The sequence below is a fragment of the Cryptomeria japonica genome, chromosome 11, assembly GCF_030272615.1.
Source record: "Cryptomeria japonica chromosome 11, Sugi_1.0, whole genome shotgun sequence".
Taxonomy (NCBI): Eukaryota; Viridiplantae; Streptophyta; class Pinopsida; order Cupressales; family Cupressaceae; genus Cryptomeria; species Cryptomeria japonica.
The window spans coordinates 263,075,092-263,147,180 of record NC_081415.1 but is presented as its reverse complement, the minus strand read 5'-3'; the positions used below and the strand labels follow the sequence as shown (position 1 = coordinate 263,147,180).

The following is a 72,089-nucleotide window of genomic DNA, read 5'->3' as shown; positions in this document are numbered from 1 at the left end:
AGTTAAGGGGAGAGCATATACCTTCCACTTTCGAGACAAGGCACAAAATGGTTCTTTTTAACCTCACAATTCAGTTGTTTGCTAACTTCTATTGGGAGATGTTGCTCCAAAAAGGTATGGTGTTCTTTTTCACTCTCAAATCAATGATTTTCTTATCTAAGTAAACCAATCCCAGTCAACAAAGCAAATTCTTCAATATGGTCAACAAAATGAATTTGGTAGGGAAAGGATTTCCCTCTTTTGCTTTATCTAGAATTTGGAAAAATGAGGTTCTTTAACTTATGCAAAAAAAAAAAAAAAATGGATCCTTTTAGATACCAAAGGATGGTGATGTTCATTTTAAATCTTCACAAAAATAGAGTTTGTCTTGTTCTTTTTAAAACCCCAAAAATGAAGTGTTTTCTCTTCCTATGAAAGTAAGGTAAGGTTTTTGTTTGTTGTTCTTTTTAAGTTACCCAAAAGTAAAATGAGCTCAATTTTACTAATAAGGAAATGAAGAAAACTTTAAATAACTAACTTCACAAAGTTAGAAATAAAAAAATTCAATCAAAAGCTTAAACTTAGTAAAATGGAATCTCCCAACCCTGCAAACAAATGTTAGTGAGCTACAATAAAAACTAATGAGCAATAATAATTTTCAAGGTGGACTTCTACAAGTCTAATCTTATATCTTTGTTACAATTTTGTTTTTCTCTGTGTCTGATATGCGCTAATTTGCAGACTAGATGCACTACAGAATGCTCTAGCCAAAAACCCAGATGTGCAACGTCATTGCATGGATGCGTTGCACTAATGTTTTAAAGCGCTGAGGCTTACAGGAATTAGCAGAAGTGATATGCGCTAAGGTTAAGGTCAGATGCACTAATTTTTAGGTCCAACATGCTAAACAGTGAGCGGGATGTGCTAAAGGATAGACCAGATGCGCTAAAGGATGGTATCCATGCACTAATTCAAGTTTTCCGCATACCTGCAAAGTTAGTCCTGGATCAAAAATGATTTGATAAATGGGGTTATGCCCCATGGTGGGCGCCATAAATGTATGCTGGAAATGTGGTATCAACCTGCAAGAGGAGAAAACAATTCAAACATACACATGAAACATTGCATTAGAGGCTAGAAATCCAAACAAAGTAAGTTAAATGAATCTAAACTCTTTAAAATCATTCCATGTTCCTCTATCTCCAAGGATCTTCAAGATTCAAGGTGGCTCTCATCTTGGAAGAGCACTTGATTCTTTAAGATGACAACCTAAAGAATGAGATTTAAATGTTTCTAAGATCTAAATGGAATGCAACCAAGATCCTAGTGATGATTTAGATATGAAACTAGATGATGATAGGATGCAAGATATTGATATGAAGCATGGACTAGTATGAAAATGATACTAAGATGAAGCTAACATGATACATTTAAGATTATAATGCTATCAAAATGATCTAAAATTATATTATATCAAAGAGAGATAATATGCTTAATGTTATGAGACTATAAGTTTGATGCACAAAGACTTGATTGTTTTGAAGAAGGAATGGGCTCTATTTATAAGGAAAATAGGGCAATGGATGGTCAAGATTGGATAATCTTATCAAGGGCCAGGATTGAAAGTTAATCAATCCATGTTTACAATTCTCACCAATGAAATAGTGACAATTATCAACAAGAGACTGCTTGAGAGGAGATGTAAGAAGCATTAAATGCTTGAGAAGACATGAAGGTTACCTTAGGAGGTAAGGGTTAAGGTTAGGTTAGGGTTATCTAATGGATAATGCTTTTATCCAAGGGGTAAACTCTTGTGCAAGGGTTAAAGGGATAACCATGGTCAAAGCAATGAATGCTTGATGAGACCCTTGGGTTAGATGAAGGTTGAGTAAGGCAAAAAGTCTCTAACCATGTAAGAAGGTTGAGTTAACCATTAACGGTTTGGAAGATTTTCAAGGTTAACTTGTTGAAGACATAAAGCCTTTAATGGTTTTCAAAGACTTTGAGGGTTTGAGAAGTGACTTCCCTTTGCTTAGGGATGTGACAATATTTAGGAGATGGGTTAGGCTAATTTAGAAGTGATTAGAAGAATCTAGAAGGGGGTTTAGAGAGGCAAGTGGGAGATGTAGGATTTTGCAAGTGGGTGGAGGGGAATTTAATTAAAATAAAATTAATTTATTTCAATTGTGGTTGCAACTTGCATTTGTAGGATTTTGCAAGTGGGGGGATTTTTATATAAAATTACATTTATTTAAATGCAAATGAGATTTTAATTAAATATAGATTTAATTAAAATGGGAAAGGGAATAAATTGATATTTTTAATTAAATGTGAATTTAATTAAAATGGCATAGATAGAAGAAGGGTATATTAATTAAATCTTAATTTAATTACTTGGAAGAATTAAGAATAAGTAAATGAATAAAATTCACTTAATTCATTGTACAACTTTTAGGTGTCTACACTAATTATGATACTTTAATTATTGACAATTTTTTAGAAAAATGTATATGAGAGATAATAATAAGAATTGAATCAACATAAAATAACGTCTCTCTAGATGTAGATGATATCCAACTTTTAGATTGTCTTCTTCCTAAATGATTGAAATAAAAATTAGAAGATATAAAAAACACATCTCTCGCTTGAAAAAACTAATGCAAGATTTATAATATGTTAAAATAGACGTCTCACATGTTAAATTACCATTGCATGATAAGTGACATGATCTTATATTTATTGATAATATACACATGATATTCTAGACAATATATTAAAAGATATCTTATGTTAGCTTATGTGACATTGTTTTAGCAATTTAAATTATGATTTGTTAATATGCTAGAAATGACATTTTAGATAATTTGTCAATATTTTTTATGTGACAATTAAAATAGTTATTAATTATTTTTAATTTATATTCTTTGTAAAATTTAGATGGAAAATGTTTCCTTGATAATCCTAAAATGTTAACTTGCATCGCTATTAATTATTTTTCATTATATTACTCATATTTGATAACTTTCTAATTATCTTATTATCCCTGACTATATTCTTGATTATTTTTTTGGTAATTCGACCAAAGAGATATAAAATATACATCTAGTAGACACTTCCAATTGGAAAAGTTGTGGTCCATATATAACTTATATATAATGAATCTATATAGAGCATATGTTTGACTAAAATTAATTTTTAGTTAGAAAAATAAATTGAATTTTGCTCATAAGTTGACTTGAAACGTGACACAATATTGTACTTTTACCCTGTGTGTTTTTTGTAATTTTGAAATGATACTTTAGATAATCCCATTAAAAGGTGGTTTATGTTATAATTGGGTAGTTATTTGTTTGTTTTATTTATTGTACTTATGATGGATATCTTCTAATTACATTTGTTTTGGTGTTTTTTATTCTTTAGAAAGCATAAATGATATTTTTAGTAAGATGTCAAAAGTTAACCTATATGACAACGTGCATAGCTATATATTATTATCATTTTTATGTGACCGTTGGTAATTAGACACTTAGACATTGTAACTACATTTGTTGTTGTTTAGATGTGCTCAATAGCAATGACATGCAAAGAGTAATATTAGTAAGAGAAAGTATTGTAGTTAGCGACCTAGAATATAAGATGACCTCCAAGATTGAAAGATTCTTTTTTTTTTTAAATGGGCCAATTTTTGGTTGTGTGTGAAAATAGAAAGAAAAATACAAAAAATAAAAAATATACTAAAAAGTGATGCACCAAAATATATCATTAACACAAAACAATCTATTGAAACAAATTATAGGCATGACTATACAATATAATAGATAATTATTCATTGACAAATTTAGAAAAAGATATAATCATAATTAATGAATTAAAAACTTCAAATACATGCACAATTATCTGTCAATACGTCGAAGGCATATTATACTCACATATGGATGCAAAAATGTGCATCAATAAAAACTAGAAGCATTTAATTTGACGTGTTTGTGACACTTAAATGCATGAATGTTTTTATATATTTTTTTAAATTATTATTATTTTATTTTTATTTTATCTTCTCTTCCACCTCTCAACTCCCACCCACTCAAAGTTAAACTAATAAATCATTTTTTTCTATCTCCATCATGCAACTAGTTGAAGTCGTAATTATCTCAATCAATTCAATTCATCGAAGCTTCTCATTAGATTTCCACCATTGATAAGATAATCTATTGGAATGAATATAGGATAAAAATACAATGATATAATAATATAATAATAATAATATAGTCTCAATAGATTTTTTGCTTTGGTTAATAGTTTAATAGAAACATAAAAACACAGGGGAGGATGACGGAGTTGTAGAAGGAGAGGGAAAATAACGATAATGACGAAATAGTGGCTGGAGCAGGAGAAGTTGGGCTTGAAGAGGGATGGCGAAAGGAAAGAGAACATGACAATGCACAATTGATAAATCTATCTGAAGAGGTAGAGGAGGATAGGGAGTTAATGAAAGAATTTGATATTATATGTAGGTCTATAGGGCCAAAAAATGGAAGGGAGAATATTAGAAGATGGGCCAAAGAAGCATGGAGAATGTATTTTATTATTAAATTTATGCCAAAAATCTTTTTCATTGTCATTTTTGTCAATCAAGAGGATAGGAAAAAATCCTTCAAGGAGGACTATGGATGATGAAGGAGAATCTGTTATATATGCAAAAATGGATTCCAAATTTTAACCTTGTTGTGTTAAATCCTTATGAAGGTCCTGTTTCGATTAGATTATATAATATACCAAAAGATTATTGGTATGAGGAATGCCCAGAGAAAATCAGAAGATCTTTGGGGACTATAACAAAAATTGATGTATATTTGCTTAATGGAGATTCATATTTATTCACTAGAATCAAAATCATTGCTATAAAGAAAATTCCAAAGGTAGTAAGGTTATGTGTTCATAAAATAATTTGGTTGCAACAAATAGAGATATCTAAGAACCAAGGTTTTTCTATTTGTGGTGTCACCATAGAGATCATAGAGAGAGGGATTGTAGGCTAGCACAGAGAAGGGAGCCAAGATGGGTTTCAAAGGAGAAAGCGATGAATCAATTGGGAGGAAAGGAAGAGGTGGTTCCATATGGGATGATTATAGGCTAAGGTAAAGGTGAGGAAACCAAAATGATTGATAACGGAGAGGCCTCAAGATCGCAAAAAGGAGGTTCACAAAATAGTGTTCGGGAATTCAAAGACATTGTAGTTAGGATTGTAGAATAAGTAAGTCAAGACCATGGGAGGAAGGAGGTCCATGTAGAGGGTATTCTTGGAAAAAACTCTAAAGAGGAGAAGGGGGGAATTATCTAAGAAAAAATATTTCATTAAAGGAAGGAGAAAGTTTGGAGGAAAGATGGGACTCTGAAGAAGAGGGAGAGTTTGGGGATGAATTGGATATAGTTGATCCAAAAAGTATTAGCTAGTCAGCGACAAGCCTGTTAGGGAAATATAAAAGGAAAAGAGCCAAGTAATCCAATAGATGGAAGAGGGAGGATGAAGCAACTAAAAAAGGTTTTGTTGGCATTAAATAATTCTAGAATAAATCCAAGGGATATAGGGCCTCCCTTGGACAACAATGAGGTTACTATCATGGAATCTCAGGGAGCTTTTGGCTCATGACAAAAGGGGCTCTCTCAAGCACCATCTAGGAAAGATAATAATGGATATATAATAATCTTACAAGAAATGAATATAAGATATGGTGAAGGATTGAAATTTGTATCATACTATAGGAATCTTTGTGGGAGCCAGAGGTAGCACAAGAGGATTGGGAGTGTTATATAACCTGGATTGAGTGATGTTCAGGAGGTAGTCAGCAATGATAATTGGATTCTAACTTGTGTTAAGTGTTTCTTCTAAATAGATACTTTGCCCCTCCTTAATATTTATGGACTGACTAGAACGGAGGAAAAGAGGAAGGTTTGGAATGATATTTTTAGTTAAATACCTAATATTGACAAGGGGAATATTATAATGGGGGTGATTTTAATGTTATTTTGCATTTGGAGGATAAAAGTGGAGGGGTTAACAAAGTTACTAGTAATTTATGACTTCAGGGAATTTATTGAGAAAGTGAATGTGGTGGATTGTGAACCCAAGAATGGTAAATACACTTGGACCAATAAGACAGCATGGTTTACCAACATTTTGAAAAGATTGGACCAGTTCTTCATAAGGAAATATTGGATGAATGAATTTGCTTGATCATCTAGTATTTTACTGTATTCAATATTTGATCAGTATCTCATAGATCTAGAAATAAAGCAAAGTACAAAACCAAAAAAAAGGCTACTTTAAATTTGAGAATATGTGGTGGAAAGAGAGATCTTTAAAAAGGGAATTAGAACAATTATGGAATGAGAGTGACATTTTCCAAGGAACAATAAGTTTTATTTTTTCAAGAGGATTTGTTTTGTTAAAGAAAAAATTAAAGCATGGAATAGGGAATGCTTTAAAATCATCTTTCAGGAGAAGGAAATGGTTGAGATAGAATTAGAAAATCTCAACAAAATAATTATAAGGGACGGTATGAGGCTGGAAGAATAGAATGTAGAAAAAGAACTAAAGAAAAGATTAACTAATATTTTAGAGAAGGAAGAGATATTCTGAAAAGACAACTCCCATGAAAACTGGCTGATAGCTGGAGATAGGAACACAAAAATATCATGCCTCTGTGAAAACCAAGAGAGATAGGAATATAATTAATAATTTTATGCTACAAAATGGGAGAGTTTGCAAGGATACGACTGAGATAGAGCATGAGACTGTTCAAATTTTCCAAGATCTCTTGGCATGTGGTTAGGAAGAGGAAGTGGACAACACTAATCCTATTTTAAATGTAATCCAAAAAGTTATTATGAAATCAGACAATGATATGTTGATCACACTTTTCTCATAGGAGGAGTTGAGAGTGGTGGCTTTTACCCTTCATCCAGAGAAGATGGGTTTTCAACGTAGCTTTACCAAGAATGCTGGGTTTTTGGGGAAGGAGGTGTGGAAGGTGGCAGGGGATTTTTGTGGAAAGCACAAATTCATAAAGTATATCAATAATACAATGATAGCCTTAATTCTTAAAAAAACCAAATGTTTGACTTTAGCAAATTATAGAACAATCTCCCTCTGTAATTCTATATACAAGATAATCTCTAAGGGACTGGCAAACAAACTTAAGTTGGTGATGAGGAAAATGATTGCATTGGATAAAAATGGCTTCACTTCGAGTAGAGAGATTTCATAAAACATAATTTTAGTAGCAAAGACCATAAACAATATGAATGCAAAAAAAGATTCAAGGGATGTGTATCAAACTAAATAAACTAAATATGAGTAAAGCATATGATAGAGTGAGTAGGGCTTTCCTGTTGGAGGTGTTGAGCAAATTTGAATTTAATCAAGCTTGGATAAAGATGATACATTTTTGTGTTTCATCTCCCCACGTTTCTATTTTGGTGAATGGGTTTATGTGTGGGTTTTTTAAGGTTACAAATGGCCTAAGGCAAGGAGATCCAATATCTTCCTTTATTTTCATAACAATGATAGATGTGATGGGGAGGTTTGTTGGGATATTGAGAGAAGAAAAAAATTGGAGAGGAATCAAATTGGTAGAAGAACTAGAACTTGTTAATCATGTTGATGATACGATGTTGTTTGGAGAAGAAAGTGTGTGAGAAGCAGAAGTCATAAATCAACCCTTGAAGCATATTTGAACATCTCAAGTCAGGTAATGAATAAAGAAAAATCAATTATATTTATTTTTAACTGTAAAAATAATGTGCAAAAAAAGGTTAGTCAAATTTTAGGTTTCAATATTTCCAAACTCCCTATGAAATATCTTGGTGTTCCCTTATTTTCTGGATTGGGGAAAGCACACTTTTGGGAAGAGCTAATTGATAATTGCAAAAAAAAGGAGTGGGTGGAAAAATAAGTGGCTATCTTTGGCAAGAAGAATTCTTATGATTAAGGTGGTATTGGTAGCTATTCCCATTTTTGTAATGTCTTTCTTTAAATTACACCCACTATAATAATCATGGGATTCAAGGGAATGAAAAAAATCATTTGGGAAGGAGTTGAGGATGAAAAGTGCATTCCCTTGATTAATTGGGAGATAGTGTGATTGTCCAAGGATGTAGGTGGAATAGGACTCTGAAGGATAAGGTCAAAAAATTATGCTCTTGGAGCAAATTTGGTATGAAAACTTTACAAGAATCTAGAGAAAATTTGGTGTAGAATGATGCAACAAAAATATTTAGACTATGAGGAGCCTAATTGGATTCTAACAATAGCCAATATTGGGGAGGCTCAACAGTATGAAGGTTTATTTTGGAAAATAGGAGTATTATTATTGATAATATCACTTGGAAAAATGGCAATGGGAAAACAACACAATTTTGGTGGGATTCTTGGAATAGTGAGGCTCAAATGATTCAATTTATTGACAATAAGGAATGGATTCTTGAGGTCATTCAATGATTTGGAGAAAAGGTTGAAGACTATGAAATAACAAAGGAGGATGGGGAAGCAAATATGTGGAATTGACAGTTATTTGAAAGCTTAGATATCCAAAGGGAGATCAACGAGATTATTTGCGCCGAGTTAAAAAAGAGGAAGATTCTTCTCACCAAAGAAGAGGACAACATTGTGTGGTGTGCAGCCAAGTCGGGAAATTACCAGTTAAGCTTGGCTATGCACTAAAAAAAAGAAGGTAAGTGCTAATTGGCCTTCTAAACTATGTTGGAGTAGCAATGTTTTGCTCAAGGCATGGGCATTCCTATGCACATCCTTACATGAGAAGATTATGATCAAAGATAGATTGAAGGTGGCATGGATAGAGGGCCCCGACTTTTGTGTTCTATGCTTTAATGATGAGGAGAATGTAGATAACTTTCTTTTAAACTATCCTTTTGTAACAAAATGTTGGGAATGGCTGACATTATCTATTGAATGGTCTTAGTGAGGCATTGTTCTCTTCTTAATTTTTTGTTAAGTTGGCATGTACATGGGAGGAGTTCAATGTAGGGAGATATTTGGATAGTTGCACCCTCAATGGTTGTGTGACATGTATGGAAGGAAAGGGAGGGAATAGAAGGATATTCCATGATCATAAGTTGGGTCTAGAAGATGTTATCCCAAAAATAAAATAAAAATAGAATTATTGAAGTTGTTAATGCAAGGGTTAAAATGAAAAGGATCGATATTTTTTCTTTTTGGGACAATCAAATGCAAAGAAGATGGGATGGTTTGGCTGGTTCTATTAACAATGTGACCACTAAAACAAAGGAGAGGTCCTTAGAACACTGGAAGGCTCATGAGACAGGGAGGCTAAAAATGAATTTTCACAGAGTGGCTGAAGGATATCTAGGAAGGGCTAGCATGGGGTGCTTAATTAGAGATGAGCAAGGACAATGTGTGGGGGCACTGGCTATGAATCTAGTTAAGGAAACACATAATGAAGCAAAGTTGGCAAATCTTATGTTAGGTTTGAAGTTGTGTAAGGAACTAGATGTAAAGGTGGTGGACATTGATAGGGATTCACAAATTTGCATTAATGTTGTTAGTAGAAATCAGATTAATAGTTGAAAGTTGGGGACTTGGGTCAATCAAATTAAGGAAAGCATGGCCACATTTGAGGATGTTAGAGTAACACATGTTTTTCATGAAAGCAATAAGGCAGTAGAATTTTTAGCAAATATTGGCATAGGTTTGAAGGATGATGATCATATCCAAATAGATCAGGAGAAGTCGTCGGATTTCACAAATATTCTGGGTGCGGATTATGGCAACCTTTTGCAATACCCTAAAAATGGTCATCTAAACCATGGGCCCCTAATCTTGACTACATCACCAAGGTCCTAACCAAAGGCTATTAAATCAATTTTGAGCACCTAATTAATTAATTCCTAAATCATCAATGTCACATGGCAAAATAATCTTTTCAATTAAATAAATCATCAAAATCTCTTTAATCAATTATCCTATTTATTTAATTAAATATCCTAGCATATTTAATTAATAAATCAATTTGCCTTTAAATCATCAAAAAGGAATTAATTTGAGATAATTTGAAAAAGAAATTTCAAAAAAAGAGCAAAATTGAATAAAAGTGAATAAATCAAAGAAAGCTTGTTTTAAGAAAGGAAAATGGTTTATAAATCAATTTTTTCTAATTTTATCTCAATCTTATCTCAATCTTATCTCCTTCAAATATGAAGAAAGCAACCAATCACATCAAATCACCTGGACTCTGCTACTTTTGGGAGAATCTTGACCGCTCATCAACAATCAATCTTGACCGTCGCTTTCTCTCTAGATTTTCTATAATTTCAGGCTCTCATCTCTCAATAAAAAAAAAAGGGTTAGAGATTTAATTGCTATCATGTTGGTTTTGCTCTAGAGTCATTGAGAATATTGCATCTTAGCTTATTGCATATTAGATTAATCATGTTAGCTTGATAGAATCATATAACTTGATAATTATTGTTAGCGTCTAGATTTCATATAGCTTAATCTTTCATTCAAATAGATTAAATCCTCCATCTTGGTGTAGTCTAGTCACTGGTATTGCTTAGATAAATCTGAGAGCAAATATACACTCGCATATTTTAGGAGGCAATAGGTCAACTTATTATGGTTTTACATTCATTGATTTTGATCAACTAACCATGCATGCAATGACTTATTGAGTGTTTGTGTTTCAGATACAGATTCCAAATTTCACACACACACACACACACCTTTCAATTCCTCGAGAAGGAGTTGGTTGATTGTCAAAGAAGATGTGGTAGTATGGAGGTCACGGGGGACAAAGGTAGACACTATAAAAATATGGAGGTGAGACGATAGGAGCACTAGGTAGATATGATTTCATTGATAGAAAGTAGGAGTTAGCACAACCTTTGGAGGTGAATATTGCATGTGTGGTGCTTGTTACCCTTTTAAAGCAACCAAATTGTATCCAAGGAGGATTTCACGTAGGTAAGAATGGTAGATGGGATTGTTAGAACAATGATGAGATTGTTAGATTGAAGGGATATTTAACAGGAAGAAGGGGATTTGGTAGGTAAGGAAAGATGGCATACAATTTTGGCATCAAATGTTTGTGCAAAGAAGAATCTAGAAGGCTCAATGGAGAAAGTTTTTTGTCATCAAAGAAGATGTTGTGTGGGAGGCAATGGATCCAGCGATCGCAGTCAAAAAAAATTTTGGAACCTCGTACACGTTTTGTTGTCAATAAAGTTTGAATTCAAGGTACTATTCTATTTTAACATGCTACAGAATCTATACCTCGAGCGTCGAAGCTGAAGCTACAACAATTGCGGGAGGAATATCAAATGGTGTATTAAAACCCACTACTGCATCCTGAAATACATATTGTTTGTATCAATTTAAATCGATCTATAAATGAAAATTCATTTATATTTACAATTTTTAAGTGATTATTAAATAAAATATCAATTCAAATTAACAGTCCTCTATTTGCATGTGATCACTAAACACCATATCCACCAAATCACCAGTCAACGCCACATCCTCTGCAGTGGTAGTCTAACATCTACTCCCACAAGTTGTACACATATGGGACGTGGAACCATCTTCACTGGCCTCGACATCCATCCCAGAGCATATACCTAAACAACTAGGACACACATGTTGAAAGGGCTCACCAAGGCCAGATGGCTCAACTACTGGATCACCGTCTGGGGCAAGAGGGTGTGATAACTTTTTTCCATGTTGAATGATGACATTGGTCAATGCAGTGGCCACCGAAAGAGTCTGTAGCTCCATTGACTCTTTCAGGGTTATTGGGATCATGACATGGACCACAGGTTTTGGTGCTAGGGGGATGCGAATTTGGGGGTTTTGTACCCTCGAAGATCTAGGTCTATCTTGGGTAGAGCCTCTACCTCTACCTTCAGTCTATTCACTAGTCTAGTTATTTTGACATTGTTTTGTGTTAACTGGTTTATCAAATCCTCTTGTGTAGTTTGTGAATGGTTTACTGGAGGAGCTGGAGGGTTTGTATCTTGAGGGTTCTCCTGTGGGTTCTATTATGGGGTTTTCCCTAAGTTTTCAAGAGTTGTGTCTTGCGGGGGGCATTATTTTCTGAATCTAATATGCATTCATAACAAAAAATTTTTAAAAATAACTAAAAACGATGAATTTACATTCTAATTGCAAATATAATTTATCAAATGCATACAATAGATGAAAAATACGATCTCGTACCTCTTTCCATTGTGTGTGTGTTTGATTTTAAAAAACTATGTTCATGTATTGTGTTGCTTGAAACCCTTAAAGTGTTTTTTCTTGCGATCACAGGTGAAAATGACCAAGCAACCGTAGTAAAAAAAAAATTATTGATAGAAAAATGCGTACGAGGTTTTGAAAACTGAACCGTGTATGCATTTAGTATAAGCAAAACCCCGTACCTAGTTTTTCTTCATTTAAGCTCAACAAAACGATCCAAAACATGTACGGGGTTTTTAAAATGTCAAATAACCAGTGCGCGTTTTGTGTTTTTCCAACTTGTTTTTTTTTTTTTTTGGGGGGGGGGGGGGTGTCTACCTTTTTGCACACAATCTTGGCACACACACCCATAGCTAAAACGAGTCACACTAAGGTAGGGGTACAAAAAGTGATGTAAATTGTACATGGTTATAATTTATGGTAAAGTAGAGAGAGAGAGAGAGAGAGAGAGAGAGAGAGAGACTACAAGGAGATAAGACATCACTAAATTCAAGGGAATAAGATCCCAAGCTTAGGATCTTAACTCATACAATCACATACAAGGACACAAAACTAGACAAAAAAACAAACAAAAGGCAAATAGACAAAAGACACACAAAAGGGGTTAGCAGTAAAAACAAAGTCTCGAAGTCAACTAGTTGAAGAGACCTTGATAGTGAAAATATCTCAGCCACTAATATAATTCTCAAAATGCTATCTCAAGTGGTCACATGGAAAGAGAAAGAGCTTACATCAAGTGATGAACCAAGATTTAATGGCTAGTGAGGTATATTATGCTATGGGTTCACGGGGAGGAGAAAGAAACACACAGATTCCACTAGCTAGCAAGCTATGTTATGGTAGGTGATCCATGAAAGAGAGGGTGAAAAGAAACATGGATTCCACTAGCTATTAATCTGTGTTATGCTAGGTGAAACATGGATTCTCATGGGATAACAAGTCATGTTATGTTGTGTGATCCATGTAGAAAGAGAAAGGGAGAGTCAAAGTAGTCTATCATGTGTTATGATAGTCAACTCATCCTACAAAAGGAAAAGGAAGAGTTAAGTAGTCTATCAAGTTATGTTATTATATATAGTCAACTCATCCTACAAAAGGGGTTCCAAGCAAAGGTTTCATAAATTGCAAGGTGATTGCAAATTGGAAAAGGAGAATTAAATAGTATAGCAAGTTGTGTTATGCTAGTCAACTCGTCTGACAAAAGGGAAATTTCCAAGAAAAGTTGTCTTATTACAAGGAAAATGATTTGACAATATTTTTCCAAGTGAAGCTTTCTTATCACAAGGTGAGCAATTGTAAAGGTGTTACCGAGACACCGCAACAAGGATAACCAAACAAAGCATTGTATGTAAGGAAATGTGCAACACAAATTCATCATAATCAATAAGGAGGTTGCATGTATGCCCTCATTAAGATGTCAACATAGGATAATGTTGATGTCTTAAACCAAGACAAGGATACATACCTTTACAAACTAGGATCCTACTCAAATGTGTTATAAAAAAACCTTGAATGATATGATTAAATGTAAATTGTAACTAAATCAAGAACGGATGAATCACATAACTTGAAATGATAAATCTCAAATTTGAAGCTTAAATGTAGAAATATGAAAACAACATGAAATCATACCCAACCCCTTTGGAAGAGGTACAAGTCAGTCATGAGTCAATGATTCCCTATGATCCTCCAACATCTCCTAAAGCTTCCATCATGGTGAATGAATTTGATGCAAAATCGATGCTTCTTGATTAGATCTTGACTTTTCTGGTTTGAATCTTCACATAAGATTGCATCTTCACTTCATTAGGATATCATAATATTACAGCTTCAATTTTTGCTTGAGTGCTCTAGATTCATATCACAAATGAGGAAAGGAACTCACTTATATGTGAGATCCTAAATTTTGTTAGTGTAGGTTTTTTATTTTCCTTATATTAGGGGGTATTTATTTTTCCTACACATATATTATTTAAGCTTGCTTAGGTTAATAGGAGTGGTTTATATGAGGACACGTGGTGAAATACTTCAGCTACATGTGTAACTCTCCACCTCACATGGGTAGTTGAGTTACACACCCTCTTTTGGCTTGTTGTGCCACCTCTCATAACCACTATTTTGTCATTTCCTAAGTGGGTTATGGGATAGTTGGGTTTCACACCCTCTTTTGGCCTTATGTGCCAACTTTCTCAACTCCTTTTTTGTCTTCATGTAAGGAGGTTATGCCACATGTTTTGGCATGTACCAAGAAGGTAAAACCTCCCATTTTTTATGGGGAATAGGAGTTAATGCACCACTTGGATGTATATTCTTGTATTTTTCTATATAATAAGCACTATACTCTCACCTTCACTAGTTAAGTTAGTGGAGTGATAGCTCGATGAGAGTTTTCTCCAAATTTTCTTCTTTGTCTCTATTTCTCTCTCATATTGAAATTATCTTCATTCAGATATTTTGATCTTCGATCATCCATTGTGTGAGGAGTTGCATGTGATCTACGACCGACATCAGATCTTGGCTCGATTCTCGCTTCTCGCAGAATCTCACATGGTATCAGAGCTTATTGTCTAGTATAGCTCATTGCTTTTTTTTAATTTATTTGAGGGATTTGAGACTTTTATATAGCTAATATTTTCCTTAAAAACTAAGTATGCTCTTCTCCTGCATTCTCATGTGATCTAGAGAATCAGAACAGTTTAAAGGAAAATAGCTTCTAGTTAAATCTGGTTTACATGTATGTGTTCTTGTAAGATCTGGGTGATTACAACTTTGTGGTAATATTGGAAGCTTAATAAGAATTTTCAGAGTGTCCATAAGGCTTGACAAAGTCAAAAGTGACTTTTACTTCACCAAAATCAGAGTTTGGAGGACACAGTAAAAAATTAGAGTAAATTTTTTTTACTGGAGTTGTTTTCATTTCGGCTTTAGTGTTCCAACTTTTGTTCACTTTCACAAAAAATGATTTTTGGGTTTTCTTCCCAACATCGAAAAACTTTTGGGTTTCGGATGGTATTTCCATAAAATTAATAAATGTTGCAGAAATCAAGCATGAATAGGGCCTAAGCCGTTTTTCTATCAGGGAAATTCAACAACATTTCTTAAAAGTTGCACAACTTTTGCCTCAGGTGTCAGATTTTTGCAAACAAATACTTGATGGAAAGTTGGAAATGAGCACTCTCCATTATTGCAAGTCTAATTGAAATTTTTTGCCTTTGTCTATCAGATATTAAAGGTTGGATCAGCTGCTTCTTTTTCTCTTCAACTGGTCATATCTTTCTCCTCACAACTTTGTTTTTCAAAAACTAATAGTTGTTGGATAGGTATTGAGATAAATTAAGCAGTTATAAGGCTAATTTGTTTCAGATCTTGTCTCAAATTATTTGTATTTAAAATCTCTATTGGTTTCTTAAAAGAATTGTAATCTAATAAAAAGCCTTGTAAATGCACTAATTATAAAGTGCCAACCTTGTAATATTTAGGGGGGTGATTTCTGAGACTAGTGAAAAGTGGGGGTGTCTCTTTTGCCTTCTTTCTTGCACTTTTCCTGATTCTTTGCAATCTTATTTTCTACTATCATGGATGCATCTATAGTTCCACTTTTAACACCATATAATTATTTTGAATGGAAATCTAAGATGATAATATATCTGAAAAGACATGGATATCATCATGTTACTATGGGACTTGAAATTGAACCTCAAGATGCTACAGAAAAGATTAAATGGTTTAATAAATGTGATGAAGCTTTTGGTACTCTATGTATGTCAGTCTCTTTAGACCTTCTTTTTCACATTGAATCTACCACTACACCAAATGCAGTGTGGACCACTTTGGAAAACCTCTTTGGTAAGCAGGATGAGCTAAGAGGTCATCAATTAGAGAATGAACTCATAGGGTTGAATCCAACCAATTTTGATACTATACAAGACTTCTTCACTAAACTTAAGTCTGTAAGATTGCAATTGGAATGGTGTGGAACTAAGAAAGATGATAAGCAACTAATCTTGAGTATTCTTTCTAAGCTTGGTCCTAACTATTCTGTGTTTGTTTCTACATTCTATGCTACAAAATGTGCCCTAGGTACCACATTCAAAATGCCTTCTCTCGATGAATTTGCTACAGAACTCACTAGGGAGCAAGACAAATTGGTTCAAATGGGTACAATAAAACCCTCTAAGTCACATGCCTTAGTTGCAAATCAAGGCACACAAGAACAAAAAGGGTCTAGTAAGCAAGATAAGAAACAAAAGAACTAAGGAGAGAAGAAAAAAGATCAGAAATCTGCTACTTCAAAAGCAGATAATCAGACCTCTTCATTAAGAGGTGAACAACCTAAGAAGGAGAAGGTCAAGTGTTCTTATTGTAAGAGGCCTAGTCATGATGAGAATAAGTGTTTAAAGAAACAAATTGATCACCTTTCAAATCTTCTTGAAAAGAATAATATCAAGGTGCCTGATTCAGTCAAACAAAGTTCATCAGAAGGATCTTCTAAGGATACAGATAAGAGTAAAGGGAAAGGAAAGGGTAAGGCCCTAGTTGTTGTTGCTTCACAACCCAATTCTTGGATAATTGACTGGGGTGCTTCGCACCATATGGCTTCTTCAAAAGATGATTTCACCTCTTTAGAGCCATGTTCTATGCCTTCCATACTAATGGGTGATGACACTCTTGTTGAAGTGCATGGGAGAGGGTTTGTTGATGTGGGTGAAGGAACATTTAAGGATGTCCTTTGTGTTCCATCTTTATCAACTAATCTCCTATCCATTTATCAGATCACTCACACTGGTTCTAGCAAGTGAGTTGAGATCACACCAGATACAGTGGTAATCAGTGAAATGCATAATGGGTCTACTATTGCCGTGGCAAAAGCAGATCATCAATCTAGATTATATCAGTTTTCTCACTTTGTTTCTGACTCTCCTTCGATAGTTTTACTCACTCATGCAGATGAGATTAGTTGTTTGTGGCATCAACGATTTGGCCACTTGAACTATCGTTACTTGCAACAACTCAGTAAACAAGACATGGTTTCAGGGTTGCCTTCTATTCGATTTTCTGATGGAGTTTGCTAGGGATGTATTCTTGGTAAGCATCCTGAGGAGAAGTATGATAAAGGAAAAGCATGGAGAGCTCCACAACTATTGGAGTTCATACATAGTGACTCGGCAGGACCATTTCCACAACCATCTTTCAGCAGGGCTAGATATGTCTTAACATTTATTGATGACTTATCCAGATTTACATGGGTTTACTTTCTCAAACAAAAGTCTGAGGTATTTGAGAATTTTCTATATTTCAAATTTTTTGTAGAGAAACAATCTGGGAAGTTCATCAAGATTCTGTGTACAGATAATGGGGGTGAATATGTTAATAATCAGTTTGAACAATTTTGTGCTTCAGAAGGTATCAACATGCAGCACACAGTTCCATATAGTCCTCAGCAGAATGGTGTCGTAGAACGGAAGAATAGGTCCTTGAAGGAGATGACAAATTGTATGATTCACTTCAAGTCTTTGGCACCTCAGTATTGGGCAGAGGTGATCAATTGTGCATGTTGCATCCAAAACCGAGTTCCTCATAAAGTTGTGAAGGGGGTAACTCCTTTTCAAGCTTGGACTAGTTGGAAACCTATAGTTAAGCATTTCAGAGTGTTTGGTTCTCTTGCATGGACCCACATTCCAGCAGAGAAACGCAAGGCTATGGATCCGCAGAGCAAGCCTTGCATATTTGTTGGGTATCTAGATGATGTCAAAGGGTATAGACTTCTCCATCCCTCTACACATGAGTTGTTCATTGAGAGGAGTGTTCATTTTGAGGAGAGTTCTTCTATTTCTTCTCATACCACTTCTCCATCCACTATCACATTGGAGACATTTCATGATGATGACAGTTCTTCTGAGGATCTTAATCCTCCTAATCCTATTGAGAAGTCTTCTTCATCCACTTCAGATGGTGACAATGATGGTGAGGATTCACATTCTTCTCATAGTCATCCTTAAGAGGTTGATGATTCTCCCCCAGACTCTCCAAATTCAGTGCCTCTTTGGGCTCGACAAACTTTTGAGTCAGTAGGAGATTGGCTTGGTGATCCATCAGATTCTAGAAGAACTAGGTCACAATTTCAGCAAGCTCCACATCTCTTCATTGCTTCGGCTTCTGATCCATAGTCTTTTCAAGAAGCTACAGGTGTTCCCGAATGGGATGCTACAATGCAAGAAGAGTTTAATTCCTTGGAAAGGAATCACACATGGGATTTAATTCCTCTTCCTAAGGGAAGGAAACTTGTTTGATGCAAGTGTATCTATTGAACAAAATTTGTAGTGGATGGGTCGGTTGATAAGTATAAGGCTCGCTTGGTAGCAAAAGGCTTTTCCCAAGTTCCAGGGGTTGATTACTCTAAGACTTTTGCTCCAGTTGCTAAGATGAATTCCATCTAGCTTGTCCTTGCTATTGCTGCAACCCATTGTTGGGAATTTCATCAAATGGATGTCAAGAGTGCATTTCTTCATGGTGATCTTCACGAGGAAATCTACATGGTGCAGCCACAAGGGTTTGTTCAAGATCCTTCACTTGTGTGTCGACTTTGAAAGTCTCTCTATGACCTCAAACAAGCTCCTCGAGCTTGGTATGCCAAGATGGACTCCTTCCTTCTAACAGTTGGTTTTACTCGATGCCATTTTGATCCTAACGTCTACATTCTGCACCAGGATGATACTCTCACATTTCTAGTTCTCTATGTTGATGACTTATTGATCATAGGGAGTCACTCATCCACCATCAAGGTAGTGAAAACTGCTCTACATGATAGATTTATGATGTCAGACTTGGGTCTTCTACATTACTTGTTGGGAATTGAGATTACTCAATCTTCTTCAGGCATCTTCCTTGGACAACCCAAGTATGCACTCGATATGCTCTCTAGATTTCGCATGGCAGACTGTAAGCCTGCACCTACTCCTTTTTTGTCTGGGGTCAAACTTGAGGCTAAGTACTCTTCACCCTTGGTTGATAGCACTTTATATCGACAAATTGTTGGGAGCCTCATCTACTTGACTCATACGAGACCTGACATTTCATATGTGGTGGGCATGGTCTCTAGATTCATGCAGGAGCCACATGAGTTGCATTGGAAAGTAGCTAAGAAGATTCTCCACTACATTCAAGGTACTCGCAATTATGGAATTCAGTATGTAGTAGGCATGGATATTGACTTGGTGGGATATACGGATTCAGATTAGGAGGGTGATTCTCAAGATCGCAAATCCACTTCAGGGTATTTCTTCTCACTTGGTTCTGGTCCAATTCGTTGGTCGAGTAAGAAGCAGTCTACAATTGCTCTTTCATCAATAGAGGCTGAGTATCAAGGGGTAGTTAATGCCACCACTGAGGCAAATTGGCTTCAGAATATTCTCACTGAGTTTGGTATTCCAGTTAGGAAGCCTACTATCATCTTTTGTGATAATCAAAGTGCTATACAGATCTCAAGAAATCCAGTTCATCACCAGAGGATGAAACACATTGAGATACATATGCACTATATTCGGGAGCTCATTCAGGAAGGCATCATTGATCTTAAGTATTGTTCTACAATGGAGCAAACTACGGACATCTTCACCAAACCCTTCACCGAAAGCAAGTTCCTTCATTTGTGATCTCTGCTTGGGATACGATAGGTGTCTACCTCAGGAGGGACTTCTTAGTCCTCCTTTCTTTCTCTCCTTATTTAGGGGGGGGCTATTCCTCTTATGGGGGGGCTTGTTCTTTTGGGGGGGCTATCTATGTACATGGGTACCTAACATGGTTGCATTTGTCGGGACCCATATTTTCACCCACCTAAGCTATGCTTAAGGGGGGGTGTTAGTGTAGGTTTTTTATTTTCCTTATGTTAGGGGGTATTTATTTTTCCTACACATATATTATTTAAGCTTGCTTAGGTTAATAGGAGTGGTTTATATGAGGACACGTGGTGAAATACTTCAGCTACATGTGTAACTCTCCACCTCACATGGGTAGTTGAGTTACACACCCTCTTTTGGCTTGTTGTGCCACCTCTCATAACCACTATTTTGTCATTTCCTAAGTGGGTTATGGTGTAGTTGGGTTTCACACTCTCTTTTGGCCTTATGTGCCAACTTTCTCAACTCCTTTTTTGTCTTCATGTAAGGAGGCTATGCCACATGTTTTGGCATTTACCAAGAAGGTAAAACCTCCCACTTTTTATGGGGAATAGGAGTTAATGCACCCCTTGGATGTATATGCTTATATTTTTCTATATAGAAGCACTATACTCTCACCTTCACTAGTTAAGTTAGTGGAGTGATAACTCGGTGAGAGTCTTCTCCAAATTCTCCTCTTTGTCTCTATTTCTCTCTCATATTGAAATTATCTTCATTCAACTATTTTGATCTTCGATCATCCATTGTGTGAGGAGTTGCATGTGATCTACGACTAACATCAGATCTTGGCTCGATTCTCGCTTCTCACAGAATCTCACAAATTTAATTGGATGAAATGGCCAACCTAGAAATGTTATTTTTTTACATCGAGATAGTTTTGAAAATTGTAAGATTGACCCTATAACCTCTTGAAAATTTAGCCAAAATGCACTCAACAATGGAGCTTGGGCCAAATTTGTCCCAAAAAAATAGGTCTGATTTTTTAGGGTCATTAGACTATAGGATCTAATTCTCGAAAATGCAAGTTTCGTGATGAATTATGATATTTCAATGGGAAAAGTGTTATTATTTTTGAGTTTTTGAAATAGGTAAAGACAAAAACTAATTAAAATGATGAAAGATAAATGGTATGCCTAGAATTAAGGGCCCAAATAAGAGTGTGATAAGATTTAAATTAAGATAGACTCATATTCTTCAACTAATTATTAATTAAATACATATGGTCCTATAATGCATAGTAAAATGAGACACACATAAGTGATTGCCAAAAAAGTGTGGAATTGGACACCCTAATTAGAGGTGTACAATTTACGATGATATATTAGTCCCCACTTTAGCGATCATATGAAATTACATGCATATGCAAGATAAAGTATAGAAAAGTAAACATTCATGAAAAAGAAACATATTTGTAAAGGTGTTGAATGAAACTCGAAGTATAGCAATACCTACAATACAATGTTAGGAACCGCATTTTGCAAGACCACTTTGTCAATCAAAATCATAAATCACCTAAAATGCTTACTAAGAATAATGAAATCAAGGGTAGCTATATGCTTTCTACTTGCTACTTAGGAGGTACAAATAAGGTTTCATGTATACTGCTTTCAATTGTGAAGGATAGGTGATTACAAATGCTCTCAATGAGGTTCAAAATGACTCAATGAGCATTTGGAAATATAGAGGACTAAAACTTGATTCCAACATATTAGACAACACACGAATCAGAGTCCTCTAGGTGAAGATATCAAAGGATTAGTGACACATGGCAAAATAAGGGTTTATAAAGAATCTTACCTTTCAAAAGTGCAAATCCCACTATTCATTTGCCTTATTCATCTTTTGTATTTATTGTAGAGTGGTCTACCAAGGTCAAGATGTCGAGTTAAGTGGTACCTTCTAGGTAAGTAAATAATTGGTTGGTTGAGTCTATCATAGGTGCCAAGATGGAAAAAAATTCACTTGTGCATGGTTGCAAGTTAGGTCTTATAAACTTCACCACCAAGAAGAGTTATACATATCATACCCTTGGAATCTTAAAAGCTCATACTTAGTATTGATTTGATTGATGTCCATTAGGTCAAAGATCAATTTCTATTGCAAGGTAATAGAGTGTTATTATGGGTTTAGTGACCATATAATGATAATAAGAGTTTATAGATACATTTTTATTAATGTGATATCTATGATGTAGTTGAATTAGAGAATGATAATGGATGTCAAATGTTCATAATCTTTGTGAGTGATTAGTTAGAGAGCAAGGTACATGAGTGGTACAGGAGCACCTAGGACTTAGGCTTATATATATTTCTCATTTTGGCTTGTACTGACCCTAGCCAAGTTAGGTATTGAATAAGGACTCCAGGAGGGTCCAAGAGTGAGTGTGATGAGTGAAATGTAAGCCTATTTTGAGTTAGATCTTCCTAGGTTTGCATTTTGTACCTAGGTAGTGGTTTGAGTAGGTAGTTGACCTTCTTGATGGTCAAAAGTGTCAAAAATTGGTATAGGAAATAGGGAGGGTTAAATTAGTCTTAGACATGTTTAAAAAGTCATGTGTGATGACTTAGAATAGGCCTCATAGGTTGAGAAGGCCAAACAGTGAAAAAGTGCAAAGTTGCAAAAAGTTGTCATGACAACTTTTGTCCTAATTTGATTAGCGATGGAGTTAGGGATTGTCCAATGCCCTAGAAAGACTCCACACATGGGAAGTGATATAATAACCCTCACTTTCATGGTTACCAAGTTTGGAGACTTGATTTTGTAAGTTCAACAATCTGAAACTACTCATTTTCAGACTAGTTGGCAGCATTTTGGCTTGTTTTGTTCATTTTTGTAAATGCAAAATGGATTGAATCCATTAATCCAGAAATGGATTGAGTTTCTTTGGTGTGTTACAGAGTTTTTAGTTCCATTTCAAGCTTTGTAGATAGTTTCCATTAGTGTTTTCTTGTTTTGGTTTGCACACAACCAGTTTTGGCTTGTACAACAGTTTTATGTAAAATGGTTGCCCCATGAATTCCACACGTGCTACCATCACGAAATATTGGGAAATGAAGGGAAACTACTTGTAAAGTGTACATATGTAGGGACAAGTGCTGGAGATGATTTTCAATATGGTTGTCACCTTGTTCTAGGTGAGTTTTGGAGCAACCCAGCTAGAGGAAACAAGGTGAAATTGAAGTGCAAAGTGCAAGGGTGAATGCCAAACCACCATCTAATATTTTGGAGGGGTACATGAATTTAGAAAAAAGTTTCCAATGCAAGGAGAAGCCTTGAAAAAATTATTTTATTCCCAAACACCAACTTGACCAGTCACTGTCGGTTAGAAGGCCTAGAAAACCTTCAAAACCCTCATTTTGGGGTTAGGAAATTGTACGGTAGAGTAAGGAGCCCAAACCACAAACTAACTTGAGGTTAGATGAGTCATTGAAGAAAATCCAAACTTTCTATGGGGTCTTTTGGACCATTTTCACTCAAGCCCTAGAAAACCGGATTTTGGAGGCCTAATAGGGCTAATTCCTTGTAGCCCTTTTCTAGGAAAAATATTGAAATCGGTAAGAAAGCTAATGATTGCAAACCTCAAATGGACCCAAAAGGCATTAAAAACATGTTAGTAGCCACCTCCACACCTCTGCATCAACTCACAATAGTAGGAGGTCAATTTGACAAGTTGAAGCCAATAATGAGCACATGGGAAGCATTGTGAATTGGTAGGGTTACTAGCTAAAACACTTGAAGCAAACACCTTGGAATGGTTAAGAAGAAAGCCCTAGAAGTGATTGAGAAGGAATTGGAGGTCTAGAGTGCAATTAGGCCTAGAGAGTTGGTGGAATTGAGAAACACCAACTAGGTGAAGTGTTAGCAAACTAGGTGAACCCCATCAAATTGGTATCAGAGGCTATAAGATTTGGGGTAGGTGAGTAGATGTCCTCAGTGAAATCTATAGGAGATAACAACATGGTGACCAATGCAGAGTTGGCAAAGAAAGTGGATGATCAGGGGGAAGAGAAAATACTCCTGAAGGAGAAGTTGCTAGAATTGGAGAGTAAACTTGGTGAGGTAGAAACCAAGGCAGATGAAGTGTTGGTAAAGGTAGAAGGAGCAGAATGGAAGGGTAAAGAAGTGTCAGAGATTGACAAAGTACCTAAACCTGACCCTATCCTAGAACAAGAACCTTTCCTGAAGGCATTGAAGGCCTTAAGTGGGAAATCACTAGAAGGATTGCCATTGTTCACTGGTAAGATGGAGGCAAAAGTGGTCCTAGAATGGATAAAAGGCATGGAGAACCATTTTGAATGTGAAGGCATAACTGAAGCCCAAAGAGTCAAGGTGGCCAAGTCAAGGATGAGAGGAGATGCTCTCACATGGTGGAAATTTGTGCAAAATGAGAGGAAGAAAATGGGCAAAGCACCCATCTCTTCTTGGAAAGGGATGTTAGTCAAAATCAAAGAAGTTTATCTCCTTGATGAATATGAAGTACAAATTCATAGGAAGAGGCAAAACTTAAGACAAAAAGACCTTGATATCAGTACCTATACGGAGGAGTTTCACAAACTTAGCCTGAGATCTCATGTGGTGGAAGAACAGAGTCTCAAGGTCGCTAGGTACCTAAATGGTCTACGGTGGAAAATCCAAGAAGAAATCAGTCTAATGAGCTCAAAAATAGTCCATCAAACCTATCAACTTGCCCTTAAGGTGGAAAAAAAACTGAAAAGAAGGCATGACTCAAGTAGCAATAGGGGCAAAGGTAGAGGAAATGACAATAGAGGCCATAGGGGAGGCTTTGGAGGAAGAAGTTCTGAACAAAGAATGCAAGGAGAGTCTAAAATCACTGAGCATCAAGAGAGTGGCACTAGTAAAGGATGATTCAATAAAGGAAGGGGGTCCAACAGTGGTTTCAGAGGAAGATCTAGTGGCCAAGGTAGAGGTTCCTCATACTTTGCAACAATGAAGTGTTACCATTCCAACCAACTTGGTCATCCAACATATAGGTATCCAGAGAAGGGATCATCATCACAAGGTGGTGAAAGAAGAATGAACTATCTTCAAGAAGAGACTTCAAGCAGAAAGACTTTAGAGGTTGCCCTAGAGTTAGAGGTAGGTGACAACTTGATGATAAGGAGAAATTTGATCAAAGAAGTGGTTAGAGAAGAGCCAAGCCAAAGAAGGTCCTTATTTAGGATCAAATGCAAGATTATGGACAAATTTTGTAAAGTGATCATTGATTCAGGGTCAACAGACAACATTGTGTCAAAAGAGGTAGTGAGTAAGCTCAAATTGCAAAGGATACCTCATAACAACCCTTATAGAGTCGCTTGGTTGAACAAAGGCCAACATTTCCTAGTCAATGAGCAAGAATGGGTGGATTTTACCATTGGGAGGTATAAGGACAAGGTGTTATGTGATGTCCTACCCATGGATGCATGCCATCTTCTATTGGGAAGACCATGGCAATTTGATAGACAAGCTATTCATGATGGAGCCAAGAATGCATACTCATTCAAGAAAGATGGAGTCACATTCAAGATTCAATCTATCCTTGAGGAAGGTGAAAAGAGGGCAGCAGGTCCTAATGCTCTTTTGGTGAGTGAAAAATAGTTCTTGAAGACACTTGAGGAAGGTGAAGGTATAGGGTTTGCACTAGTAATGAAGCCCAAAGAGGAAGACAAGAAAGAGCAGCCAGATTTGCCAATACAGGTGCAAGATTTGTTGAATAAATTCAAAGGCATAGTAAGTGATGGACAGCCAGCCACCTTATCTCCTAAAAGAACCATAAGCCATCAAATATACTTCATTCCTGGAACATCCTTGCCTTATAAGACAGCTTATAAAATGACTCCCCAACAAAATGTTGAGATTGCCAAGAAAATCCAAGAGCTCTTAGACCAAGGCCTAATTAGGAAAAGCATTAGCCCTTGTGTTGTCCCTACCGTATCAACCCCAAAGAAAGGTGGTACTTGGAGATTGTGTACTGATTCTAGAGCTATAAATAGGATCACCATCAGATATAGGTTCCAAATTCCTAGAATAGAAAACCTAATGGATTGTTTAGGAGAAGCCAAGTATTTTACCAAGATTGACCTTAAAAGTGGATATCACCAAATTAGGATTAAGGAGGGTGATGAATGGAAAACTGCATTCAAGACTACAAAGGGTCTCTATGAGTGGCTTGTAATGCCATTTGGCTTATCTAATGCTCCAAGCACCTTCATGAGACTCATGAATGAGGTGATGAAGGACTTCATAGGTAAATTTGTGGTGGTATATCTAGATGATATTCTCATTTTGAGTAAGGATAGGGCAGATCATATTAATCATTTGCAAGATGTATTACAAAGATTGTATGATGAAAAGCTAACCATGAACTTGGATAAGTGTGAGTTTTTTAAGTAGGAGTTGGTTTACCTTGGGTTTGTGTTGTCTCAAGGAAACCTCAAGATGGATCCCAGCAAGGTTGAAGCCATTGTAAATTGGCCTACTCCTAAGTCAGCAACAGAGGTGAGAAGCTTCCATGGACTAGCTCAGTACTACAGGAAGTTCATTAGGAAATTCAGTGCTATATGTGCACCAATGTTAGACACCATTAGAAGTGGAATGAAGGCAAAGTTTCAGTGGAGTGAACAAGCAAACAAAGGTTTTGAAACCTTGAAGGAGAAGATAGCTACTCAACCAGTGCTAGTGTTGCCTAGTTTTGAGAAACTTTTCATAGTGGAATATGATGCAAGCAATGTTGCAGTAGGTGCTTTCCTAAGCCAAGAAGAAAGACCAGTAGCCTTCCATAGTGATAAGTTAAGTGATGCCAAGAGAAAATACTCCTCTTATGATCTTGAGTTATATGCTTTAGTGCAGGCTTTGAGGAAGTGGAGACGTTATCTCCTTCCTAAGGAATTTGTAGTCTATACGGACAACCAAGCATTGAGTTTTGTAAATTCACAAGACAAAATCAGTCATAAACACATGAAATGGGTGGAGTACATGCAGGCCTACACATTCACCATTAAGCACAAGAAAGGGCAGTTAAACCAGGCAGCTGATGCATTAAGCAAGAGACTTTTGACAGTCCAAGAAATCCAATTGAGGAGCATAGGTGTTGACGGTTTTAGAGACTTATACCCGGAGGATGAAGAATTCTCAAATGCCTACAAGGTGTGTAAGGAGTATCAAAATCACTTCCATAGTGAGTATTCTGATTTTACTTTGCAAAATGGACTATTGTTTAGAGGTGGGCAGCTTTGTGTGCCTAGAGGCTCAATGAGATAAAACCTCATACAAGAGAAGCATACTGGAAACCTTAGTGGACATTTTGGAGTCAATAAGACTCAAGAGATGGTTCAAAGGTATTACTATTGGCCAAGGATGAATCAAGATGTGAAAATGTATGTGGAGACTTGCATAGTTTGCCAAAAGGCCAAAGGTACTTCTTCAAATGTCGGTTTATACCAACCTCTTCCCATACCAAATAGACCTTGGGAATGCATTAGTATGGACTTTGTAGTAGGTTTACCAAGGACAAAGTAGGGATTTGACAACATTTATGTCATTGTGGACAGATTTAGTAAAATGGCTCACTTTGTGCCTTGCAAGACTACTCATGATGCATGCTAAATAGCTCATTTGTTTTTCAAAGAGGTAGTAAGGATACATGGTTTACCCATGAGAATTGTTTTAGATAGGGAATCAAAGTTCATGAGTCATTTTTGGAAGACACTTTGGCAAAACATTGGCACCAACCTCTCTTTTGGATCAGCCTACCATCCTCAAACAGATGGGTAGACCAAAGTGGTGAATAGAAGCCTGAGAAACTTATTGAGGTGACTTACCAAAGAATATGGTCAGACATGGGATCAAGTACTCTCACAAGATGAATATGCATATAATGACACCATGAATAGGACTACTGATAAGAGCCCTTTTGAGGTGGTCTATGGTGTGCACCCAAGAGGTATTTTGGAGTTGAGAAACTTAGGTAGTGTAGCAACAAGAAGTGGATATGCAGAAGACTTTTCTCAATCAATGAAGGAGGTACATGAATCAGTCAAGCAAGCCTTGACGGAGAACACAAACAAAATCAAACAAAAAGTTGATGAAAGAAGGAAGAACCTCCAATTTGAAGTGGGATATCTTGTCATGGTGCACCTAAACAAAGCAAGGCTACAACAAGGAGTGCCTAACAAGTTGAAAATGAGAAGGATAGGTCCATGTGCCATTCTAGCCAAGTATGGAGAAAATGCATACAAGGTGGATCTACCTAGTGACATAGGATTATCACCAGTTTTCAACATAGCAGACTTAGTTGCCTATAAGGGACCAATTCAAAGTTTAGATTGTAGTCACTCAAAGGTATCAGATGATGTGAACAACCTTCAGTTACCAACCAAACCAATTGCAAAGGCCGAGAAGGTGTTAAGTTCAAGGATCGCCAAGAAGACAAGGCATCAAACCTATTGGGAGCACCTAATCAAATGGTAGGGTATGGATGATGCTGAAGCTACATGGGTGCTTGAGATGATGTTTAACAAGCTAGGCATTGATCAAAATATGATTCCCAAGGACGTGACATGATTTTCTTTTGTTTGGGAGAATGGTGCAGGAGCACCTAGGACTTAGGCTTGGAGATTTTTCTCACTTTGGCTTGTAGTGACCCTAGCCAAGTCAGGTATTGAATAAGGACTCTAGGAGGGTCCAAGAGTGAGTGTGATGAGTGAAATGTAAGCCTATTTTGAGTTAGATCTTCCTAGGTTTGCATTTTGTACCTAGGCAGTGGTTTGAGTTAGTAGTTGACCTTCTTGATTGTCAAAAGTGTCAAAAATTGGTATAGGAAATAGGGAGGGTTAAATTAGTCTTAGACATGTTTTAAAAGTCATGTGTGATGACTTAGAATAGGCCTCATAGGTTGAGAAGGCCAAAAAGTGAAAAAGTGCAAAGTTGCAAAAAGTTGTCATGACAACTTTTGTCCTAATTTGATTAGCGATGGAGTTAGGGATTGTCCAACGCCATAGAAAGACTCCACACGCGGGAAGTGATATAAGAACCACCTCTTGCATGATTACCAAGTTTGGAGACTTGGTTTTGTAACTTCAACAATCTGAAACTACTCATTTTCAGACTAGTTGGCAGCATTTTGGCTTGTTTTGTTCATTTTTGTAAATGTAAAATGGATTGAATCCATTAATCCAGAAATGGATTGAGTTTCTTTGGTGTGTTACAGAGTTTTTAGTTCCATTTCAAGCTTTGTAGATAGTTTCCATTAGTGTTTTCTTGTTTTGGTTTGCACACAACCAGTTTTGGCTTGTATAGCAGTTTTATGTAAAATGGTTACCCCATGAATTCCACACGTGCTACCATCATGGAATATTGGGAAATGAAGGGAAACCACTTGTAAAGTGTACATATGTAGGGACAAGTGCTGGAGATGATTTTCAATATGGTTGTCACCTTGTTCTAGGTGAGTTTTGGAGCAACCCAGCTAGAGGAAACAAGGTGAAATTGAAGTGCAAAGTGCAAGGGTGAATGCCAAACCACCATCTAATATTTTGGAGGGGTACATGAATTTAGAACAAATTTTCCAATGCAAGGAGAAGCCTTGACAAAATCATTTGATTCCCAAACACCAACTTGACCAGTCATTGTTGGTTAGAAGGCCTAGAAACCCTTCAAAACCCTCATTTTGGGGTTAGGACATTGTATGGTGGAGTAAGGAGCCCAAACCACAAAAATCACTTGAGGTTAGATGAGTCATTGAAGAAAATACAAACTTTCTATGGGGTCTTTTGGACCATTTTCACTCAAGCCCTAGAAAACCGGATTTTGGAGGCCTAATAGGGCTAATTCCTTGTAACCCTTTTCTAGGCAAAATATTGAAATCGGTAAGAAAGCTAATGATTGCAAACCTCAAATGGACTCAAAAGGCATTCAAAACATGTTAGTAGCCATCTCCACACGTCTGCATCTACTCACAACAATTGGAGGTCAATTTGACAAGTAGAAGCCAAGACAACCATAATGAGCACATGGGAAGCATTGTGAATTGGTAGGGTTCCTAGCTAAAACACTTGAAGCAAACACCTTGGAATGGTTAAGAAGCAAGCCCTAGAAGTGATTGAGAAAGACTTGGAGGTCTAGAGTGCAACTAGGCCTGAAGAGTTGGTGGAATTGAGCAAAACCAACTAGGTGAAGTGTTAGCAAACTAGGTGAACCCCATCAATGAGGTGCCCCTTGATAATCACACCCTTTCCAAGAGTGTGTAGATGTTCTTTGAGTGTGATACCTAGTATGTTGCCTAGACAAGACCTAGATTTTCATGTTGATCTAGTTCTAGGAGCAATGCCTATTTCACCAATGTCTTATAAGATGACCACTTATGAGCATTGTAAGCTGAAGTTGTAGCAAGAACTATTGGAAAATAGGCACATTCATCTTAGAATATTCTCTTGGGATGCACCTATCATCTTCATGAAGAAAAAATGATGGATCTTTTTGCTTTACATTAATTACTCACAATTAAATAAAGAATACTAGCATGCTTAAAACAAAAGTAAATACTCAACACCAATATTTGTTAGCACTACAAATAATGGCTTCTAGAATAGCATTATTGCATAAGCATCCTGTATGATCATATTGCATAAGCATAATGTATGATCATAAAGGAAGAATATATGATGAACACATGCTAGAGATTGACCAACAATACCTAAATAATTAAAATATATTTCTCCCATCTCATTTAATGTTATGTGGTATTGAAGATTCCTCATTGAAAGCCATTCCTTAATGTTTCATGACATAACAACAACATTATTTAGGAAATTTTGTTCCTTTAGAATATCAACAATATTCTTTTATATTATTTCAATAAAATCCATTATTTATACAATATTATTCCATGAAATGTTGACAATATTTAACTTTTTTTTAAATACAAAAACTATTAATTAAAAAAACTTTTTAAAATACCTAAGTTAAACTACTACATTTGACGAGTCTTCAGCCTATTTTGAAATCATATCAAAATTAGGTAGACTGCTATGGTCTTCCGACCATCCCTATTAGTATAGTATATTGATGTTGAGCATAAACTTTAAAAATAGCACCTACTGCAATAATAAAATTAAAATTCCCTTCAAACATTATTAAGCCTACAAAAAGTTGTCCTATTCGGATTAATTTATCGCACAGTCCGGTTGGCAATCTCCGTCGGATTAATCATCTTTCCCATGCTGCTATGTATCCGACGTTGAGAAGAGCCCACTCCGAGCTCGAAGAGTTTTCAGAAGAAGAAAACGATGGATTCTGCAGCTCACAAACACGTTCTTATGATTTGTGGAGACTACATGGAAGATTATGAGGTAGGATTCGATCAAGCCATTTTATCATATAACTGTCTTTTTGTTTCATAAAAAATAATTTAAAAAAAACTGAACTATGTTCGCAGGTAATGGTACCATTTCAGACCCTTCAAGCCTATGGAATCAAGGTGGATGCTGTTTGCCCCGGGAAAAAAGCTGGCGATAAATGCCCCACTGCTATACTTCAATTCTTTGGTCACCAGGCATGTTTTCTTAACTTATCTCTTTTTGACATTTCTTAAATATGTTCACAGGCTAGAACAATGTTACAATTTACTTTCCCCCTCATATTTGACAATTTATAATACATAAATGATTAACGATCCTCAGGTTCCTTCAAATTCGTTGGAAACTAGGACAGGTGTGATTAGAATTCCATATCTTATATTGTTCTATTTCCCTGTGTTTTAAGGATTTTTAAATTTTGTGATGTGACTTTCGTCGGATGCTAAAATCATAATAGGAAAGGAAAGGTCCTTTTAAGATCAATAATGCTTGCCGCTTTGCACACCTAATTGTGCATAGACTAGATGGTAGCTTATGGAGTCTACTTACCCACCTGACCGTGTTTAGACTATGGAGTGCACATACCCTACCTCATCAGCTTTCAAACTTTTGGCTCCCCTCATTCACTCAAGAAAGAAAGATAAGACGGAAAATGCATTTATAGTGCAATAGTATATCTTATTAGAGAAAGAGAAGAAGAGGAGGCTTTTTTTTTTGGGTAAGATTAAGTTAGCTGACTAGGGACCCCTTGGAAACCAATTTAGCAACCTGTGAAGCTAGGGTAAAGTCCATTTGGAAACAGAGTTTGTACCTCGTGAATGATAGTCTTGGTAAATAAGGGGAGAAAAGGAAGGATCCTTTTAAGTTCCACAATAACCGATGTCCTATGCCCCTAACTGTCCTAAAGTTGCAGGTAGCTTATACCTTGTGGGATGACCCTGCATTTCTGATCTTGCTTAGATTATGGGGGCACATACCATAACACTCGTAGGCTGCAAATTTGTGCCTCCCCTACTCGAGAAAAAGCTCTTCACTGCCAGGCCCACTCATGTGTACCTCGGGTTGAGTAATGCAATGAAATGATTTGAATTACATCCATGAGACTTACCTCTTGAAAAGACCATGAAGGTTATGTCCGCCTCAGACAGCATCAATAAAATAAGAAGCAAATCTTCTTCTAGTGTTTTCTATTAGAAACTCCCTTACATTCTTTATTAGATTGCCTCTTCAAATAAGTATTTATAACTTGGTAGAAGATAGAATCAAGGTTGCAGTTGCACAGACACTATCCCAAAAGAGTTAGAGGGAAAAATAGGGATTCTGATTATGGATCACAGAGTGTGATCCAAAATGTTGATGCAAAAAATTACACACAATCAAAACCAGAAACATCTACAATAGCTATTATGGATTCTGAAAAATTAATACATTAAAATAGGGATCCTGTTAAAGTATGCAAGCTATATGGGACTGCTTTGCAAGCCATAGCCAAGGACTGATCTCAAAGGAAGGAATGCCCATCAGGGTTGCTGTAAGAATGCAGATCAGATCCAAGGGCTTCTGCCAAAGATACAAGCCGGACAGGACTGCTGTCAAGGACATACATGAGGGCCAAGGGCTGTTGTCAGGAATTTCAAAGGAAGAGTAAAAATAAGATACGAAATCTGAAGGAATTGTGGTAGTTTGGGTGAATGTGGATCTTCTCAAGGTCTAGCTCCTCAGTATCATCAAGTTTGGGGTAGATGAATGATTGAATTTTGAAGGTATTTGAAGAGAGGGAAGTAGTCGCCTTTCAATTTGCTATTGGTGTGGAGATGGCATGCATATGTCTTAAGAGAGCATAATAAACTGAGTAGAACAATATAGGTGGATTGAGGATGATGCGCAAGGAAAATCACCAAAATGGAGGGAATAATCCAATAATTGGAAGATTTGTCACATGTAAGATAAACAAGTTTAATCATGGGAATAAGAGTACACATTCCTTAGCAAAGATAAGGTGTAAGATAGGGTATTCTCCATTAGTATTTATTTTGGTTACTATGGAAATCAGTTAGTCCATACATATTTTCTTGTTTAATTTTGGCAAAGAAGCATTCTTTAACTCATACAAGAATTCAAGAAAATGCAGTACATCTTACCTTTGTCCTTGAGGGTGCCATCTTTTTCTTATTGATGCCTCTTCGAATTATCAGCAGAAACAGACCTCAGCTGCCTCTTCGAATAATCAGCAGAAACAAAGTCCAGCAGAGAGGTCTGCTTTTCCATTTGACAAGCCTTCCGACCAGAAGTAGGTGGCCGTGGGATTTGAACCCCTGATGCTCCGCCTCTGATGCTGGTCATAAAGACCAAATCATTCCGCTTTATAGTAAGCGTGTGAATCTAGCCTTAAGCTCATCTTCGTCTTGATGGCTGTTATACAGCTGCCTCTTCCAATAACCAGCAGAAACAGAGCCCTTTTGCATTTGATAACTATTTCGCTTAGAAGTTTAGTATCTTTTGTATATGATATATGTCTACACAAATACAATAGAGAAAACTGCAATCTTCAACTGCATACTGGGCGTACCCAGCACACTCAATGACTCATTGAGCTGGTAGCAGCAAAAATCTTTGTTGGAAAAAATTGACAACTAAAAAATATAAGATTTTTCAAAAAATGAGGATTTTATCGAGAAAAATTTAGATTTTAAAAAAGATAAAAAAATGACAACAAAAAAAGGAGTAGAAAATGTAGCCTTTTCATCAGTTCTCTCGGTGATGGACCTCCCATCCGGCTCTAAAATCTGGAACAACATCTTAAAATGCAAAAATGCCATTATGGATAACCTCCAATGGCAAATTGGTGATGGGAATAACATAAGATTTTGGGAGGATGTTTGGATTGGAGATAGCCCCTTAAATTTGTATCCTGGCCTAAGTGAATTTACAAACCTTCTGCAAGAGTCACTTTAGCCTTATTGTAAAAGACTACATCTCCCCTCAACAAATATGGAAAAGTATTGCTCTATGCTGCCTAAATCAACCATTCTTAACCCAAAAAGCTCTTGAGCTCCAGATTGAAATTGACAAAATCAGAATTCCACTATTTCCTAGAGCAGATAGTTTCATCTACAAGGACAACAAAGGTGATTTTTTGGTCAAATCTGCTTATATGGCACTGCTGAGGAATTAACTGCCCCGTGGACCCTGGCAGAAGATTTGGAACCCCCACCTGATAACTATAATCAACTTATTTTGATGGACGACTTTACATGGTAAGATCTTTACTCAGGACAATCTGGTCAAAAGAGGATTTCAAATTCCTAATCGGTGTCCTCTTTGTAAAGAGGAGGAAGAATCCATTTTGCACCTTATGCTAAATTGTAAGTCTGCAATTGAAATGTGGACTAAAGTCCTTTAGAAGCTTGAAATTCCATGGGTTAGAAACGGTGAGCTTCAGCATTTAATTGATGAATGGAGAAGCCCTTCCTATAACCTAATAATTGATCAACTCTGGAAACAAATTCCCCCCCATGTCTACTGGAGTCTATGGAAGGAGAGGAACAACCGAATTTTTAGAGACTCTGATAACTCTCTTGAGTCCGTCTTTATACTTTGTGCAAATCAGTCCTTGAAAATCTTTCTGTCACAACAGGAAAATGTCCACGTCATCCCCCAACTAAGTATGATGAGAGAGTGGGAAAAAATGGGGTTTGCCCAAAGATTTCGCCATCTTTGACAACTCCAAAATAATGGCCAAAAATATTACTAAATGGTCCCCCCCAATCAAAATTGGTGCAATCTAAACTTTCATGGGGTGGCGAAGCAGGAGAAGGCAGCTGGGGGAGGTCTGATTAGAGGTGCTGAAGGGAAACTGATTGCAGCTTTCTCAAGGAACCTTAATGGCCTCACTAACAATCAGGCAGAATGCATGGCACTCTACTGGGAGATCAAAATTGCCGTTTCTTTGAATATAAAATCCTTGGCCATTGAAGGTGATTCAAAGTTGGTCATAGATGGTGCTGGTGGATTATCTAATGTGGGTTGGAAAATGGTTGATATCATAAATGACATCAACAAACTTCTTTTCGGTCTAGACAATTTCACTATCACCCACATATTTAGAGAGGGGAATAGATGTACTGATTCTATGGCGGCTCTTGGCCTTCATCTGGAAGGTATTAGAGTTTGGAGGAAATGGGAGTCTCTTCTTGGCCGGATTTGAAAACTCCTCATAGAGGAGAGCAATATGCTAGATTGAGGATCAGACTATAATATATAGATAGCAAAATCAGAAAACCAAAAATCAATGCACATAAAGAACACCAGAATACCCTGGGAAAACCTCCCTCTTGTAGGTGAAAAACCCAACAATAATCTCAGATATTATTAGGCAAAATCAGTATAAATCTTTACAAGTCTGCTTCAACACTTGAAGCACTTGACCAGCAGAATATGCACAGTAGAGTGATAGATTCAAAACTAGGTCACAACAGTATTATGGACTTATCTGCAAAACACTTGAATGTTGATCAAGGAAGACAAACACCATTCGCTGATAATGAAGAAGATTCTCAGCCTCTGAATGGACTCGCTGTCTTGGAAGAAGTTCGCTGTCCCTAAGAGATAGTTCGCTGTCCTTACGAGAGAATTCGCTGTCCTAAGAAGATATTTGCTGACTGTAGATGCTATTTGCTGATCACTGCTGAATGAATGTATTCTCTGATAGTTTCTGAAGGAGACTGTTGTGTGGAATGAATGTATCATAAGCATGAATGATGCTTTGTATATATATGTGACATAGCCTCCCAATTTACCTAGGTCGGCTTTATTGTTTTGGCGCCAAGAATAGGATTAGACCTATAGATTACAAGTTACATTCATATTGGTCCTGTCCAATACAATTACAAGTTACATATCGGTGTTGCTTAATGACAAGTTACATATGACGCCCAATTAGGGCCAGACTTACGTAAAGTCAAATTGAATCAATAATAAGCCTAAGGCCGACAGGCCAGTTAATTGCCAAGAGTACTAGGTCGGCCCTAGAAGGGATCCGACCTAGCTACAAACATCAACACTCCCTCTTAGCTAGGGAGGAGACCTTCTCAAGATCCGAGATACATGGCTACTCCCATGAAAGATGCAAATGAACACCATCACCATGGCTACTCCTATGAATGGAATTACAAACGAACACAACCACCATGGCTACTCCCAGAGGGTGGGTCCATCATGGCTACTCCCATGAATGGAAACCAAATCACGTTCACCATAGCTACTCCCAGAGGGTGAACAAAAACAAGTGCTATGACATCCACCATGCCTACTCGCAGAGGGTGGAAGGGGGCTTTCACCTCAAACTTCTCCCAGAGAAGAGTGCATTACCACCATGCCTACTCACAGAGGGTGGAACAAGGGCTTTCACCGTAAACTTCTCTCGCAAAGAAGAATGCATTAACAAGAGATTGCACCTCAAACTTCTCCCTCACAGAGAAGAACTCATTAACAAGGGATTGCAACTCGAACTTCTCTCTCACAGAGAAGAACTCATTAACAAGGGCTTTCACCTCAAATCTCTCCATCACAGAGAAAAATGCATTAACCAAATCTTCATGATGACGTGGCTCCCTCTGAAGCTAAAAATGTCAGGCTCCCTCTAAAGCTGAAATGTCGAGCTCCCTTTGAAGCTGAAAAAAATGACATTTCCTCCTTTTAGAATAAGAACCCTTTTGAGTTGACATTTGACCTTGGCTCCTCCTGAGGTGTCCCTATGTCAACTTCCGCAGAAGAAGCTAGAGGAGTAGACCTAGATTTGCACTCTCGAGCAATGTGGCCATACTTGTCACACCTAAAACATTGAATGTAAGATAAGTCCCTTTTCGGAGCAGAATTTGGACCTCTGTCACTATCCCTCTTTCTTCTTTTGCCTCTTTCCATAGAAGTGTGTGTAGCAAGGACTTGATTTTCCACATCATAATGACTATGCTCAATTCCTCTTGATATCAACCTCAACTCTTCTTGAATTGGAGTTTCTATTCTTGATCTTCAGGCTCAGGCTGATCTTTTCCTTCTACAAACTGAAGTAGATCATTCTCTTCAAGTGCAATAAGGACTCTAACCTTCCACGAGGTGAAGTTCAAAGCTCCGTCAAGTCTATCTTCAAACTTCAAACCAATCACCATCTTCAATGCTGGAAATGGCGTGAAGAAGGAGCGTTGCTATCACAAAGTCTGATCACAACTGAATCAACCTTAGCTTTGATACCATGTTAGATTGAGGATTAGACTGTAACATATAGATAGCAAAATCAAAAACCAAAAATCAATGCACATAAAGAACACCAAAATACCTTGGGAAAACCTTCCTCTTGGAGGTGAAAAACCCAACAATAATCTCAGATCTTATTAGGAAAAATCAGTATAAATCTTTACAGGTCTGCTTCAACACTTGAAGCACTTGACCAGCAGAATATGCACAGTAGAGTGATAGATTCAAAACTAGGGCACAACAGTATTACTGACTCATCTGCAAAACACTTGAATGCTGATCAAGGAAGACAAACACCATTCGTGGATAATGAAGAAGATTCATAGCCTCTGAATGGACTCGCTGTCTTGGAAGAAGTTCGCTGTCCCTAAGAGATAGTTCGCTGTCCTTACAAGAGAATTCGCTGTCCTAAGAAGATATTTGCTGACTGTAGATGCTATTTGCTGATCACTGCTGAATAATGTATTCTCTGATTGTTGCTGAAGGAGATCGATGTGTGGAATGAATGTATCATAAGCATGAATGATGCTTTGTATATATATGTGACATAGCCTCCTAATTTACCTAGGTCGGCTTTATTGTTTTGGCGCCAAGAATAGGATCAGACCTATAGATTACAAGTTACATTCATATAGGTCTTGTCCAATACAATTACAAGTTACATATAGGTGTTGCTTAATGACAAGTTACATATGACGCCCAATTAGGGCCAGACTTACACAAAGTCAAGTTGAATCAATAATAAGCCTAAGGCCGACAAGCCACTTAATTGCCAAGAGTACTAGGTCAGCCCTAGAAGGGATCCGACCTAGCTACAAACATCAACACAACACTGCTTCCTAATTATGATGCAATCCAAATTTTTTTGTCTTCTCTCTATCTTTCTCCTGCTTCTTGGCCTTTCCTGTGACCGAGAAAGCTCCAGTGTTTCAACTCGAAGTCTGAGTTTGATGAGGGTGGCACAATTTTTAAATCCCTTCACTAGGCAAGCGGGTAAAAGCAAAAGGATGGACGGCGTGGCAATAAATTCAAATCTCATGACTAAGCAAGATAAAGATGATAGGTGGGAGGAGGACATGGCAATGAATCCTAATAATTGTAGGTTGCGCCCAACGAATCATGATAAGCTTCGTAACCACGAGCTCGTTTCAATTATAGGATGACATCACCATATTGATACCACAAAAAGATAATTGGTCATCCGAATGGTGATAAGATTTTGCAAGATCGGGCACATTTAATCGCCTTCAGTCTTTTGAAAGGATTAACCTTTTGGCACATGTGGAGTGTTACCGCAAGGAATGGAAAAATCAATTGCTTGTGCATTGTCGTGATGGCCTCGTTAACCACACACCTTTTACAAGTTTTGTAAAAGGTAATTTCCTTTCCGAAAAGAACAGTGAGAGCAATAATTTTTCTAATTGTGAGAAGTTAACTTCTACTAAAGGTGACAATATGGGTGGTGAAAGAGTGACGATGAAACCAGACAAGCATGAAGAATTCATGTCCAAGGAAGCGGTTTGGCACATATGTAAAGAGGGTGGGGTTGCCCAGTTCATTGAATCAATGAATGGGCATGATGCAATCCTCTCCATTCAATTTGCCTCTTTCTAGACGAAACACAGAGTGACTATCAGAGGGATTTCCTTCGAGATCAATGAGGATGTTATTACTAAGGCGATAGGGCTATCCACGAAGGGAAGGAAGTGGAAAAAAACTAGTAGGTTTATAGACACTAAGAGCCTAAACTAGTTCTTCAGAGAAGAAGAGAACTCGGTCAAGCTTCATGGTGGATTTGATAGGGAGGAGCTATCGGACCCATGGGATTAGGTATGTCTCATGATTCATGAAATACTTTACACTGGAGGGAAGGTTTAAAGTTTTCTACTACTATCATTTCCCTATGCTTAACTACTTCTGTAACAACTCTAGAATTTCCTTCCCTTTCTTCCTCCTCCACTCCCTAGAAAATGCTATTCTGGAGGTAGTAGACTGTGCCAAATCCGAGGGCAAAAAGCCCATTCCTATCCACCAAAGCCTCATCTTTCGCCTTTATTGCTTCCACTTAGCTCTTTGGCCTCCACACCTTATTGTTGTTCATGAAGCGGCTATTTCACTTGCCTCCTCCTTAAATGTTATAGATATCCCAGGCCCTAGTCGAAAGAAAGGAATAAGGAGACCAAACCTTTGCTCCCAACAGAGATAGCCTCAAACCCTGACTCACAAAACCCTTGATTCTGGCACTACGACGAAGACAAAGAAAACCCCCCTGCTAACTTGGAGAATTCCAAGTCCAAAAAACCAAAGTCATTTTGCAGGAGGTGGACTTGGAGGAGGATATGGCGGAAGATACCAGTACCCCTAGGCACTTCAATAGACTTGCCTCTAGGTAGCGCTCGGGGGGTAGGAAAAGAATCATCGACAAGTCGGGCTCCAAAGCGGACGGGGATCACGATATTGAAGAAATTGTCAAGGAATGTCAAAAGGTCTTGGCGAATAAGGTGGAGGAAGGGTGACGAGGATTCTGGTACCGCCAACAATTCAACCCACATCTTGGATTCTACTAATGTTGCACCTATCGATCTCACTCAGGAGATGATGCCTAATGAGGAAGATGAAGCGGTCAAAGCTCCGGAAGGGACCTGTCGAAAAGCTCAGGAAGGGACCTGTTCTAAGTGCTCGGAGTTGAAAGCCAAACTGATCAAAACAAATGAGAGGCTGACTGACTTGGAAAGAAAAATGGGCTCCTTCTCCAGATTCGGGCTCATAGTCATGCACAGTTTTGCCACCACGCTTTGCTTGTTGCATCAGGACTTGGTGGGCCAGAAGGGCAAGGACGATGAAAGTTGTAGGGAACTTTACAAGTTCTTGATAGAAGACTGGGCGAATGTCTTTCAGCAAGCTGGATGCAAAATCCACAGGAACCGTTAGGGCTTCGTCCCGATTTTAGTTCTTTTTGCTTTATGCCATTTTGGTTGGGGTTTTCAAAACTCTTTATAACTATTACAGTAGTTTAGTTTGTGTTTTTAAGACTGTTATTTTGAACCTCTCGGATGTCTATTATTGTTAATTTTCTCTGCTATTGGTGTGTTTGTTTACTGGTAGTCTGGATTTAATACGCTGATACTAGAGTTTTGTTTTGCAGCCATTGGGCTTTTGCATCTTTGGGCCAGCACCCAGTTTTTGCTGCTTTTAATATCGAAAACATGTAGCCTTTTAAATTTAAAGGCATCTCGATAGCATAGAGATGTGGAGAGCAAATAAAATTGAGAGTTTAGCTTATTAATTATAGAATATAAATTTTTGTTATTAATGCTCATATCACCAATTACATTGCATTGCACAATGCTAGTGCATAAATGATAACTATATGCTAATAGTTTTCAAATTTTCAATTGCAATCTATTTTGTACCAAGTCAACCTACAAGCTAAGTACAAAGTTTGAAAGAAAAACATAGCTACTAACTTTTGGTCATACAAAGAGAGCCCCATTATGATGGGGTGGATGGAGCAGATGTAATGTCCCTACTTTGAAATATAATTTAATAATAATAATAATAAAATTAAATTACAAAAGAATAAAAATAAAATTAAAATATAAAAGATGAGGCCTTGACGCCAAAAGCTAACAAGGCCGACATAAATGGTTAAAGGATGCTAGAGGCACATATATATGCGAAGTCAATGTCATTGTAATTACACACAATCAGTGATTACATTCCTATTCGGCATTCTACAGCAAATTACTTCTGTGATCTGCGAATCATCTTCTAAGTCAGCAAAACATATTCCTAAGTCAGTGAAGCACATTCAGAGGTCAGCGAATCATATACAAAGGACAGCAAACGGTTCCTTCTGACAGCGAACATCATCTTGAAGACAATGAAAATCATTTGAGGGCAACGAACTATAATGTCCCTACTTTGAAATATAATTTAATAATAAATAATAATAATAAAAAAAAATACAAATGAATAAATATAAAAATTAAATTAAAATATAAGAGAATATAATTAGACATAATTAAAATTTGATTAAAGTTAATGAATGGTCAAAAGGCATGAAATGATAAGTTGTGACTCCCTTAAACGTGAGATATAAAAGGGAGAAGAGAAACTCATTTGAGGGGGGGAGAATTTGGAAAATGAGAAGTGCAGATCTGATTTAAATAAGAAATGCAGATCTGATTGTGGAAGGTTGTGTCCGTTCAAAGGGCAGAAAGAATGAAGAGTTGCACTCTTTCAAAGGGTGCTGATGGTGAAAGGGTGTGTCTCTTGCCGAAGGACATACATGATGAAGAGGTGTGACCTCTCCCTCACATTGAGAGATATAAAGGGAAGGAATCAAAAGCATCTAGTGACATCACCATTGATGAGATGAGATCAGAACTGTTATTGAGTTACAGGCAGTAACATTTGTGTTCTTGGTAGTATGCATGGGATGTGCTAAATATGTATGCTTAATATATGAAGCCTGATAATGTTGTTATACAAAATTTAGTATATTGACTGCAATATGTATGACAGTCATACTTAATTTCATATATATTATGAACACATGAGAAGTTAGTATACTTATAGTCTAAATCATGTTATTACTGTCAGTATTTAAGAAGATGGGAATGAGATGTTCCAAAGAGGGGCAGTCTAAATCCAAGCAATGGGTTAAGTCCCAAGATAGGGTGGGGATCAGCGACCCATAAGCCTTGAGGGTATAGACCCAAGATAGGTAAGGGCTTGCATCTGTAAACTTTGAGGGAACCTATTGTATTTGGTCTCTAAGCGCTTTGGTAACATACATAGACCGTTCTCCCTTAAAACTGAAGTAGTAGCAGGGTTTGATAACTATATTAAGAACTATGAATAATGAAATTAATCATCTAATGAAAAAAATAAATAAGAACTTGTTAATAACTAATTGAAGAATAACAATCAATTTTAGTATATTGAAATAGATCAAGTAGGGGACATTACAACAGAACAAACTCAAAAAATTCAATTGAATCACAAACATGAATTATTAAACACACAAAAAATATGAACACCGAAATTAATGTGCTGCAACACCAAAATATAATTTTATTGCCTGCAAAAATTGAGTAACATTTGCCTCTTTTAAAGAGGAATTTGGGAGCATATAGAAATTTCTGGAAAGAATCATAACATACAGTCTTTTGTATGACTGATGGAATTAACTTCCGTTTCAACGGTGGAATTGGTGGTAGACTGAAGTTAGCCAGTGGTTGCACGGTGGTACAAGTTTTTAGCATGCGGGAGAAATTACTACATTCTAACACTCCCCCTTAATTTCGACCACAAATGCTACTGCATGTACAATTCCTTGACTGTTGTCTTCTTTTGTCTCATTCTTTGTCTTTAGACTTTCTTGAACCTTCTTTTGCTTGACAGCTTCAAAACAACTCTTGATCTTCAGATCTTTCCTTTCTTTTTGCTTCTTTTAACTGCTACGACAGTCCTTCAAACCTTCAAAACTTCAATTTGAATCTTCTTGCAAACTCCCTATTTGTAGGCGTCTTGCTAGACAATATTTTCCTTTGACCTGAACATTCAAACCTTTGATGATCGTTCACATTCACATATGAAATTTTATACTTGAACAAATTTTTGAACATACTTGTAGTAGTTTGCCAACTAGATCCATAAGTCCATCCACAATCCATTTTCAGGCATTCATTCTTTAACTCTTTGTACTAACCATTGTTATCACAATGATTTTTCAATCCACAAATATTGCATGGATGGAGATCCCAACGTCTATCCTTCGTATGTCCTTTCCTGTTACAATGTGAACACTGAATACATTGCCTTCCTTGATCTGATTTGCTTGTACCTGGAACACTTGTATCATTCTTTCCTTTACCTATGACATACCTGCGACCTTCATATTTGGGCCTCATTATTGTTTCAATAGGTTTTCTCATTCCTTGTTCATGCTTGCCTAAGCCTTTACCTTTATATCCCATTTCTTTCATGATCTTCAAACCAACATTCATTTCATTGCCATTACATCTAACAATATTATCATCAAAACAACTAGAAGCTTTTGTATTAACAACATTACCATCTTACCATGACAATCTTTGTCACTAACATCTTCAACAAAGTTACACTTATCAAAAGGCAAACACAAATGTGCTACATGAAATATCACATACCAATGCCTTAGACTTCAAACATCCGTTCTCATCTTTCAATGTTTTGATTTCCTAAAATTGTAAATTATTTTATTCTTCTAATCTCTTAACATTTTCTTCCATATCTGCATTCTTTTTCTTAACCTCATCAAACAACTTTAACTTTTTCTCTAACTCTTTATTCTTCTCATCAAATTTAATCAATTCCTTTATCTGCAAAATATGTTCTTTCAACCACTTTAATTTTTCCTCTAGATCTTCAATTTTCTCTTTATAATCACTAATTTCATTTGAAATGTTATATTTTTCTGCTTATATCTGTACTTTACTTTACTTTTCTTCACTTCTATTAATTCTTCTTTTAAAAGATCTATCTCGGAAATTAGATTTATATTTTCCTTCAACACTCTTTTGCCTAATTTTCCCATTGAAATTCACAAATTTTAACTCACCTTGTATACTTGTTTAACTTTCTTTGATTCTGCAATCTTTCTATACCTGATTCGTCCTCCTTATAGATCCCTTGACTGTCTTCCTTGTCTTTTACTGAGGTGTCACCAATGATCTCCTTTCTTTTCTCTAACTATTCAATTGCCTTCATACTCTTCTATTCTCAAATGATGGTCTGGTCTTGACTAGCAATCTTTCTTCAGCAATATTGTATGATCTGGCAGCATTGATAAAAAAACTGTGATCTACTTCTTTAAGGCTTCCTCCAATTGTATTCTTGAAAACTTTGACGAACTTCTTAACTGCTTTGATCTTGGCTTGAATGACAGCTCCAACATCTCCAATTAGTGACCTTTTCTAAGGCGTCTCAAACTCCTCAAAACAAAATTCTTCACAGATTTGCAATCCTTCTGATTGTAGAGGGGCTTTAGACTCATCAATAAACAACTTTCTAATGACTGCGGCATTCTTCCTGAGAATTCAATTCTAGAATCTGGAACTTATTTTTCTTGGCTTTATTAGTGACCTTCTTTTGGATGGGCAGCGACTTCTCTCACAACTCCAAATCTAGCAATGGGTGGATCTTTAATGACTTTGATAATTTCTTTGCTTTCACCAACTTCCAGCGAACACCATAGACCTGATCCAACAGTCTCATGCCCAAGATCTATTCTCATGTTCTGAAACGACACTGATGGGGTGGATGGAGCAGAACAAACACAGAAAATTAAATTGAAACACACAGAAAATATGAACACAGAAATTAATGTGCTGCAGCACCAAAATATAATTTTATTGCTTGCAAATATTGAGTTACATTTGCCTCTTTTAAAGAGGAATTCAAGAACATATATAAATTTCTGGAAAGAATCATAACTTACAGTCTTTTGCATGACTGATGGAATTAACTGTTGTTTCAATGGTGGAACTGGTGGCAGACTGAAGTTAGCCGGTGGTTGCACCGTGGCAGAAGTTTCCAGCATGCGGGAGAAATTACTACATTCTAACTCATTAGAGGTTTGTAGGTCCTAATGATGAAACTCATGTTTGAGCCTCTCTTGCATCGGTCAACCACATCACTACCATATTTGTGCCTCATTAAGGAGATCATAAACATCACCATTGTCAAGGACATGATCAGTTGCAAACTACCTAGAATCTGGATCAATCTTGTTAAGGTCAATTGGCTGGTCCTCCTCACTAGTACCTAATTTTGTTCACAGAGAAATTTGATTTAGGAATTGAAAGTGAAGAAAACTATGATTACAATTTATAATTATTATTAAAAGGGTTTAAACTCTAAACTTTAGCTTTCATTAGCTTCAAGTGGAGGTCATGGTGAGTGAACATCAAGTCATTCATTTGTTCTTGTGTTAAATGGTTGTGTTTCTTGGAATGTATTGTTAAAAAACACTTCAAGTACACTCGCAAGGATATGAACCACATGGCTGTCTTAAAATGCACATTGCCATCTTTGAAGATAATTGACTTCTTGGCCACAAAAATCCCACCATTACACTAAAAAATACAAATTATTTTGAGAAGACATCATTTAAGATCTACTATTAGCTTAACACCTTTATTTTACATGTCCACAATAAAGGGAGAATGGCAAGAGTTTATGGAGCTTACTTGATTTGAGGACCTTTGTGCTTTGAGTGACAACCATACTTGAGAAAAATTTCCTTTCTTACTTGTATTTTGGTAGCTTTGCCATAATGATATGCAATTTTTTTGGGGTAGGAGACATTTTCTCCATGTACATGAGTAGATTGTGTGTGACCTCAACATCATCTTTGAATTAAGGACTATAGAGCAACATTGAATTTAGATAGTATCCAATGATATGAAGAGTGGATTGCATCTATCAATCCTATCTACTATCAGTTATATCCTACAATGGTATATATTCGTACTTGTTATTTTCCATCCTACCTCTCATCACCTCCTTGGCTCTATCCATTGCCTCATTTAAATAGCCGATGGAGGATTCTTTCCCTCCTCTAGTTGTAAAACTTTTTCTAGAGGTTTTTAAAAATTCGACAAGCTATTCAACTGCATCCCAAAAAAGCATAGGAAAAATGCACTTTGCCACTAATTTGCCATTTGTTTGATTTGTGAAGTGAGACTCCATCCACTCACTTGAAATGAACATTTGGCTCTACCAAGGAGTTTGCAATGCAAGGAAGTGCTTAACAAATCTTGTCACCCCTAGTCAAACTAGCTCCTTGCCCTCTGTGAAGAAGCACATCATACACAACACCCTCATGTGATCGTAGATGAACTTGTAAGAATGTGAGCCTTTGCAATGCTTCTTAATCTATTTACATAGATGAACTTGGTAATAATGTGAGCCTTTTGCAATACTTCTTAATCTATTCATGTTTTCCAATGTCTTATAAGGTTAGATCAAGGTAGTGTGCTGTAAATGAGCTTCAAAAACATAGTAGGATACTTGTCCATAAGGAGTCTCCCAACAACACAAGAAACAAGATTGTCTATAATAAATTGAACTACATTTGATGGCCTTATATCCATGAACACCTTGTCAAACAACTTAGAGTAGTATACTCACAGATTTGATCCTATTTGATACATCAACATATTTCTAAAAGATCTTGCCAATATCCCTAGGAACTTGATGAGTGTTCCATTCCTTCTATTTGTCTATCCATTTGACATTATGTTGCATCCAAACTTTGCTAACTGATGTTCATTAACAATATCCTCAACATCTTGTATTGCATAATTGAGTATATTGACCCTCAATATCTCATGGGAACTAAAGCCATAGATTAAAGAAACCTTGAGGGTCTACATTGCCTCCTTCCTATGCACGAAAAAGTTCTCTCTGATGAAACTCTATTATACATCAGTTTACTGTTGCACTGTACAAGAGCCTCTGTTAAATTCTGCGCTAAACCGACAAACCTTATTCTTTTGACACTAACAACATTCAACACTTGACTTTCACTCAAAATTTAATTACACACTTTTAATACTGTGCAAACGTGGAAGATATCTACCTACCTTGCTTGTCTCTAGGACATTAAGCTGTAGGATGTTTGTGCATTCTACATTTTTTGTTGAAAATTGGCAGATCTGTAGAACTGATAGTGAGTTTACAAAATGATAACAGAAGGGGAGGTTTTTTATGCACCATAAATGATAAGGTATTTATGTTGAGTTTCATTACTTTCAAAAGTTATTTGCATAGATATTGGATAGGATTTGTGCTACCTATTAGGCTTTAAATTTTGAATATCAGCTCTTAATAAGGCACTGATAAATATGAATATCTGATCCAAACTAGGCTCTGCTTATTGTGTATTGCAGACTTACTCAGAGCTACGAGGTCACAATTTTGAATTGACAGCAACATTTGATTATATTGATGTAAAGATGTACGATGGGTTGGTGATTCCTGGAGGACGGGCACCTGAGTACCTAGCTCTAAATGAATCTGTTCTTGAACTGGTTAAGCATTTTTTTGATTCAAACAAACCCATTGCTGCTATCTGTCATGGGCAATTGATTCTTGCTGCTGCAGGTGTGTTAAAAGAGAAAATGTGTACGGCATATCCTGTTGTAAAGCCTGTTGTTGTTGCTGCAGGGGGGGTATGGAAAGAACCAGAGGCATTATCAGCATGCTGCATTGATGGTAATTTGATCACCAGTGCAGCTTGGCACGGACACCCTGAATATATAAGCCTTTTCTTGAAGTCACTGGGAGGAAAGGTTACTGGCACAGGGAAACGTGTTCTTTTTCTCTGTGGGGTAGGCATTTGCTTCTTTGATTGTTTATATTAGTCCGTGAGCATGGAAATTAATTTTTTCTGTTTTGCAAAACTTAGAACCTTGTGATCTCTTTTAGATTTTGATTTGTTTTTTCTCCTCCGGCTGGCCAATCTGTATGGATATATTAGAGCCCAAGTGCAACATATTTGTCTATTGAATGAATCTCTGGTCCATTGATCTCTTCTTGACACTTTTATAATCATGTTCTCCTTTTTTATGTAGGACTACATGGAAGATTATGAAATTATTGTTCCATTCCAAGCTTTGCAATCTTTAGGCTGCAATGTTGATGCTGTTTGCCCGGGCAAGAATGTTGGGGACACATGCCTAACTGCTATCCATGATTTTGAAGGTGACCAAACATATAGTGAAAAACCAGGCCATAAATTCACTCTCAATGCTAATTTCGAAGATGTCAAGGTTGAAGACTTCGATGCTTTGGTAATTCCTGGAGGTCGTGCTCCTGAATATCTTGCATTAAATGACAAGGTTTTATCCATTGTAAAGCTATTTGCAGAAAGTAAAAAACCAATTGCCTCAATTTGTCATGGGCAGCAGATACTAGCAGCAGCAAACATACTCAAGGTAAGTTTTTTTTGCATAAAATGGCAACTTTACTTATACCATGATTCAATGTTATGAATACATGTGCTTGGAAAGTGTATTATTTCATGTACGAGTTGAAATGTTGTTTCACAGGGAAAAAGGTGTACAGCATACCCGGCAGTAAAACTTAATGTATTGCTTGCTGGTGCTGAATGGATGGAGCCAGAACCAATAACTAAATGCTTTACAGATGAGAACCTAGTGACAGCAGCAGCTTGGCCTGCACATCCTGAATTTATCTCCCACATTATGGTATTGTTAGGAATTAGTGTATCATTTTGAACTGATAGTCATGTTACCTAAGAACTAATTGTACTTTGTATGTGCAAAAATTCTTTGTTGTATGGACCTGCTGAGTGTAATATGTAATAGAACTCTCTATTAATATGCATCAGTGTAATTGGGACACACATTTCCTGACTCTTGGGAATGTCCTTATCTCAAATATTCTTGAATACTGCAAGTTGCAGGTACTTAAAAGGATATTGAGAAAAATGAATAACATATTCTCTTTGAGCTTGGGGAAATCTTGTGTGAATTCATGAATTGCTTTAACTTAGTGTGAAGTCCACGAACCTGGTGCTGCTCAGTGCAAAATAAGATGCCGCAACAAATAAACAAAAGTAACTGTTTCCTTAAGAATACATGGCACTAAATGATGTTGCTCAAGAAAGAAATGTCTCAGTAAAATTACGCATCTGACATCGAATTAAAAATGTTCAATAGGTAGAAGACTTTCACCAGCTCCTTATTCATAGTTCTAGAATCAACAAATAGAATTCAAAGTAAACCCCCAAATATTTTACTACTCTAATAGGTATATTATTTATGTTTTATGTAGGTATATTATTTATGCTTTAAATTGCTATTGGTCTAGAAACTTACCATTAATGTTTAATAGTGGGCCTCACTGTGGTAGCTCATTTTTTTTAATCAAATCCTCCTTCTATCAGATTTATGTTGGTGTCAAATCTACCCTTCTTTGTGTCTTCTTATAATATTTTGATTAGGGTTTGAGGATCCATGGTGATATGTGTTTGATCCTATCTGCCCACCCTTGGATATTTCATCATCATGGATCCTCATAGGTCATTTTCTCCACCTGATTTACATCCATATATTTATGATTTTGACATTTTCCTAGCTTTTGTGGCCTTTTCTATTTCAATCTTCAACCCTTTTAATAAGGACGTCTTTCTATGAAGGTGGTGTTCTATCATATACTTGCACTTTGCTCCTTTGTTAAGTTGGTTAGTGCCTATCCTTTTTTTTAAAGATTCATTCATCTCACTTGTCCATGACCTTTATGTTGATCATATTTCTCCTATGGCTTGTGATAGTGATGAGCATGCGTATGGTGCAGTTTTACCTTATGATGATTTTATATTATGTCATGGATATGAATGATGTACCTTCCTTACGTACACATGACCTTGTTGCACCTCATGATTTGTCTCTTACATGTTACAATAGCATATCCATCCCCATCAATTCATGTTCTTTAGAGGAGTTACATTGTTTCACGATGACGTGTCTTGTGATAACTATTATTTTGTATTTCATGTGAGCCCTATGGATACCAATAGACATTCTTTTACCTAATGATATCTCCCATCATGATAGCATACATTGTGACAATAGCTCCTCAGTTTTTCCAATAGAGAGAAAGAGAGTGATAAGGCGGGAGGAAGGGAGAGGTAGCGAGGGAGTGATTGATATATATATATATATATATATATATATATATATATATATATATATATATATATATATATATATATATATATATAGAGAGAGAGAGAGAGAGAGAGAGAGAGAGAGAGAGAGAGACGTTGTTGTGGAGAGGTGTGTTCATCTCTCTTTTGGTGGGTACCTAATATGGCCTATTAGCCAAGACCCATCTTGCATTATTAGCTTGAGTCTACATTCCCCTAAGTTGCACTTAATAGGGGGTGTTGGTGTAATTAATTTATTTTATTTATCTCCTAAGATATAATTACACTTTATTTAAGATTACTTAGGGAATTGAATAGGAGTAGTCGAAGCATTTCCACTTTAGGTGGACTTATCCTTTCTTAGGATGCATAGTTATTTGTGTTGGGTGGTTGAGTTCTAACTAACTCCTACCTACCCTTGCATTTCAATGAGCCACATGTCATTATTGTGTGCTCTCATTCCCTTTTGCCTTACCAAAATAAGTAGGCTTATAGACATTGTTTATTCATCCAGCTATTTGCATCTTGATGAGAATATAGTTTGTTCTTGTCTCTATTGTTCTCTCTTGTTTTTGTGTTATTCAATTGGTCTCTAGTTATTGGGTTGCTATAGTCAATTTTTACAACAACCCCCCTCCCACCCCTCTCTCTCTCTCTCTCTCTCTCTCACTCTCTCTCTCACTCCCTCGCTACCTCTCCCCTCTCTATATCTCTCAATCACTCCCTCACTACCTCTCCCTTCCTCCCTCCTTATCACTCTCTTTCTCTCTACTTGAAAAACTAAGGAGCTATTGTCACAATGTATGCTATCATGATGGGAGATATCATTAAGTAAAAGAATGTGTATTGGTATCCATAGGACTCACATGAAATACAAAATAATAGTCATCACATGACACGTCATCGTGAAACAATGTAACTCCTCTAAAGAACATGAATTGATGGGGATGGATATGCTATTTTAACATGTAAGAGACAAATCATGAGGTGCAACAATGTCATGTTTAAGTAAATAAGGTACATCATTCATATCCATGACACAATATTACATCATCACAAGGTAAAATTGCACCATGCACATGCTCATCACTATCACAAGCCATAGGAGAAATAGGATCAACATGAAGGTCATGGACAAGTGAGATGAATGAATCTTATAAAAAAAGATATGCACTAACCAACTTAACAAAGGAGTAAAGTGCAAGTATATGATAGAACACCACCTTCATAGAAAGACGTCCTTATTAAAAGGGTTGAAGATTTAAATAGAAAAAGGCACAAAAGCTAGGAACATGTCAAAATCATAAATATATGGATGTAAATCAGGTGGAGAAAATGACCTATGAGGATCCATGATGATGAAATATCCAAGGGCGGGTAGATAGGATCAAACAGATATATTGCTATGGATGCTCAAAGGAGAAAACCTAGTGGGAAACCCCCACCCCCCTTCAAAAGAGAGATGAACACACAAAATAACTCTCAAAGAAGAATGAGAAGGACAAAACCTCGAGTGAGGAAAAAGGACTCCCCATAAGAGAGAATGGAGAAGTCAACTGACCCACCTTGATGAAATATCTTACACCCCCAAGAGAGCTCACAAGTGATGAAACTCACTCTCTGTGAAGGGTTTGGTGAAGATGTCTACAACCTACTATGATGTAGGAAAATACCGCAAATCAATACCTGCTATGATGTAGGACAATACTTGCTCCTATATTAGCTCCCTGATGTAATGCATATAGATCTCGATGTGTTTAGTTCGTTGATGGTCAATCGGGCTCTTCGAGATTTGAATGACACTCTAATTGTCACAATGAAGGACTGTAGGTCATGGAGGGTGAAGCCAAACTTAGATAGAATATTTTGAAGCCAAATAGCCTCAGTAGCTGCATTGATAGACCCTCGATACTCAACCTTAGTTGAAGAGAGAGAGAGAAATATCATGTTGTTTCTTACTCTAGCAACAAATGGGGCCAAAACCAAGATGAAAGTTGTAGCCTGAAGTGAACTTATGATCATCAAGATCGCTAGCCCAATCAGAGTTTGTATACCCAACCAAGTCAAGTCATGTACCTATTGCATAGTAAATCTCAAAGTGATGTGTACTCTACATGTAATGCAAGATGCATTTGGTAGTGTTCCAATGAAGCTCATGTGGTTCCTACATAAAGCGTGAAACCAAGCCAATCACAAAGGAAATATCAAGGTGTATGTGAGCCAAGTAGATGAGACTCCCAAAAACGTTGATGATACAAAGTGGCATCAACATGTGGAGTGGAACACTTAGCCTCAAGCTTGACTCCTGAAAGAAAGGTTAGCCTCAAGCTTGACTCCTGAAAGAAAGGGAGTCTATGTAGGCTTACAATCAACCATGTGGAATTGAGCTAGAAGATCAAGAGCATAATTGGGTTGAGCAAGAGTGATCCCAAAATAAAACCCTGATATCTTAATCCAAAGAAAGTAGTGCAAAAGGTCCAAGTCATTCATAGCAAATCTCTCATGCAAAGAAGATTTGACACTGCCAATGATGGATGAGGTACTCCCTATAATGATCAAGTCATCAACATAGAGCACAAGTAGCAACTAAGAGTCATCCTATCACAAAATGTAGGCATTCATATTTAAATGACATCTGGTGAATCCTGCTAACAGAAGAAGGGAATCCATCTTGGCATACCAAGCCCTAAGAGCTTGCTTGAGGCCATATCTACAGACTTCCTTGGTCTGCAAACCAAAGAAGAGTCCTCAATGAATCCTTGTGACTACTCCATGTAAATCTCCTCCTAAAGATCCTTGTGAAGAAAGGCACTCTTCACATCCATCTAATGTACAACCCAACTATGAGCTGGAGGATGAATGCAAAATGCAAGATGGGTACAATTCTGTGAGTGTGTGAATTCCATTACTGCCATTCAATTTCACAAAGTTAGGCTACCTCTCTCTAACAATGTTTTGTTTCTTGTGAAGTGTTGTCCCATCTATCACACTCATAGGAACACCACCAAAATATTAGTCCATGTTAGTACCAATAATCAAAATCAAAATAAAAGACTCCTCAAAACATTTCTTCTTGTCCAAATAAGATACACTTATCTCAATGCTTAAACAAACAAAACATTTTTGTATGTTTTCTATTAGTTAAAAATCATTTTAATGCACACACATACTCATTTATGGTACATTTCATATTTTCCCTTTAGCTAAAGGGTTTTGCATAGCAAAATTTGGCATTGTCGAAGACATAAATTGTATTCTTTGTGATCATTTCTTCAGTTGGGATGACCGTTTTGTGTTAATGGTTAAGCCTTGGCACAAAGATTTCAATCCCTCTTTCAAAACTTTCAACAAGATGCCTTTATGGGTTAGAATCCCTAACCTTCCACTTCATCTTTGGGTGGATTCTCTTCTTGAGGAAGTGGGTGAGGCTCTTGGGGACTTCCTGATGTTTGATTCTAATTCCTTTAATATTCACCATTCTACCTATGTTCGCATCTTGGTGGACATTGACATGTCTAAGGGATTGCTTGTAGAGATCAAACTTATGTCTCTTAAGGGCCATTGGATTCAGCCTTTGGTCTATGAAGGGATTCCCTTTAGATGCAGAAGGTGCTTTAAAATGGGTCATGTTCCTGCAAAATGTGATCTTAGTGTTACTAAGAAACACTCCGCGTCTTGGTGGAACGGTGCTTCAACTCAACATTATTTTATTGTGAAAATTTCTTCATAGCAAAGTTTTTCCTAGGTGGTTACTCAGGACAACCCGATTGCCACAACGGTCCCGTTGACGAATGTGGTGGGTTCCCCCATGGTGGGTGGTTCCGTTTCTTCGCGGCCTAAGATTGTTTCTGGGGGTTGTGGGTTGCATGCTGGCGTTTCTTCTGTTGAGGTTCTCCCTCCTGTTGCTGTTAGGAAGGAAGGTGATGTTGCTGGCTCTTTGGTTATTGGGTCTACCCCGATTGCTAGATTCCAGTCTGCTGGGGCTGATCCTGTCTCAGGGGAGATTGCTGGTGCGGTCCCTTTGCTTGGTTCTGTTACCAAGGTTGATTCTGGCCCCAGCCTTGCTGGAGCTGCATCGTATGCTAGTCACTCCATGGCTGCTGGGTTTCTAGCACTAGATTCATTGGAGTGACAAGATGAGGCTGCTAAAGTTGAAGATGGTTGGATTAAGGTTAAACACAAACATTTAAGCTGTCCTCACCTTCTTTTGACATGACCCTTCGATCCCACAAGAAGGCTTCCATAGGGAAATCCTAAGTTAGGGGGGTTGTCTTTACCCTTGTGGGCAGCTGGAACTTTCTTTTCTTTTTTCTCTCTGCTGCCCTTTGTTTGTTATGGTCTGCCTGCAGTTGGTTCATGGTTTGGCTTAACTTTTCAGGCAACTTTTCTCTTTGGGGTCTCTACCCTTTCTTTGTTTTGTTTCGTCTTGAACCGGTTATGTTCCGTTTTGTGAGCCTGACTGAATATCTCATGTTGTGGGTTGCAAGAGCCCCTTTTAAATCCTATTTTGTACAAGATTTGGGGTCCCTTAAAAACCTATTTTTATCTAATAAAAAACATACCTTTGCATTGCAAATGAGTTGACCAAGTTACTATGTATTTCTTATCAACATTCTTAGCATGTACTTGTATACACTTGCCATATTTTTAGCTCATTCACAAATATCAATACCTCATGGAAAGATCATTTAATTGTTCATCATTTCAAGACACACAATGATCATTTAAGGATTAGGAATTCTCTCTAAGAATAACTTTAAGCTAGATCACAACTTGATAATATATAAGGAATAACAAATAAATCATTCATGCATACCCCTTTAGATGTGATACTTAGGTATGTTGAGAGATCTTCCATGAATAATCACATATCACCTAAAAAATTAGTGGATCCAAATTGCTATTTATGTAACCTAGGCTCTCGTGTGTATCTTGCCACAACAACATTTCAAGGATAACTATCAACTCAGTTTCACATAATTCTAGAAATAAAATGAAAAAAATCCAATACATGCACACACACACACACACAAAGAGAGAGAGAGAGAGAGAGAGAGAGAGAGAGAGAGAGAGAGAGAGAGAGAGAGAGAGAGAGAGAGAGAGAGAGAGAGGCTCTCATGCCTTGTAATCCACACCATAATGTTGTACAAATACAAGTGATATAAAAGTAATGATGTAAGAACATAATCAATGAAGTCTCTGGCCATCACTGACCTACATGGTCATCCGCAAAGCCTAAGAGACAAGAACATGATTTGGGTGCTTTTCCTCCCAACCACAAATCTTATGCTTCCTTGGGATTCTTCCTACTCAAAGAATGCCCAACCCTGCAGTGTGTAGCTACCTGAAAAAAATAGGCAAGAGGGAATCTAGTGCAACCTGATATATCTACATGCATTTGTTTGTATGAAATGCAATGTATCCTACTATCGGGATACGACAAAGAAACATATTAATAAAGTTTGCTAGGCTAGTTCCATGTATTTCAATGGACACATGGCTTTGGCCAAAGAACTTCAAATTATTTGGATTTCCCCAAAAAGAGGATCATCGTTCTTTGTGATTCCATATTCAATGCCCATCCCAAAAACATAAACCCAAAACACATATAAAGAGAACTACTTTTATTAGCAAAATAATCCACCTTAACATGCATATTGCTCAACATTAATTACTACACACAATGTTCTACATCTTTTGACATTTCATAAAAATAATATATTTTGCTTAATCAGTATATTAATACTAGCCTGGTATGTTCTCTGCTATATACTCCCTTGAGCATTCTATTAGTGTTCATCTCAAACACGATAGAGGACAACACTAACATAACTTAGGAGCAACGATATCAAACATTTGGAATAATCACCATGATATTTTTAGAAGAAAATCACAAGAGGAGAAATTATCAAACTCAACACTAAATCATAAATGTGCACATCTCAACAATAAATCAAGTGTGACCAACAGTGACAAAGTAAACAAATGAAATAGTTTGGTGACTAAACCGTTCATAAGAAAATTCAAAAACACAATACGAGTCCTTACAACACAAGGAACATTTTCATCAATAACAAAAAATAAATCATCAAAATTAAAAATGGTTTCAAATAAATTGTGTGACTAACACTAGTCACATTAAGGGAGTAAAAAGCTACACGTAACCTTGCATCCAAGGTCTGTTAGAGACATGCCCAAACTCATGGCAAATATTATCCTTAAAGACTTTAGTACTAGGCAAAGACAAAAATCAAACATCCTTAATCAAGTGTTCAAACTCAATTTGTAGACACTTATATCCTTAGTGCACTATTATAATATTATTATGCATGAATTATGTTGGAATACAATAACACTGAGGGGGTGGGGGGCAGGGGGGGAGGTGAATCAGTGTTATACCAAAATGATCAATTTTAGCCTTATAAAAACATGCATACACTAACCGGTATATCAGATAATACAAAATTGAAAGAAGTAAAAAGAAGTAAAGCAACCAATAAGCCAATCACATAAATGAGAATCATAACACACAAAATTATACGTGGAAAACCTCAAAGAGGAAAAACCACGATGGGATTTGTGACCCACAATATCAATTCACTGGCCATATGAAGAGATATTACAAAATATAAGGGTCTTGCTTGCAAGAAGGCTTATAGCCTAAAGCACACTGCTCAATCACAAAAAAGGAGTCTTGCTGACTACAATTTGGAGAAGTGGTGAACTGCTAAGATAACATCTTCTATGCCTAAATACAGTTCCAGTTTAAGCTCTCTCAGTTCCGGTCTGAAACCCTAAACCCTTTACCGGAATAACCCTTACATAGATATCCTTACATACATAATATCTCTGATATATTTCACATCATATTACATTCGCATTCCATAATCTTCTCTATGTAAAAGATGATCTAATCCAAACTAACCTATATACCCTATACAATTTATCATGCCTTATGTCGGCTTACAAAGATAATTACAATATCAAATTGCATGCCAGCTAGATAACATAAATACATGAATATCAAAATTAATTTCCGAAGCTGGATCCAAGAGATGTGGGCCTCCAATACCGATAACCATATTCTAAACCATGTCATCCTCCAATATTGGTAACCAAAGAAATCCTTATGTCCTGTCGATGCCGATGTAGTATCTGCGAAGTGCTTGCTGGTAGACAACTAAACCAAAACATGAATCCAAAATACAATACCATGTTGCCATCAATGAAAATATAGTGAAACCAACCAATTGAGTGTCAATTTCCAACAATCTTCCCCTTTGGCATTGATGGCAACACTCATGTGAAAAATGGTCAAGGTTTCATCTGCTGGTTTTATCATGCCTACTCCCCCTGAGATGAATATTTATTAATGCAAGAATAATCCATATCCCCATGTCTCCATATCTCCCCCTAATGTATACAACTCTTTCTATTATTTTTCACATCTATATCACTCCCCCTTTAACATCAATGCCATCAAAAATTCTAAAAAGAATGTCAAAGATTCAAAAAGATGTACAATGAATATCCCAAAAATATCTCACTAGAGTTTAACAAATTTCAAAATTTCTGGATAAGCCTTCTCCAATAGCTCAAGATAGGTGTCCCAACCAATTTTGAACGTGCCGAAAATGGATACAAGACCATTTTGTATATATGCAAATGACTCTTTCTCATTTACCTCTACCGGTGTGGGATTTCCCACCATATCCATACACTCTTTCTTATGTACACTGAGTGAATCCAACCAGGGACTCACCAAGCCTCTCAGACTTCTGGCTCTTCTTATTATATTGTCTCTTTCCTTCTCAAGAATAGAAATTTGGTTTTCCAAAATCAAAATTTGACCATCAATGGATGTAGTCAATGATGTCAATCCATCAAAAGAATTAACTATATTTGCAATTTTCTCCTAAAGTTATTTTATTTTCTTATCCACATTTATTGTAAGTATATCAGTGTTGCAACATACCCTATAAATATTTGTACATTGTTTCGAAGAATTATCTATCAGTTTTAGTTTTTCATCAATCTTTTTCTTCTCAAATTCAATCACTTGATCAAATGCAGCTCTCTTAGCCTGAGTGAATCTCTCCAGTGCTTGCTGGTTTGAAATTTGCTGTAAGGATTTAAAATCCTTTGAGATATGCTCAATAATCATCTTAATCTTGTTGGATGGGCTCGCTTCATTGTCAATCTTGCATTCCAGGACTAGTATGTGTAAAACTGTGATTGATTGATCAATAACCCCTTTATATATAGATCCCTCCTTCATTAATTTTTGTGCTGCCATCATCATGAGTTCAGTAGGACTCATCTCTTTTATGTTTTTCTTTTCAACCTGTGAGGTGTTAATTGACAACAATGATGGACCGTTTGTTGGTTCTCTGCCGGTTTCCCCTTCCTTCTCCTCTGATGATTTGTCCTTTATAGCTTCCTCACTTAGACCGATGGCTTCACCACTTGGTGCAGTCTGTGTAACTGTCAATTCCTCTATAGGAACAATAACCTCAACCTATACATTTGTATCTAGAGGACTGATATCCTCAATATTAGTATCCTGTACATAATCAACCTTTTCGCTCTTTGTATTAACCAGTATTTCAATATTTGTTTGTACATTTGTATCAATCGAGGGCTTGATTTCCACTATCTTAATATTTTTCAAAACTGAGGGTGAAGTACCCATAATCCCGTCCCCTTTACCTTCAACCAGGATGTCTACAATGTTTGTCTTTGTTTCCGGTGAAGTAAAGAATCCTCTGTTCTCTCCAAAGAATTTAATCCATGCTTGTTGAGTCTCCTTTATTATTTCATTTACCCTTCCTAGCATCAGACTAGTTATTTTATGTTTGCTATTAAAGACTTTTCTATCTGCCACCCCAAGCGTCCTTTCCATTTCATCTGGAGCAATAGTGACACAAACAGATAATAACTCTTGAATCTTAATATGTTTGTCTTCTTGCATAGTTGGCAGTCTTCTAGCATTTAATATATTATACAATTTAGTCGGTATTTGATTTTCTATTTCTATTAAGGATTTCTTATAAATATCCAAGTATAATAAGAATGCTTCCTCTACCTCTCTTTGTTCATCATCTTCTAATTTTTCTTAATAAAACTGTACATTCTTCAATATGTCATCCTTAGCGATTTCATCTATTAATTTTGCACAATTTTTAGGTGGAATGATATTCACATTACCAGATTGAATAGTTGTATCAATTTCATTCTTCTTCTTTCTCTTTGCACTATTGGATGTAGTTGAAGGTGTTGCCTTTGGTACTTGCTTCCATGCTGGTATTTTGAGTGTAACCTTCCTAACCAGTTGCCTTTTGGCTTCTACCTTTGCTTCCTCTATTGTATTCCTAACAACCCTCTTGAATGCCAAGGGCGTGTCATCCTCAGATTCAGATTCTATAGTAATAGGCTCAATGTGTACTTTTAGATTCTTCCTCTTCCCGCCTTTCTCTGAGACAACATCAATTAATTCTTTGATGTCATGTGAGACTTTCTCAACAAATTTGCTTTCTTTTCCTTCCCGTTTCTCTCTATTTTGACCTCATGTGTTTTCTGTTGTGCAGTTCCACAGGGATTCTCTGCCTCATCAATAGGTGCATCAATCAACATTTTTGCATAAGCTTCAAGAATCAATGCATCTACTTCATAGCCCATTTCCTTAATCCAAATCTTTTGGGGCTTAACTACTTCCATAAATGTTTCATCCTTCTTGACCATGAAGCATATGCCAGTTGAATATTTTTCTACAATATGCTCAGGATCCTTACCCTAAACTTCCTAGATTTCTGAAATTCTTTGAAATATCCCCATACCTTATCATCTCTCTGACTTCCTAAAGTAGCAATTGACTGTTTCAATTGTTTTCCTACCAGAATGTCAAATTCCCATTGCCTTTTACCAAAACCGGGTGTATCATTCATGAAAAATAACATTAAACAAACTATCAAGCTACCATACCAGAAGGTTCCCTTCTTTTCTCCCTTAATCTTTCCTAGGTTTATTAATAACTCATCTAACATCTAGCCGCATAGATCCAATTTCACACCCTCTCTCATCATTTTGTATGCAGCCAAAATGCATGAACTGAAAACAAAATTCAGTCAGTTTGACTCAGTTACCTTATACCCGATGATCATGCTATCGAATTTGATGTCTATGTCGGTAATAGTGCTCACTCTCATAGATCTCCTGTCAAATGTCGTGCCGATGATCTTGTTCACGAAACATTCGAAACCATCTTATATGGATGTTACCCAACCGATGGTAAACCAGTGATTGCCCGAATGACTTCCTTGGTGATCTTGTAAGGTCTATCTAACCAGATGAATTCCCCATGCACTCTGCTCAAAACATATCTAATTATCTCATCTTCCAATTCCGGAATGTCCAAAATGCCGGTAAACCCTAAGTCTTCAATGTGTTTGTATGTCGCTTTGATAATTCCAGATTCTCCCATCAGCTTGCTCATATACATACCATTAATTTCAGATGTTCCCAAGTCCTCAATGTGACTATGAATATATGTCCTAACATCTTTAACATAGACAACACCCTCCAGAACATGAGAAAATTCTCCAACCAAATCTTCCAGGGTAGCCACATGTGGATACCACTTGAAAATTGGCCTGGGGCAGTCCTTGACCTCTACTACAATTGGGTTGGCAAGAAGGATAGGAATAGAAGATGATCCCAATTCCATGTTCAAAGATAAATACCTATTGATCACTCTCGGTGAAAAACCTTCAACAAATTCATCCAGACGTCAGTGAAATCGCTCAAGTAGAAATCTGATTTCTTTGAAATGCCTTTGATCGCTCTTAGTCGCTATTGATCGCTCTGAAATCGCTTTGAATGCAAGGTGATCAATAAAGAAGTGAATTCGACCTTTTAACCTTCGAGAAAAAACCCTAATCTTCCATTGACATAAATGAATGCCGATGAAAGAGACCAGATCTCGCACATAACATATCCATGCCGGATAAACATCTCCAATGTCTGGAACATCTTCCAGAACCTCTTCCTGGGGCATATGCAACATCTTCATGAATTTTGCCTACCCCTAAGGCATCTGCCTTAGTTACCGGATGAGCTACTTGCCGATGTAGGAACAACATCTTCTGTCAGATAATTAACCAGGACATTTCCATCTGATGATTGTTCTTCAGTCTTCCTAACCCATCCCTGAGTATGATCTTGTCGGATTTCACTAACCTTCTTTTTCCCTTTCTCATTTGATCCCCAATTACCAACCAGTGGATTTATGCTTCTACAAAATTTAGCAATATGTCCAGCCTCATTACATGCATAACATGTAACATTGTTTTTTTGAATTGCTTTGCTAAAACCGGTAAAATTTCTTGACCTGCATTGATTAGCCATATGTCCAAACTTTCCACATGCATAGCATTTAACATTCATTTTGCAGTCTTCTGTCTTATGACCATACTTATTGCATTTAGAACATATACCGGGAGCAGAATTAGGGATCTGATTTGCTCTGTTTCTACATTGTCTAGCCATGTGACCAAATATATTGCAAACAAAACATCTACCATTGAATTTATAAGAATTAAATTACCTTACCGGTGCCTTATGGTTTTGATATTCATTAGCAGTACTAGAACTCTACCCCTTGCTCAAATCCAGGTCCACCGGAATCTCCAATTTACCTTTGTCTCTTCAACAACTCATCCAGCTGTGCTGAGCTAATCTTGAATTTTTCTTTATACTCACTTGCAGTAGTTAAGTCTTCTCTCAAAATTATCATTTGTCTCTCAAGCTCTTGTTCATTACTCTATGATTGTACCAAATCAGTTCTCAACATATCATTTTCATGAACAAACCTCCCATATTCTTCAAATTTGTTCTTCAGGGATACAACAAGATTTTCTTCCTTTTTCTTTCGGTCCTCAATCTCCTTAGACATCCTCATAGCTATAACTTGCATTTCATTTTTCGTGACCATGTTCTCCTGACTCAATTTCTGATATTGTTCTTTAAGTGCATCTTTCTCTTTATCATCTCGACTTTGCAAAAGTTCCTTCCTCCTAGCTTGAACAGATGATAGCCTCTCTTGTAGGACAAGAATGAATTACTTAGCAAAACTCAATTCATCTTGTAGCTTTAAGTTCTTCATCCTTTTAGCATCATAATCTTCAAATGCCATCTCAAGTTGCTTTTCCAAAGCCATATTCATGGATTCTAGATTCAGGATCTTCCTCAAGCTGTTAAACTTCCTCTGAGGCACAAGGCTCTAATACCAATTGTTGGAATCAAATAACACTGAGAGGGGGGTGGGGGGGGGGTGAATTAGTGTTATACTAGAATGATCAATTTTAGCCTTATTAAAACATGCATACACTAACCGGTATACCGATACATACAAAATTGAAAGAAGTAAAGCAACCAATAAGCCAATCACATAAATGAGAATCATAACACACACAATTATACGTGGAAAAACTCAAAGAAGAAAAACCATGGTGGGATTTGTGACCCACAATATCAATTCACTAGCCATATGAAGAGATATTACAAAATATAAGGGGCCTGCACTTGCAGGAAGGCTTACAACCTAGAGCACACTACTCAATCACAAAAAGGAGTCTCACTGACTATATATAAATCCAGACTAAAATCTGGAGAAGTGATGAACTGCTAAGATAGCATATTCTATGCCTAAATACAGTTCTGGTTTAAGCTCTCTCAGTTCCAGTCTGAAACCCTAAACCCTTTACCAGAATAACCCTTACATAAATATCCTTACATACATAATCTCTCTGATATATTTCGCATCATATTACATTCGCATATCCATAATCTCCTCTATATAAAAAATGATCTCATCCAAACTAACCTATATACCCTATACAATTTATCATGCCTTATGTCGGCTTACAAAGATAATTACAATATCAAATTGCATGTCGGATAGATAACATAAATACATGAATATCAAAATCAATTGCCAAAGCCAGATCTAAAAGATGTCGACCTCCAATACCGATAACCATATTCTAAATCATGTCAGCCTCCAATACCGGTAACCAAACAAATCCTTTTGTCCTACCGGTGCCGGTGTAGCATCTGTGAAGTGCCTGTCGGTACACAACTGAATCAAAACATGAAGCCGAAATACAATACCATGTTGCCATTAATGATAACATAATGAAACCAACCAATTGAGTGTCAATTGCCAACAGATCAAACACCAATTGATTATGCAGTATAATCACAAATTTCACTTTCTTTCTAACATCACACGTGTTGAAGAGCAATCATTCTACTTCAAATGCATTACTCGCATTATAGAGCTCATATTTTCCAATCAGATTCAATGGATATGCAATCTTAAGAAAAAGTTGGACATTCACTCCAATCAAGAAAATGCATAGGCGGAACCAAAACTTCAAGGTTCCATCAACATGATGCAAGATGTATTTCACTAAGGGATATTATTTTTGCTTCTATTAACTCTAAAGAAAATGACATATTTCCCTTTCTTGTTAGGTGTAATAAAAACTAGGAGGCTCTCTCCCTCACTACTCTAGTTGATCCACATTGATCCAACTATTGACTCAATCTATAAGTACTTACACATAAATGTGTTAAACACTATTTAACTAGAGAGTTATGTGATCAAGTGTCACAACTGAGCATAGCAAACTCAAGCCCCTAGTGTGGAACCTAGAGCTCTGATACCAAATGTAAGGACCGCCATAGTAACATAATAATAAAATTCACAAATTACACATCAACAATCATCCATTAATGCCACATGTTCAAATACAAAAGATAGAGACATGAAATAACATTTCTACATATAAGTTAGAGTGTATAAGCTATAGATCAAAGAAAACATATACATCTACAATAGACCACATGGTTGAACTCAATAAATTCTGAAGGAACAAATCATGAAGACCACCTTGACAGGAACTTCTGACACTTGTCTCCCTCATGCACATTACAGATGAGAACATTGTCGGAGCGCGTTTCCACCCTACCACAAAGTAGTTACACTTCCCTAGAATCTTTCATGACACAAAAGATACCCAGCCCAACATGAGGAAGACTAGCAATGCGATATTGGCAAGAGTAATAAAAATTTTGCAGCATGATATCCACATTCTCACACTAACAAATATGAAAGAAGCAACAATCATTTCTTAACTATCACAAGTCATTTTGAGATCTCATTTCCATCTCAATCATATTTATTATGATAGGTGAACATAATATGAATTTATCTGAATCATAGAGAAAACAAAAGAATGTATATAAAAGCACTTCAAAGGCATACACGAGCATTCACAAGAATAGATGAACACATAAGTGGATATAAGTGTTATAGTCTAGACATATCTATAGGTCCACAAAAGCACTCATTGGCTTATAAAGACATCTTTTTATTCATCATCATTTGATAATCAAGACTACACATGAAAACCAATCCATTTGTATAATTCACATAAACTAAACTTGGTGTTTCCAAAACTGTATGATATAGTATAATAGCTTATGATATCAGTTGTAAGAAAATTTATGTCATCTTTACTTCCCTACTTAATATTTGCACAAGTAGCAACAAGATAGGCATCTACTATACTTATAGAGCCAAGCTCTTCCATGAAGTCAAAATAAATGAAGTCCAAGCTTAAAGATAAAGATTTCCTAATCCTTGACATGAATTTTAAGTAAGCTAATTGCATTAATATGACTTAACTAAAAAGGCCCCTTGTATAATTTATGTATTTATACCTATACTTACATTAATGAGGAAGTAGATAATATTAACCTTAAGGGAGCATACACTAATATTAACCCATTCTCTAATTTGATAAACTAATTTAAAATCATGCAAATGATGCTTTATACAATCACAATTATGCTCCAAGGACCCATCCCCAAACAAAAACTAGGATCAATCATGAAACCAAATTCCATTCTATTGACTAAATTCCCTCAAGGTAATCAATTATCTAATAAAATTTTAACATAACAATATTTATTAAGGATAACTAATTAATTCACATCTCTTCAATGACATAACACATTCTATTAAAGAACCAACTTTTCTATCCCAGTATAAAACATGACAAATGACTACTACTTAGTTCTACTTTCTCTCAGTACAATATTTGATAAAATAAGAATATCTACGAGATGGTACCTCAATGACACTCCTCTAATGAAGGGCATATATGTAGAATCCACAATAAGTTTGAGCTATGTCAATTTCAATCTTTTTCATATATAAATATAATGCATATTCTATGTTCAAAGAGTAGAGATATTGCGTCAACCGAGGTCAATACTCTATTTTCAAGGTGTCGATTCTAAAATGGACATACTATTACTCCAAGGACTTAGATAGACAAAAGCCAACCCCATACAAGTTTCAAAGATATCCTAGTCTGCTATAATTATACAACCAGGAATGAGGAAATCTAAACAAAGAGATAGGAAATCTAATTATAACTTAGATGATCATTACTAAGCTCAATATTTCAGTAGAAAGATAGCATCAATTAGAGTTTGGAAAGATTATCCTACTTCTGTTCCGTGTGACTTGATTTCACCTAGTCTCATAATATGGGCTCTCTAATATGGAAAGAGATTGTCCATGTATTAAATACACAAGCAATGATCTCAATGATACATATGCAAGAAATAGAAGTATCCACCTTGAATGTTTCTAGAAGCTAAGTAATTATATATAAAGATAGTGTTGTTACTACATATCTAGTATTCATCTAAGTAAAATCGATGGTTATAAGTTCCAAGCTACATGATATCTTACCTATCGGCATCAAAGAAGAAAATTTGCAAAGGACCATCTTAATGGAAAGCCTGTATTTTTGGTCTATGAACAGGTTGCATCAAGAAAAACTAAATATGGAAGGGTAGTACTCTTTATCTTCTTGAATTCGCAAACTTACTTCCCACTCTCACTCATTGATCACCTCACATTTCAGCTTCGTTCTTTGACAATGTCGATTCGACATTCTGCAATTTCTATCCTCTAATTCTTTGTCTGAATTCTCCATATTACTCTGCTCCGTCTATTCAACATTCCTATCTTGCTTCATGTAATACTATGACAAATCAATAAATTGTCTTCACAATAAAAATGAGACTTCAGTTATTGTTCTCCCAGCCAAATTTTCCACCCTCTGTCTGCTTTCATGAGGTTGTCACCCATTATATTGAGAGAAAAGCCTCGTGCATGTGACCATAAAAAACATGCAAACCTTACTATCAAAAGCGACTCTGAGGTGCACCAGTAAATTATGGGTAAGTGCACAAAGATGGGGATAAAAAAGGTCTTAAGATGCCAATTTTTTTTTTCTCAAATCAGCAAAGTCTAAACTTCGATGAAAAAGTGAAGATAGGTACACTCAAAATTTAAAGATGTAACAAGAACAAAAGTTGAAGTGCTCCAAATCTACTTTCTAAACTACTATTTTTTTTGGAAAATGGTAGAGATTAAGAGTTTCAAAAAGGGGCACCACATTTATTGTTCCTATTTTTTTTCAGAAAAACAAAACATACCACCAAATGTGGTGCCCTTAAAATGTTATTATTATTTTTTTTAATAATTTTGCCTTCTGCTATGGAGAGAAAGTAGCTAACATACTAAGGTTTATGCCAGATTTTTTGGTAATTTTTTATGAATATTTGAATAATTACAAATTTCTGAAGTGGACACATCTTGAAAAACAAAAATTTCAGCATGCTCCTTGCTAAAAAAATGTGAAAACTAATGAAAAATCAAAATTTATTTTTCTTATAAATTGTGTAGAATGGGGTCTAGTTTCTAGAAAAGTATTTTGTTCAAAATTTGATAAACGAGTAAAAATCTATGCCTGAAATACGACATGTTGATTTTTGATAGAAAATGGACACACTAACAATTTTTTTTTAGAGATGAAGACCTTAAAATTATAAAAATTTGAAAAGAATTATATGGTTGGATATCTAAGAGAGAGCTTGATGATAATATGGTGTTTTTTCTTGTTTGCATTGAAACACGTGCATACTGTTGGAGAACACAAACAAAAAAGTTAGAATTTTTTTAATGTTTACTGGAAAACACGTCTCATGCTTGAGAATAACATCCAAGCCTTTGGGTTGGATGCCCAAGGCAAATACAAGCCCGAGGCTTGGTGTTTGCCAAGGCAACAAGTTTGGTGCATGCCAAATATGACACACGCCAAATGAAAAAAACATTTGGCCTACACCTTATTTGGCGCATGCTAAATATGACATATGTCGAATGCTTTGTATTGAGAACCTTCACAATGTGTCTTCTCTCTCTCTCACACACACACACATATACGCACACACACATCTCCTCCCTCCCTCCTGACCCTATTTCCTCCCCCTCTTTTCCTCCCCATCCCTTCCTCCTATCCCTCATTAAGCCTCTCTTTGTCTTTGTCTCAAACACACACACATACATATTCTCCCTCCCTCCCCTTCTTCTTCTTCTTCTTCTTCTTCTCCCTATGTATCTCCCCTTTCTCTCTCTCTAGATCTCAGACACACACATACACACATTCTCTGTCTCTCTGTCTCTCTTCTCTCTCTCTCTCTCTCCCACACACACACACACATCTTCTCCCTCATTCACCCTCTCTATCTCTCCATTCTTCTCTCTCTCTCTCTCTCTCGCACAAACACATCTTCTCCCTCCTTCTCCATCTCTATCTCTCCATTATTCATCTCTCTCCATCTCTCTCTCTCACACACATCTTCTCCCTCTCTCTCTCTCTCACACACACACATCATCTCCCTCCCTCCCTTTCTTCATCTCCCTCTCTTCCCCCCCCTCCCTTCATCTCCATCTCTATCTCCCAATCCCTCCTTACCTCTCTCTATCTCTGTCTCTCTCTCTCTCTCACAAACACATAAACACATATCATCTCCCTCCCTCCCCTTGCTCTACTTCCCTTCCTACCCCTCTCTATCTCTCAATCCCTTCTTACCCCCCTCTCTCTCTCACACATACACATATTCTCCCTCCCCCCCCCTCTTCATCTCCCTCACTATCTCCCTCACTATCTCCCTCACTATCTCCCCCCCCTCTCTCTCTCTCACACACATCTTCTCCCTCCTTCTCCCTCTCTATCCCTCCATTATTCTCTCTCTTTCACACACACAGACATCTTTTGCCTCCTCCTCCCTTTCTAACTCTCCATTCTTCTCTCTCTCCCCCACACACACACATCCTCTCCCTCCCTCCCCTCCTCCTCCTCCTCCTCCTTCTTCTCTCTCTCTCTCTCTCTCTCTCTCTCTCTCTCTCACACACACACACACACACACACACACCATCTCCCTCCATCCCCTTCTTCCTCTCCCTCCCTCCCTATTCTTCCCTTCATCTCCCTCTCTATCTCCCCATCCCTCCTTACCCCTCTCTCTATCACACACCAACACACACATAATCTCCCTCCCTCTCCCTCTCTCTCTCTCTCTCTCTTCCTCACCCTCCCTCCATCTCCCTCTCTATCTCCCCATCCCTCCTTACCCCCCTCTCTCTCACTCTCACACAGACACACACATAAACACCATCTCCCTCTATCCCTTTCTTCCTCTCCCTCTCTTCCTTTTCTTCCCTTCCTCTCCCTCTCTATCTCCCCATCCCTCCTTACCCCTCTCTTTCTCACACACCCACCCACAAACCATCTCCCTCCCTCCCCTTATTCCTCTCCCTCTCTTCCTCCCCCTCCCTTCATCTCCCTCTCTATCTCCCCATCCATCCTTACCTCTCTCTCTCTCTCTCACACACACACACACATCTTCTCCCTCCCTCCCCTTCATCTCCCTTTCTATCTCCCCATTCTCTCTCTCTCTCTCTCTCTCTCTCTCTCACACACACACACACACACACACACACACACACACACACACACACACACCTTCTCCCTCCCTCCCCTCCTTCTCCCTCCCTATCTCTCCATTCTTCCTCTCTCTCTCACACACACACATACACATACATCTTCTCCCACCCTCCCCTTCTTCTCCCTCTCTATCTACCCTCCCTCCCCTCCTCCCTCTCTATGTCTCCATTATTCCTCTCTCTCTCTCTCCCACACACACACACCTTCTCCCTCCCTCCCCTCCTTATTTTCCCTCTCTATCTCTCCATTTTCCTCTCTCTCCCTCTCTCTCTCTCTCACACACACACGCATCATCTTCCTCCCTCCCCTACTTCTTCTTCCTCTTTTCCTTCCTCTATTCCTCTCCCTCTCTTCCTCCCCATCTCTCATTACCTCTCTCTCTATCACACATACACACACACATCTTCTCCCTCCTTCTTCCTCTCTCTCCCTCTCTCTTTGTCTCTCTCTCTCTCTCACACATGCACGCACAAACAAATCATCTCCCTCTCTCCCCTTCTTTCTCTCTCTCTCTCTCTCTCTCTCTCTCTCTCTCTCTCTCTCTCTCTCTCTCTCTCTCTTCCTCTGCTTCCCTTCCTCTCCCTCTCTATCTCCACATCCCTCCTTACCCCTCTCTCTCTCACACACACCCTCACACACACACACACCATCTCCTTCCCTCCCCTTCTTCCTCTCCCTCTCTTCCTCTCCCTCCCTCCATCTCCCTCTCTATCTCCCCATCCCTCCTTACCCCTCTCTCTCTCACACACACATCATCTCCCTCCCTCCCTCCCATTATTCCTCTCACTCTCTTCTTCTACTTCCCTTCCTCTCCCTCTCTATATCCCCATCCATCCTTACCTTTTTTTTCTCTCACACATACACACATCATCTCCCTTCCTCCCCTTCTTCTTCTCCCTCTCTCCCTCCCCATCCCTTAATCTCCCTCTCTATTTCCCCATCCCTCCTTACTCCTCTCTCTCTCTTACACACACACACACACCATATCTCTCCCTCCCCTTCTTCCTCTCCCTCTCTTCCCCCTCCATATCCCTCTCTATCTTCCCATCCCTCCTTACCCCTCTCTCTCTCTCGCTCACACACACACCCACACATCTTCTCCCTCCCTCACTCCCTCCCCTTCTTCTCTTTATCTCTCTCTCAAACACAAACACACACACATCATCTCCCTCTCTCTTCTTCCTCTCCCTCTCTTCCTCTACTTCCCTTCCTCTCCCTCTCTATCTCCCCATCTCCCCATCCCTCCTTACCTCTCTCTCTCTCTCTCTCACACACACACACACACACACACCATCTCCATCCCTCCCCTTCTTCCTCTCCCTCTCTTCCTCACCCTCCCTTCATCTACCTCTCTATCTATCCATCCCTCCTTACCCCTCCCTCACACACACAAACACTTCTCTACCCCCCGCCACTATCTCTCTCTCTCTACCTTCCTCTCCCTCTCCATCTCTCCCTTCTTTCTCTCTGTCTCTTTCTCTCTCTCACACACACATAGAATCTTCCTCCCTCGCCTACTTCCTCTCCCTATCTTCCTCCCCCTCCCTCTCCACATTCATTCTCTTTCTCTCTCTCACACACACATATTCTCCCTCTCTCCTCTTCATATTCTCTCTCTCTCTCTCTCTCTCTCTTACACAAACACACACACACACACATCCCTCCCTCTCCTTCTTCTTCTCCCTCTCTATCTCCCCACTCCCTGTCTCTCTCTCTCTCTCACACACACACACAAACACTTCTCTATCTCCCCCCTCTCTCTCTATCTCTCTCTCTCTATCTCCTACCCCCTCCCTTCTTCTCCCCCTATATCTCTCCATTCTCTCTCTCTCTCTCTCTCTCTCTCTCTCTCTCTCACACACACACACACACACACACACACACACACACCTCCCTCTATATCTTCCCACACACACTCTCTCTCTATTGCTACTATCCCTCTCTCTTCTTTGACATTTTGTTGAATGTTAAAAAAGTTAACAAAGAAAATCTGATGCTTTCCAAATTTAATGCATGTGAAAAATGGTAACTTTAGACATTGGGCCCATGATTTAGGTCTGCATTCCCTAGTTTTGTCTAATATTTTCTCTAATCATGACAAATAAACACTTTTTCATGTTGTTGACTTATCATAGAAGCATATTTAGCATATTCCATCACAATTTCACCACCTATTTGCTAGTTGGACAAGGTAGAAGACTACAAATTGAAGTTTTTGGGGTGATTTTTGTTATATGAGGTAATTTTCTCATGTTTTTATAATTGAAATGTTTATTATGAATTTTTGTTGTTTTTATTTTGCAATATACAATAACTACATCAATAAGAGAATAATATAATTAGTGCATATGTCAATAAGACCACCTTCATCACATCTTTCTATTTATGTCATAACTTTAACAATCTTAGTAGTCATAACTGAATTTCATAAGTTGCCATTGGTTTATGCAATTTTCTATAAGCTTGTTTCCATCGACATGATGATAAATCTAACTTTTGACTTCCACAACCAAAACTTGGTTTGCAATATAATGTGAAATTCAAAACAAAAAAATAGCTTAGCATAAAGAAATGTATGCACCAACCATCAACTCAAAATTGGAATGATGATAAATGCACGGTAATAAGTACTCAGAATTGGAATTAATATTAAATGATAAATGCATGGTAATAAATACTCAAAAATTGAATTAATATTATACTCAACATCCTTTTCTATTCAAAATTATCTTCCTTTTTCATCATTAGAATTAATTATATTTATTGTTAGGACTTTTCCAATGAAGTTATGAGTGTCATGAATTTATTACGAGTGTCCTACATTCATCACAATTGTCCTAACTTTATTAGGACTGTCCTAATTTCATTAGGATTTTCATAACTTTATTATGGTAATCCTAA

The 72,089-nt window shown here is 37.1% G+C and overlaps 1 protein-coding gene across 1 annotated transcript; it reads left to right on the top strand.

The window, feature by feature from the left end:
- The first annotated feature begins 31,098 nt into the window (after positions 1 to 31,098).
- On the top strand, positions 31,099 to 49,063 carry LOC131069709 (protein DJ-1 homolog D). Its single transcript, XM_058005242.2, has 5 exons — positions 31,099 to 31,277; positions 31,364 to 31,480; positions 47,477 to 47,917; positions 48,161 to 48,523; positions 48,638 to 49,063. Exons 1-5 carry the CDS (start codon positions 31,215 to 31,217, stop codon positions 48,824 to 48,826), a joined length of 1,173 nt encoding a protein of 390 aa, XP_057861225.2. The 5' UTR covers positions 31,099 to 31,214; the 3' UTR covers positions 48,827 to 49,063.
- Positions 49,064 to 72,089: the final 23,026 nt, after the last annotated feature.

Excerpts from the sequence above, each read along its gene's own strand:
- LOC131069709 (XM_058005242.2), top strand. The coding sequence starts at position 31,215 with ATGGATTCTGCAGCTCACAAACACGTTCTTATGATTTGTGGAGACTAC. Across the intron at positions 31,278-31,363 it reads ACTACATGGAAGATTATGAG|GTAATGGTACCATTTCAGAC; the intron begins GTAGGATTCGAT and ends CTATGTTCGCAG. Across the intron at positions 47,918-48,160 it reads GTGTTCTTTTTCTCTGTGGG|GACTACATGGAAGATTATGA; the intron begins GTAGGCATTTGC and ends TTTTTTATGTAG.